This window comes from Phascolarctos cinereus, unplaced genomic scaffold (assembly GCF_003287225.1).
Source record: "Phascolarctos cinereus isolate Bilbo 61053 unplaced genomic scaffold, phaCin_HiC Scaffold_2;HRSCAF=192, whole genome shotgun sequence".
In the NCBI taxonomy this organism is placed as follows: domain Eukaryota; kingdom Metazoa; phylum Chordata; class Mammalia; order Diprotodontia; family Phascolarctidae; genus Phascolarctos; species Phascolarctos cinereus.
The window spans coordinates 68,782,525-68,854,613 of NW_027555625.1; positions in this window are offsets into that span (position 1 = coordinate 68,782,525).

The window sequence follows — 72,089 nt, forward strand, 5'->3', positions numbered from 1 at the left end:
AAGAATAGTAAGGTTTCTAGTCCTGCAGGGGTTAAAGCCTGCAGACTAGAAAACAAATCTTTCCACCAAAGTCCCTGGCATTGTTAAATGGTTCAAAATTAAAAACTGATATGATTAAATAAGTGTAAATGACATTAAAGGAGATCCAATACCATTTTCTTTGTCATTGTACCATAAGGGACATGAGACTTTTCCATTTGAAATGATAATTGGATACTAGAAAAAATATACATACATATATACATAGATATATGATATATAATGTGTATATATGTGTGTGTGTATACACATATATAAATACATGTGTATGTGTGTGTGTGTGTTTTCTCTCTTATCAGATTTTGATTCTTTGAGGCCAGGGACTGTCTTGATTTCCTATTTGTATCCCAAGAGTACAGAATGCTTTGAAAAGAGCAAACACTAGGGGCAGCTAGGTAGCACAGTGCATAGAGCTCTACTCTACACAGTAGAGTGGATTGGAGTCAGGAGGACCTGAGTTCAAATTTGACATTAGACACATGACACTTACTAGCTGTATAATGCTAGGCAAGTCACATAACCCCAGTTGCCTAACCAAAAGCAAAAATAAATAAATAAACACTTCATTTTGTTTTTACTTATACATTGAATCACGCATTTATTCTTTCATCTATCAAGTGAATTAATCTCAAAAATATTGAAGTATGAAAACTGAAAGATAAAAAGAAAGAGAAGTAAAATAAAAGATAAGAGATTTGCAAAAAAAAGAATGACAACAAATTATGTTTCTTCATCAAAGATAGTGAAACCCTCATATTTGGACCTTGCAGAGTAGTCCCTGTGTTGTTTACTGAAGATGGAGAAATTCTGATAAGAACAATGATAGGGGAAAAAAAATCAACAAACATATGTGTTGTACATGATACAGTCATGATGGTACTGAAAAACCAATTTACAAAGTATATTAAAGAAAGAAAAAAAAGCAAAGATCAGAAAAAACTCAAATTTTATGAGTTTCCCAAAATAGGTGAATAGGAAATCATCAAGATGTCTGCTCTTTCATCACTGAAATATGTCTATTAAGTTTAGCTAGACATAAATTGGGAGTGTCTTTTATGTGGGTATTAGCAAAGAACAAATTGCCTTTCAGTATGATACTTAACTGTTGCCTTTATCTTTAGCATATCACAACTGACTGAAAGCTTTAGAGAATATAGAAATGCCATTTTGCTTATTGAATGTTGATTATGAGAAAGATTTTAACTCAGTGGAGCAAAATGGTCTCTTACATGATCTTTTATAGCAAGATTTCTCTCATTGCTATAGTAAGATCATTTCAGATTCCTTGGAAGAAACACACTAGAAATGACCCTCCGATAATAAACTGTATATAATGCTTCAACTAAGAAGAGAGTGCTTGCCAAAGTAATCAAGACTTTGATGGAGTAGACGCAGGTTTAGAGAGCATTTTGAAGATTGTTTAGAGGTCTCCTGTCAATGGTGAGATCCCACTTTACAGGGGATTTGAAGTTAATTGCTTTAAGCCCAAGATATTGCTAACCCTCCTAGAGAATATATGTAATAAATCAAAGGAGTTTTTTTTTCTTTTCTTGCATACAACAACAACAAAAAAAAAAACATAAGGAGTAAAGAATGTCTATCAAAATAGTCAGCTAGTTGGCACTGTAGATAAAATGTTGGACTCCATATCCTGCCTACAACACTTACTAGTTGTCTGACCCTAGACAAGCCACTCAACTATACTTAGCCTTGGTTTCCCTATCTAAATTGTGTATAGTAGTATCACCAACCTCATAAGGAGTGTTGCATGATTCATATAACATTTAAAGTCATTGAATCCTTTCATCCTTCCAAAACTCCTGAGTTATTAGTATAATCATTTATCATGTAAATATGTCAAAAAAGATAACAATGATCAGTAATGCGTTACGGAATGAAATGAGGACTCAAACCCATATCCTAAGACAGTAAGTCCAAAACTTCTTTCACATGACAATTCATCGGTATCGGATTTCACAAACAGTATCAGGATCAGTCAGTTTCTTCAACCCTAAGATGAAGAAAACAACCTAACACTTCTCCTACTCCTTACTTCCATTCAATGAACCTTTCTATATAGTAACTATTTCAGGCTCAGCTTCTATGCTGTGATTAGTCTCTGTTTAGGCTTGTGATACCATAGATGGTGTTGAAAGGCACTTAACTGAAATGCAAACTCAGAAGTTAGGGTGTTGTTATAGGGTATTCTTAGCAAAGATATTAGAGTGGTTTACTATTTCCTTCTCCAAATCATTTTATAGATGAGGAAACTGAAGCAAGCAGGGTAAGTAACTTGCCCAGGGTCACACATCTGTCTGAGAACAGATTTTAACTGACAAAGACAAGTCTTCCTGATTCCTAACCTGGCATTTTATGCACTATACCACTTAGCCGCCCTTAATTTATGATTCTTCTCCTTTACAAATTTGAACTGTCTTATCACACTTTTCTCTTCACTGTCATTGTACACTCTATGCTTCAGAATAACCACCAATCTAGTTGCTATTTTTCTCTGTACATGGCATTTCATCTCCTGCCTCCATGATTTTATGATTTTGTCCCAGCTGATGAGAGAGTGAGAGAGACAGAGGCAGAGATACAGACAGAGACAGAAAAGACAGAAACTGAGAAACAGAGAGATGACGAGACAGAGAGACAGAGAGAATTGATTAAATGTTGATTATCTGCCACATTCTTGCTAAAACCTGTAAAAATAAAGAGAAGCAAAAAAGACCAAAACAAAACAAAACAAAACAAAAATCTTAATGCTCAAAGAACTTACTTTCTAGCAGGGTTAGGCAACTGATAGCATATAAAGTAGAATTGTAAAGCAGAGTTGTTTTGTTTTTCTTTTTTGGGGGGAGCAAGCAGGGAGTCCTAGGATTGTGGTCCCACGATTATAATATTATGGTACTAAAAGGAACTTATCAATGAGAGAAAGGGACCAGTGGGGGTAAAGACATTTCCAGAGTGAGAAGGCTGATACTTCCATGTTGGAATGCTCCTTATTTCTACTTTTTAGAATCCCTCTTTTAATGGTTCAGTCACTCATTGTACAAGGCCTTTCCTGACTCTTTTCCCTCATCCTGTCCAGTTAGCACTTTTCCCATCTCACAGAGAGTATACTATATTTTCTTACTGGTAAGATTAGCTTACCAGTATGACACTGATCATCTGTATGACTCTAGGTAAGTCACTTCATCTCTGTCTACCTCATTGCCCTTGTCTGTAAAATGGGTAATATGATACCATCTACCTCCCAAACTTCTTGTGAGAATAAAATGAGATTTTTAAAAGTACTTCATTAATTTTAATAATTTTATTATTATTGTAGTTATTATTATTTTATATATATTTTTTTATTAATTTATCTGTATCTTGACTGTACCACAAGTACAATGTAAGTTCTTTGAGGGCATGGGTTGATTTTTTTTTTGTCTTTTTATCTCAAGTATCTACCATTGTGTATAACACATAATAGACACTCAATGAATTTTCACATATTTGAAATGAACTTAATTTAATTGTCTTTCCTACCTTATGGTATGTTTTTTCTCATTTTGAAGAAAAGCCCTTTGTGAGGCTTTATCCTTAGGAGCTGTTATTATTCCCAAATATTAGGTATACAACTCCATAAATTTCTAAAACATAATGAGATTATTAGGCATAAGCATCATGATAGCCCAAATCCCTCCAGGCATTAGCTGCCTATTAAAAGGTTAAAGGGACAATGTGTGTATGAGCAGCTGAGTGACGATTAAGAAAGTTATGATTAAGCAGGTTGGCAGGCCATGAATAAGTGAAGGATGTGATCATAAAGAAGGAAGACAAATTGCTAAGGTTAGGACAATCTTGGACTAACAGTGGCTTTAACTAGGAATAAGGGAATGGATGCTAGCACAGCAAGGATATTTAAAACTAACCTTGCCTTAGGGATGGCTGGTTTTGCTCTGTTCACCTAAGATCATTTTATGCATAAAACTTAACCTCTGACAAGATAATAATGCCCTTCACTTTTTTTGTCTCATTTCAAAAATCCCATTGGTTTCCAAGGCTTTGTGGAGAATTTCCCAAGTGAGAGAAGCTAATTCATCCTTGTGTGAATTGCAGACACACTGAGATTTGAGCACGTCAGGCAAAGATACAGTTCCATGACAAACCAGTCAGCCTGTAGTGCTTATTTCCCCAAAAGATTTATCTGATTTTATCTGCAATGATATGAAGCATAGCCTACTCTCTGTGTCACAATGATTCTCCGCAGCTAAGGGAGAAAGCACAACATCTTCTGCTGCTTTTGTTTGGAAAGAACTACATTACACTTAATTGAAGTGTTATTTAAAGCAACAGCACATTAAGAATGTTTTTTCTTTTAAAACCAAGGAAATATATGTGGTATATGGCCCAAAATGATCACTGATAAATACAATATAATTTATACAGCAACATAAGGAGTTTTAACAGATTCCTGATTTCAATATCAAAAATCAGCTTTGCTACTCTCACAGTTGCAATACTTCAATTAGTTTTTCAGGTCTTAGTTTTCTCGACTAAAAAAAAATCAAATGAGAGGGCCTTTAATGCCCATTCTGGTGCTACATTCTTTTGCTACATATCTGTTTATCTCTTTCATGAGTCATCATGACCCCCAAATTTATCAGCTGATGGCTAACCTATTAATGATGATCTTCTGTGCATTTAAATAGATTGGTCCTCAGATGGAAGACATATTATCAATTAACAGGCATTTGTTAGCATTCTACCATGTGCCAGGTACAGCTAAGTGCTTTATCTGTACTGAAATCTTTCTGGGAGAGAGAGAGAGTGAGAGAGAGAGAGAGAGAGAGAGAGAGAGAGAGAGAGAGAGAGCGAGAGCGAGAGCAAGTGAGCGAGCGAGCGAGAGAGAGAGAGAGAGAGAGAGAGAGAGAGAGAGAGAGCTGCTTCAACTTAATGTGCTGCTGGGACATCCTGAGAAAGTCTTATGGCCTCTCTGTACCATGCTAATATTTCAAAGCAATAACTTCCTCTAGGCATTTGTTGAAAGTCATCCTGTAAAATACATATGTGTGAAAAATAAAAGATATCCAAAGAGCAAGAATGAGTAATATTTTGTAGACAACCTCTGCTATATGGAAAGAAGAAAAGAAATAAAGAAAACCAAATAGAAAGAATTATCTAGCCTATTGGCTCAACCCTCTGTGGAAGGCTTAAGGAAACATATAGAGAAGAATATTGTAAAATCTGAAGGCATGGAGGCCCTAGGTTCTATATTACCAAAAGTAATGCACATATCAAAAAGATAGAGGTTGTAACTAAATCTAGCCCTTATAATCCCTGATGATCCTTATCTCAACTCCCACCCTTAATTGATTCAGGTCTCCAGAGCTTGGCTACATTTACCCCAACTGGCAGTTTTAGGTATAGCTCTCAGTGTGATTTTCTAATGTCTTTGGTTCAAGTCCCCTTCACTGTGCTTCCCGTCCATTTACAATTTAAAAATCCATTTAGTCCTGCAGCCCTGTGACTTTTAAAAGAGAATCTTCAGTAATTGAAATTTTATTGTTTATTAAATTGTCTTTATTAAGTTGATAAGCACTCCTTCCCAGAAGTCTGTGAGAGTCCCCTATAATGACATACAGACAGCAGGGGAAAGTGAGATCAATCCTAGAAAGCACATGTGGCAAAGTGGAAACACATCGATTTTATTTCTCCAAGTCCTATTCTCTCATTTGTGTGATGCTCAGAAGGTTTTCCATAAGTGTAGTAAATATTTATTAATTTGTGCTCGGCCACCGATATGGACACAGTAATCAGCTGATCAAATTATATTCTAGGATATCATTGGGAGGATAAGAAAGCCAACCTGGACCTTTCAGAAACCACGAGGTCCTCCTTTAGCTAAGGTTCAGGTAGAAAATACTTGACCAAGGCTGAAACTCAGGCCTCTCTTCTTCCCCTTTACCAAGAACTTCCTTCTCAAAAGATTCATGTGGACATCATGTTTTCTGCTGAAACTTTTCAAATTAATTTGTTTCTAAACATATTTACAAATAATGTAAAAAAAGTTTCCAGAGCCTCTCTAAACACATTTCTTCTGCAATATCATGTCAGTTCAAAGGATTTTTGTACTGAGTTTGAAGTCTATGATCTCATTTGTTAAAGATATCAAGGGGGAAAATGAAGTGGTTTTAACCCTACTTTTACATCAAAATATTTTATTCTTTAGGTGCTTTTTTGCATTACTTTTTTATAAAAGAGAAAAAGAAATGGTTAGAAAGAGACATGGATGAGAAATCAGGGGAAACTTTACTTTAAGTCCTATTTCAGCTACTTGAAATTAATTCTACATTCTGAGAATAAGATTCCTCAATTGTAAAGTGATGATGACATAATTCATATTATATACCTCATCATTATTAATATTATTCACAGTAAATAATATACTTCCAAAAGATATAAAAGTGATACTAAGACAAATATCATTAAATCCCATTTGTATCCATTACAACTCATGTCTTATTAAAAAATATCCAAAGATTGCCACCATCACCACCTTCCCTGCCTCCCACCTACCCATATGTTGCTAAACTATACATATCACAAAATCATGTTGAATGAATTTACTACAAAGTCACACAAATATCAACTGAGCTCTTACTCTCACAAGACAATGTTTTTATTCTACTCAGTATTTACTTTTGTAATCCCCATAGTAACTTTTTGCATACTTGTCCTTCTCACCTCAAGCCATTCATGGCACCTCTTTTTTTCCCTCTCAACAGAAAAATTCACTTAACCTACAAAAAATAGTTCATGTTGTGCTGAGTTCCCCCTTAAATCCTACTCTGTATTCCAAAACCCTTTGACTTTTCTCCAATTACATCTTTGTTTCTAAAGAAAAGTGGGGCCTTCTTAACAAAACAACTAAATTTATTTATATACTTGATCCTGTCTGAAATTAAATACATCCAAAACCAGAACATAATATATTTCTTTATAAATTCATACATCTTTGCAAGTTTGCTATTTCTATGTAGGATGCCAACATCATTCCTATCTCAGGTTAAAAAAAAATTTGGAGAGATTATCTTTAACCCTCTATTCTCCTTCACACCATAGCTATCTTGCCATCTTGCAGAATCTATCTCTGCAAAAATTCTTGCATCTTTTCACTTCACTCATATGGCTACTTCTCTTCATCATCTCTCATCTGGAGTAATGCAATAGACTACTAATAATTCTTTCTGGATCAAGTCTCTTGCTTCCTTTATATAGGTGCCAAAATGATATTCATAAATTACATCATTCTCATCTTCCAAAGGATCCTGTGTCTGTTGTCTCTGGAATAATATAATATTACAATCTAATAAATATTTATTAAGTACCCATTACCTGCCAGCCATTTTGCTAAGCAGTGGGGATACATATGAGAAAAAGAGATTTCTTACCCTCAAGCAGCTAACAATCTAATGGGAGAAGATAATTCATAAAAGGAATCTGAAAAGCTAGAGAAAGGTATTGATGATAGTGGTGAAGATGAAGACAAACAGAACAACTGGTAGAAAATCGAGAGATGGATGGGATTCAGAGCTCTCTAAAACTGGGGACTTTGGAAGGAAGTATTTGTTTATTATTTGTTGATTGACTGAAGGATATAGCACTTTATTTTCAATAAGTGATGAGATATACATATATATATACATATATATGTGCATATATACATATATATGTATATATATACATATACATATATATACATATATATATATATATAAAATTTTATCAGAGCCATAGTATCATTACTATAGAGGTGGAAGAATCCTTCTTGGCCAATACCTTACATTTAAACCAAGGAGGAAACGGAGTTGAAATGACTTGTATAAAGTTACTCAGGTAATTAAGTGATACTTTTTTTCATTTAAATATAGTTCCTCTAACTCTAAATCCAAAGCTCCCATCATATTATACTGTTAACTTATTTGATCTTCACAGTAGACTTGTGAGGTAAGAGATAGGCCAGATGGGTAATATTATTACAATTACCTTCTAAGACCCAGAGTGGTAAATCAACTTATCTAACAATATAGGGATATTAACCAATGTAACACAAATGGTAAATGGAAAAAGTCAGATTTGAAACCTACATTTCTGTTTTACAGTCAAGTGATTTTTCTATTCTGCTCCATGTCATCTCTAAGGTTTCTGGATCATTTGTATAACCACACAAAAACAAACCTGGTAATTGAATCTTGTTGACATAGCTGATACTAAAATGTATATTGGAAGTGACAAAAAAAAAAAAAAAGCTTTACAATACAAAAGAGATATCTTTCTAGCAAAAATCCACATTCACTTTTAAAACAGCCCTTAAAATACATGGAAATTTTGTTTGTTGACATATAATAAAAGGTCTTTTAGATTAAAAGGAGAATAGCTGTTTCTAATACCATTATATTTGTTTTTTGCTATGATTTGGTCTAAACTGATTATAGTGTTGAATACCTGAGTCAGCTTTTCAAAAGTGGCATGCTTGACAGCCAAAGTACACTCATCAAAAACCATTTATCCATGTAAAATAGTGGGCAATGGAAAACTCAGACAGATAGATGCATGTGAATACACACACACAAACACACACACAGACAGAGATGGAGAAACAGAGACAGAGTGACAGAGATAGAGACACAGATAAAGAGAGATCCCACAAATGAAGCCAATCAATACCAGGGCTTTGATCAAAACCAGAAGTCAATGTTGACAGTTGTAAATTCCCTTTCTGGTGGGTTTCAACCTTACCTTATAACTATGTTACCCATCATTCCAAGCTGCTGTCTCACCCAAATTTGTCTAATCATTCCTGCTGCTGAGAAATAATAATTTACTCCAGAAAAGGGGGGCAGGATGGTCTTTTATGAACTTTTAAGGGGAACTGGGACTCAGGGAAGAGTATTCCTTTTTTTGGGTGATGTAACCCATTGTGATATTATAATTTAGTAGTTTTCTTCCTCTCTTCCTCTTATACAAATAGGAAAAATGATACCTAGGGTGCCAGATCTTTAAGTAGGAAGGTAGGTAGATAACCAGAAACCTAGAATTATACAGGAGGATTTCTGGTTAGATGAGAGAGAATCAGGGAATGCAAAAAGACAAGGGAGTAAAACAATAAACAACAAATGCCTGATAGGGATGGGGTGAGGTTGTTGGTTGGTGAAATTTTAATGTAACAAAGAAGCAGAAGAATTGAAGGAAAAGGGGCACAATATACATTTTTGGCAATGCAGAAGGCTCCAGACCAAGAGAATCTTAGAACAAATAATCTTTGGAAGCTTTAGCTGACTAAAGAAAAAAAAATTGCAAATTGGGACATTATTCAATCTAAATTGTATAGAATCTTGTATACTCACATTTGACTATCTGTAATCGTGTGTGTGTGTGTGTGTGTTTGTGTGTGTGTGTGTGTGTATTTGTGTTACTACTGTTTTGTGGATAAAATCTAGAAATAAATTTGTAGTCTGGAGTGTGTTGCAGGAGGCTTTCCCCAAGAGGTAAAGAGAAATATAGAATATGGACTTGAACTTGTAATCATGATATTGTTCCTGTGGTATTTGCAGAAACAGAGTAGCAAGTAATTAAGAATCATTTATAACTAATCTTTAACCCAGAGAATGAAGCAATCTCATTGGCCATGACACAGGAAGCCCAGTTGTTCAAATTGGGATTCATGGACAATCAAGTGTTAGGATAGAATTAATAAGGGAACACCTTACAATATAGGCAGGATCCCTCCCTACCTGTATTGAGAAGACCATTCCCCAGGAAGCTAACATGACTCAAAAAGGCTGTTAGTCAATGGTTCAACAATTATAACATTATTGCACTTCAAGAACTAGAGGATGGTGGAAATTTTGTCATCTAAATCCCTAATTTTGCAAGCAAAGACCTGAGGCCCAGAGAGGAGAGGATGATAGGACTTAAAGGTAATTAATGGAAGTATTGGCTTAGAAACCAGGAATTTTGGACTATATTTTTAATCACCTGCATGGTTAAAAATATAATTAATATAACAAACATCAAGTAGCCTAAATTTATGCATGATTAATATTTAATTAAATTCAAACAATACTGATCAATCACTTACAAGAGTACAGAAACGTCCTAGGGGTTGGATTTGGTGGGAAGGGAAGTAGTCATTAACATTTGAAAAGTATTTTCATGTATTGTTTAATTTAATTTTCCCATATGTAAAGTAGTTAGGGCTGGAATGATTATTCCCATTTTACAGAAGAGTAAGTAAATTGTTATCCCCTTACCCCATGCCTTTACACTCGGCAATAAATAAATAAATAATAAATAAACAAACAAATAAATAAATGAATGAATGGATGAATGAATGAATAAATAAATAAATATGTATATATGTATGTTTGTGTTTTATGCGTGTATATATATGTATAATATATATATATACATATATATACGTATATATTTTTCTGACTTACATACTTTAAATTGGCTTTTTGAAATAAATATATCAACAATTTAGATCTTACTACCTGCTGTCAGTATGCTTTCCAAATGATAAAATCAATTCTTAAACACTACCAGCAATGCATATTTCACTTCTCCATTGTTCCATTTGATTTCCATGGCTAACATTGTCTCCAACCAGTTAAAATATCTGAAAATTATATCAATTTTCATGCAGTCATCTAAACAGCTAGCTTGCTAAATACTTTTATTTGAATTTTTGTGACTTCACTATGTAAGAACTGAGATTTCCCATATACCAGTATTTAACATTTTTTTCCGAACAACTGCATAGTTAGAAAAACCACAGAAAATTTGGGAGCTTTTCAATAAATATTTTCTGGTGGCACATGATTCTATCGTCTAAAAAATATTCCTTATGTTGTCCATGATTCTTACTACATGATCCATGCAGGGTAAACTGCCTTTGGCACTTTGGACCTTCATTGGAGAAACTCTTCATTTATCATGTATTTATGTCACAGAGTTCATGATTTATTTTGCATTTCTTTAATTGTAGAAATTTATTTAATATTTGGCTTTTTGTTTTGTTTTGTTTTTTGTTTTGTTTTGTTTTGCTTTTCACTTATCCTCAAGCAATTTTTCTGGGCTAAGCCTCTCTTGGACTAGACTGCTGATAGTTTATGTTCTATAGTGGAATAAAATTGGGCATTTATAAGTCATTCCAAAGTTTGAAAAAAAGAGTTGTTTTCTTAGTCATAGAAAAAAATGATATTCCACAATGATATGGATTGAGATTCCCCCCCCCAACTTTATTCCACCGAGTAGAGTTCCTTTGTCTAAGAGTAAAAGCAGTGACTTGCTTGAGCTCTCCCTCAAACCTCAATAAATACCTGTAAAAATGGCTGTAAGCAAATTCTAGGGCAAGAGAACCCACAAAAAGACAGAGTGAAACAAATTTCCATCCCAAGACAACCTGGATGGTTGATTAGAAAGGTGTATCTCACCAGGTGGGGAGAGGAAAGCAGTTTGGCTTGGGCCACCCAAGCAAAGACCAGGACTTAGGAAATATGGAGCAAGCCTCAGGGGACTGAATCACAGGCAGCTGTGGTGGTTTCCAAACTTCTCAACCAAAAAACAGCAAAGATAACTTAGAAGGTTAGTAGGAAAAATCGGTGACCATTGTGAGAAAGAAGCTAGGTCCCAGCCCAGTCCTCACTCAGCAGGGTGGCCTCTGCTTTTGGAGCTCTCAGCCCACAGACTGAGGGGGAATCGAGTGGCTGATCAGAGGGGGATTGCAGGGTTCTCTTTGCTGGTGCTGAGACAAGATTCTCTTTCTTTGTCTGTGCTTTGATCCCGGTCATAATCCTGGGTGGTAATTCTGGGGTGAGGAAGAGTGCTGACCTGGTGGAGCTTGCAGTGGTCATAAAGAGTGAATCCTCCTTACAGTTCCAAGGCAGAAAAGAGTGCATGTGGTTATTCAAAGACCAGTTACTGTCCCTGGAAAGGAGTAAACACCTCACTCTTGATCATGCTACCTTGAAAGAACTGAAAACTGACAGGTCCCTAAAAGTAGCTATGAAAACAGCTGCACAAAACCCCCAAACCTTTGGACAGTACCTTCTCCATTCTGGAAGCAGATCCCTACCTTAAAAAAGAGTTAAAACTCAAGTAATTGGCTAGTATCATGAGCAAACAGGGCAAAAAAGAGTCAAATCATAGAATCTTTCTTTGGTGACAAAGAAGATCAGAACATACAATGAGAAGAAAACAACAAAATCAGAGCTCCTACATCCAAAGACTCCAAGAAAAATATGAATCAGTCCCAGGCTGTGGAAGAGCTCAAAAAGGATTTTTAAAATCAAGTAAGAGAAGCAGAGGAAAAACTGAGAAGAAAAATGAGAGTGATACAAGAGAATCATGGAAAAACTAGTCAACAGCTTGCTAAAGGAGACCCCAAAAAAAATACTGAAGAAAAGAGCAGCTTAAAAATAACCTAACCCAAACAACAAAAGAGGTTCAAAAAGCCAATGAGGAGAAGAATGCCTTCAAAAGCAGAATTGGCCAAATGGAAAAGGAGGTCCAAAAGCTCACTGAAGAAAATACCTCCTTAAAAATTAGAATGGAGCCATTAGAAGATAGTGACTTTATGAGAAATCAAGACATTGTAAAACAATACCAAAAGAATTAAAAAAATAGAAAACAGTGTGAAATATCTCATTGGAAAACCAACTGACCTGAAAGTAGATCCAGGAGAGATAAAAATTATTGAACTATCTGAAAATCATGATCGAAAAAGAGCCTAGACAATCATCTTTCAAAAATTATCAAGGAAAACTGCCATGATATTCTAGAACCAGAGGGTAAAATAAAAATTGTAACAATCTACTCATCACTTCCTGAAAAAGATACCCAAAGAAAAACTTCTAGGAACATTGTAGCCAAATTCCAGAGTTCTCAGCTGTGATAGAAAATATTGCAAGAGCCAGAAAAAAAAAAAAAAAACAGTTCAAGTATTGTGGAAACAGAATCAAGACAATACAGGATTTAGCACCTTTTCCATTAAGGTGCTAGAGGCTTGTAATATGATATTCCAGAGAGTAAAGGAGATAGGATTACAGCCAAGAAATACCTACCCAGAAAAACTGAGTATAATCTTTCAGGCAGGTGAAATGGGCATTCAGTGAAATAGAGGACTTTCAAGCATTCTTGATGAAAAGACCAGAGCTGAATAGAAAAATTGGCATTCAAATACAAGATTCAAGAGAAGCATAAAGAGGTAAACAGGAAAGAGAAATCATAAAAAACACACTGATGTTGAAATGTTTGCATTCCTACATGGAAAGCTGATATTTGTAACTCGTGAGACCTTTGTCAATATTAAGGTAGTTGGAGGGGGAAAAATTATATGTATAGATAGATTGGTAGATAGAAGGCATAGGGTGAGTTGAAGATGAAGGGGTAATATATAGAGAATAAAATTAAGAGGTGAGAGAGAATTATACTGGGTGAAGGAGAAAGGGAGAGGTAGAATAGGGCAAATTATCTCATGTAAAACAGAGAAGAACAGTCTTTTACCGTGGAGGGGAAGTGAAGGACAGTGAGAGGGAATAAGTGAATCTTATTCTCATCAGCTTTGGCTTAAGGAGGGAATAACATACACACTCGATTGTGTATGGAAAGCTATCTTACCCTACTGAAAAATAGGGGGGGAGGGGATAAGAGAGCAAGAGTATAATAGAGGGAAGGGAAGCTTGGTGGAGGGGGTAATCAGAAGCAAACACTTCTGAGGAGGGACAGGGTCAAAAGAAAGTATAGAATAAATGTAGAGTGGCATGGGATGAAGGGAAATATAGTTTGTTTCCACAACATGACTACCATGGAAGTGTTTTTTGTAACTACATGTGTATAACCTGTATCAAGTTGCTTGCTTTCTTAATGAGGGTGGGTGGTGGGGGAGAAAAGGAGAAAATTTGGAACCCAAAGTTTTAAAAATAAATGTTAAAAAAAAAATTTCACATGCAACTGGGAAATACGATACACAGGCAATGGGGTATAGAAATCATCCTGCCGTACAGGACAACAGAAGGGGAAGAGGAGGGGGCAGCTAGGTGGTGCAGTGGATAGGGCACCGGCCCTGAATTCAGTAGGACCTGAGTTGAAATCCAGCCTCAGACACATAATAACACTTACTAGCTGTGTGACCCTGGGCAAGTCACTTAACCCCTTTGCCTAACCAAAAAAAAAGAAGAAGAAGAAGAAGGGGAAGGGGATGAGAGAAGGGGGGGGAAAGAAGGGCAGATTAGATGAAGGATATTAATAATGCACACTCTCTTGGGGTTGGGTGCGGGATGACATGGGGAGAAAATTTGGAACTCAAAATCTTGTAGAAATATATGTTGAAAACTAAAGATAAATAAAAATTAATGAATCTTTAAAAAGTGAGTTATCTCTCAAGATCAGTTTCTTCCTATACATACATGTGTAGCACACATATGGTCTTGGATATCTTTTCCCAAATTCCAAATCTTCCAGAGAGGTTTTGAGTGATCAGAGGTTGGGCAGTTACATTTCCATATTAAAATTCTTTTGGTACTTCTAAAGGATAATAAATTAACTTTCTCTAATATTATTGGCTCAAACCCCAACTGGTATGCATGGTCCCAATATCATCAGTTCAGAATCAACTATTCATCTGGCCTTAAGAATCGGGGTTTTTTTAATTATTAATTTATGTTGAATTAACAACAATCACTTCCACAACCTTTTGAGTTTTAATTTTTCTCCCCCTCCCCACCTTCCTCTCCTAGACAGCATGCAATCTTATATAGCCTATACATAAACATTCTTATTGAACATATTTGCACATTAGTCATGTTGTAAGTAAGAATTCGAACCAATATGAGGAACCACCAAAATGAGGAAACAACACAAAGAATTAAAAAAAAAAATAGTAGATTGTATGTTTTGATTTGCATTCAAATTCCATAGTTCTTTCTTCTTTGTGGATAGCATTTTCCATCATGAGGCCTCTAGAGATGTCTTGGATCCTTGTATTGCTGATAAGGGTTAAATTTATCAATATTAGTCATCACAGAACATGGCTGTTATTGTTTACAACATTCTCTTGGTTCTGCTTACTTCACTCAGCATCAAACCATACAAGTCTTTCCAATTTTTTCTGAAGTCAGCCTGTTCATCATTTCTTATAGCACAATAGTATTCCATTAAGTACCTTTTAGTAAAAATATTTACTAAGGTACAGCAGTGAGGAAAATGTGTTCCTCTCAAAGATGTTGGCATACTTTCCCATAACTACATATAGAGAAAAGGGTGAGGTTGTCTCAAACTTCAAGAGCATATGTGAAAATCTGACAAAAAAATTACAACATATAATTACTGGAAGTCTTTTATTTTTATTTGTGGGGAGCTCAGGATATTGCCTTTAAGCACAATGAATTGGTTTCCATTTGTCCTTTTTTCTAGATTCAGAATTGTTGTTGGCTGATCTGGGGATATGTCTAGGACACTAATGGAAAGTAGGACTTCTAATACGAAGGCCCTCCTTTGGCCAAACTGGGGAATAGAAGGAAAACTAGCCAAAGCAGATGTCAGTGCCTCTACTAACTAGGCAGTATGGTTGTGTTCCAAATTCTTGTAGTCAATTTTTTTATAAGTTGTTTGACAATTTATAGACAATCCTTGATGTATAAATGACTGAATTTTCTCTGTTCAAATGCCATTCTTGTGCAATATTTGAGCATCTTATCACTTTAAGTTGTGTGGGGTTGAGTCAATAAATCATTTCATCCTTACATATTAGGATACTGAATTATCAAAATTAAAACTAAATGTAAAAATTAGACCTTAAAATTAGATATCTAAATCTCCATTAATTGAGACAGGACAAATATTTTATAGGTCAGGTGGGATCCTAGTGTATCTAAACACTCATGGTAATGATTTGTAATAATACTTTTTGTACAATCTTTGCTTCAAAACAGTGTGTATGTGTGTGTATATATATATATATATATATATATAATATATATATATATATATATATATATACATATATATATACATATATATTTACAAACACACACACACATACAGAAATACAGAGAGACAGAGGGAGAGAGACAGAGAGAGAGGCAGTGAGACAGAGAAAGAGAGAGTACTTGTGAATGCTAAGTAATCTTTCTTTGTGGTGAAGGAGTATGAGGCTTACTAAACCTATGTAATTTTCCCCTGTGTCTTTGGTTCCCTGTGGATTTTGGTTGTCTCCTTCACAAAATTTTGTATGCCATTTCCAACTATCCTGAACATAGCTAGTCAAGACTGACCAACAGAATTTAGAGGTAATAGGGCATTCCTCACATACAATAGCAGTCCTGATGGATATTTCTCAGAGTAGATTTATTTCAACCACTCAAAACTATTCAAAGATCTTATAAAACTATTCCATATAAATTGAAAATTAAAGACGAGAAGAGAAAAAAGTAAAGTAGGAAAAAAGAAAAGAGAAGAGCAGAGAAAATAAATAAATAAATATTTGAAGTACCTACATTGTACCAAGCATGGCTTTAAGTACTGGAGTTACACAAACAGCCAAAAACCAATCCCAGAATTAGATTACATCTTTTGTAAACCATATTTTTTGCAGGAAAATAAGTGATATCCTTGACAGTGGATATCAGACCTTGTAAAGGATGATTAATTTCATACTTCTCATTATGGTCAAACAGAGTTTCAGTGCAATGAACAACCTTTTTTTATTTTTTTAAGGCAATTGGGGTTAAGTGACTTGCCCAGGGTCACACAGCTAGCAAGTGACAAGTGTTTGGTCAAAGGCCAGATTTGAACTCAGGTACTCCTGACTTCAGGGCTGGTGCTCTATCCACAGCGCCACCTAGCTGCCCTTGAAATGACCAACTATTAAGGTTGATCACACATTCCTATTCTGTCAGGGAACCTCAGAAGTAATTTAATCACAAATAGGAAACCATTATCAATGCTCTAAAAAATTAAATGTCCAGGGTCAGTTGACTACCTCCAAAGGAAGGGAATTTATTAGCTTCCAAGGAATTTATTCCACTACTGAATATTATTACCTTTAAAGTCTTTACTTTTTTGGACCCAATGGTTTCTTGCCTGTAACTTCCTTGACGATGTCCTACTTTTGTCTTAGGGAGCCAAACAGAAGAAAAAGAAAAGAAAGAAGTCATTTTTATCACATTGCATCTCTCTTCAAATACTCAAAGGTAGTTATCTGCTACTGCAGTTCCCCAAGTCTTTTCTTCTATAGGTGAAACATTCCTAACTCCCAGAATTTTCCTTATGAAATAGTGAAAAGAATATTGTAAATGAGTCAAGGAAATCTAGAATAAAGTAATAGCTTTCATGTTTCCTATCTGTATTAAAATGGATGCTATATCACCCCCTTTTGAGTCTCAATTTCCTCATCTCTAAAATGGAAGAAATGTTACCTAAATTCACTCTTTTACATGACATGGTGTAGTGGAGACAGTGACATATTAAAGCATCCAGCTTGAACCTTTATTTCAGTGACCTTCTTTCATATCCTGCTCTTTCTTTACTCCCTACATAGTGTTAGGACAAGTCTTTGGTCTCAATTTCCTCATCTTTAAAATGAAAGAGTTGAGAGTAGATGATCTCAAAATTTGCTCTTGTGCCAAATGGTGTTATTGAAAAGAAAGTGTAGTTCTGGTTTTAATTTAGCTTACAAATATGAGCTATTCTATTAAAGGTTTTCTTGTTTTGGTTTGGTTTTGCCCCTCCTCATCCCAGATGTCCTCTACCAGGGTTGTTCCATTGTGTGAATTTGCTTTCTAAACTCAGCCACCCGAAAATAGGAACAGAAAATGATATAATCCAAACAGATCAGAATAATATGTGCTCTTCCATATTCATCACATATCAATGTTATTGCAAATTCTCTCTAACATAGGGCTACCAGACAAACAAGTGAGGGTGGTGGTGGTCTAAGTGAGAGAAAGTGAGTTCTCCTCTCCATTAAGGAGCCATGGTGTAGAAATTTTACTTTAAGTAGCACAGGAAAAGAAGTCCATACTGTTGCTGTTAATATGCAACAGATTACATTCTCCGGAGCCATATGAAATTTATAAAGAACAAGTTATACCAGACAAATTTGATTGCCTTTTTGATAAACTCACTAAATTAGTGGAAAAAGAGAACAAAGTAGATGAAAACATATCTTGATCATAATAAAACAAGTTGATAGCATTTCACCCACACAAAAAATATCTTGCTTGAAAATTTAAATCATATTATCTTGGCTGGGAATATTGTCACTGAAATTGAAAATTGAATGAAGAATGACCGTAAAGGAAAGATAATGAAACATGCTAACAAACAAATCTATATGTGCACTTAAGATGTTAATGAATATTATATAAAATTGGGTAAGTAGCCTAGGTCTTTAATTTTTCACTTTGTCTACTCAATTGAGATGTGTTGTGAATAACACTAGGAGCCAAAAATGTTTCATAGATATAAGGATTTTCACTGAAAGCTTGGAAATGAAGAAAAGAGTACCTATCTAACTCAGTTTATTGAGCACAGCTCATGCTCACAATCATGTTTTGAATTTGTGTGAATTTCTTGTTAGATTTTTTTAAAAAATTATCTTTTTTCTGTCATCTTCCTTTTCTTTTTTCTTTTCTCTTTTTTCTTTCTTTTCTTTTCTCTGTTTATCAATCTGAACTTTCTCTTTCCTTGTTTTCATTTCTTTATTTCAGTGCTATATTGGAAAGATAATTGGATGTGGAGACAAATGTGCTGAGTTTATATCCTTGCTCTGCCACTAATGATGATGATGATGATAACTTGTAATGTGTGACAGGTACTTTGCTAAGCACTTTACAATTATTTCATTTGGTCCTCACAACCTTGGAAGGCAGGTGTTATTATCATCCCCATTTTATAAATGAAGAAAATGAGGTAAACAAAGATTAAGTGACTTGCCCAAGGTTGCACAGCTAGTGATTGAGGCTGAATTATGAATTCACATGTTCCTAACTCCAGACCCAGTACTCTATCCACTTTGCCTCCTAGCTAATTCAGAACCAGGCCTTTGCACTTTCCAGGTCTCTTTTTCCTTATGTGCCAAATTAGGAAGTTGGATTAGAAAATCTCCTAGGACCTTTTTGTCTCCAAAATTATTTTATGTTCTATCAGCAAGAATGGAAAGAAACAAACAAACAACCAATCTAGTTTTGAATGTCAGATTCCTGCTAAGTATCCTCAGAGGAAGAGGTTCCAGTGAAAATTAGAGTCTGAATCTAGTCTTGAAAGAGCATGTCATGAAAGTTATGCTCAAATTGGGGCACCACATTTTAAGAGAGTTATTGGAAATTCAGCACAAATACAAAGGGGGGTAACCAAGATTGTCTGGGAACTACAAACTATAGCACAGCATGATTAGTTAAAGTAAATAGGGATGCTCTATGTTGATGGAGGAAAACATTCTCATCATCTTTAAATATCGTCAGGGGATTCTTAGGGAAGAATGATTTGATTTATTTTGTGTGTAACTGCTTCTGTTGCTTGTTCTTTTTTTTTTTTTTGAAGAGGATCAATGACATCACAAGGTTATGTCTTGTCTTGCACATGAATTTAAGTGAGGCAGAGTTACACAAAACTGTCAACTTCACACTGCCTTCCAGAGTCATTGAAGTTCATTGGCAAGACAAAGGTCAAGATGTCAGGTGATGGCTCAGGATGCAGTGGATGACCTTGTGGTCTTTGATTTTACTATCTGATCAAGCTGTATGCATAGCCTCTGCTTCAGCCACCTTCATGGCCTTTGGAACAAATTGTTCTCATCCACCTGCAAATCTTCACAAGCTTGAGGTAGGCATTGCCCTAACTCACTGATAAGTTTAAGGCCTGTAAGTTGCCATCAACTTAGTTTAGCCCATCTGCCAAGACTATATTGCCAAGGTATGGCCACTTTACATGTTATAGCTTCTTGGAGCTACAGGTGAGGGTTGGGTAAAAGAGTGGACACCAAATGTGAAGGGGTCACCCTGAAAATGTTTTTGTAAGCCCTCACACCAGAGGTGTAAATGCTCCTTGAACACTCCATACACTCCTTGGTATATATAAAGGAAAGAACAAGGACAGATAGGATCGATAAAATGACAGAGAACACTTTTTAGCACTATGTAAAAAAATCTGAAAATTTCTCTCTCTTCCTCCTCATTCCTTTCCCTTCTTCCCTTGTTTTCTCTTTCCCTCTCCATACACATGCACACATAAACACTTATAGATGTGAGAGAGGCATACATACATAGATAGAGAAGTGCTGTAAGTTTCACAGCCCTAAGAATTGAACCTTCCTGTAATCAGATGAGCTAACTCAGTAGCTCATGAGTTCCTTATTGCTGGAGGCCTTGAAATAGAGCCTAAGAGAACACTTTGCAGGAATATTGCAGATGACATTTTTGGTAAGCTATATGTTGAAATATATATTATCTGAGACTCCATGATTCTATGAACTAAATTTCTCTTCATGATCTTCTCTGAGTAACCCTGCCCTCAGCCTTGAGGCCACTTTTTCTCTGTCAGCCTATATTTTCTGAAATGCCACTGACTTTCCTTTGTTTTCTCTCTATCTCCCAGTCCTCTTAAATGTCCCTTAGCCTAGAGCAACAGGTGATGAGTGTACCTCTTCAGTGAAATTTTGAATTGACTCAGAGGGTTTTATTAAGACTTGTAGAGTTCATAAACCTCTTTTCTCACTGCTTCAGACATTGAGAAAACAATGCAAGAAAGCAATTCAGTTTTAGGTTGTTTATCATCAAAATCTCTCAACAATGACGTAGAACACTGTGTAATACTTGCCTAGGCACATTAAGAAATCATATGACCCTGTAATCACACAGATATTATCTATCTGGGTCAAGACAAAGAGCTTACTGACTTTGAGAGTAGTTTTCTACCTCCTTATGAGGTCTTTAAGGTTCAAGAAATATAGATTATGGGGCAAAAGGGGCTGCTAATTTTGGCATTTGTTTACTATTCATTTGAGATCCTTCCACTGTTATTCAGTATTGTTGTTGTTTTGTGTTTGTGATAGAAGGGGTTGTAATATTGGGGAAAGAACACAGTGACTCAAGCAGTGAACTTAGGTTTGAACCTTACTTTATGTACTTGTTAGCTATACGGCATTTGGCGAGTCATTTACTTCTCATGGGCTCCATTTCTTCATCTGGCAAATGAACATATTGGATTTGATTCTCTCTATGCTTCTCTCCAGTTCTGCATCCTTTACGTATGTGACTAAGTAGGCATAAGCTTGACTTTTTCCAAGGGAAGGAAACCAATCTGTATAAAGGTAGAATGAAAAACAGTTATACGTCTATGGCCTAAAGGAGAAGAGACTTGTGGAGGAAATGGATGCTGTCTTCAAATGGTTGAAGTTCCATCACATTCTTGGCTTCAGAAGACAGAAATGGGATCCATGTGTAGAAATTGTAGAGGTAGTTTTTAGATTGATATGAGACAATGGTTCCTCATGATTAGATCTGTCTAAAACTGAAATGGCCTCCTTCAGAAGGTAGCAAGACCCTGGTTGCTAAAAACTATTCAAATGGAGTCTGGACAGTTACTCTAGGTGAATTTTTCATTGGAAATTCCTGTTTATGATACAATAGTTGTGTGACCCTTGGTAAGTCATTTAATCTCTCCTTTACTTTCTTTGCCTGTTAAATTAGAATAAGAACACCAGCCTACCATAGTTATTTTGATGTTCAAACGAGTTAATATTTATAAGCTGCTTTGCAAATTTTAAAATGGTATTAGCACCCACAACATAATAGAAATAGCCATGTTTACATACTTTCATTTTTTTATTTTTATTTTTTTTTAGGCAGTTGGGATTAAGTGACTTGCACAGGATTACACAGCTAGTAGGTGTCAAGTGTTTGGTTTGAGGCTGGATTTGAACTCAGGTCCTTCTAACTCCAAGGCCAGAGCTCTATTCACTAAGCCACCTAGCTGCCCCTGAGGTATAACTTTCATCACAAAATATGAGTTACAAGCAATCTTTTAGGTGATAAGTCCCTACCTCTGCTATGGTGGAGGTAATGTCAGAAAAGAGGGCAATGTTTATCAGAGAGCTATTGTACAATGAGAATGACAGGCCTTAGAAATTTGTTGTATATGAAGGAGAAGTGAGAGTAAGGAATCAAGAATAACATCTAGGTAATGATCAAAGATAAATGGAAGTTGGTGGTACTCTTGATAATAATAAGCATGTTGAACAAGAGGAAAGTTATGGGAGATAGATAATTCAGTTTTGCATATGTTATGCAAAGATGTCTATCAGATTTAGCTGAAATATCAAATAAGTCTCTCTAGATGTGAGACTTAACATCAGGAAAAAAAAATTAGGCTGGGCATACAGATGATAGTTGAATCTATGGAAACTGATGAAATCATCAAGTTACATTATATACATAAAGAAAAGAAGGTCAAAGACAGAGCCTTATAGGACAATCATGGTTAGCATGTGTGATCTGAATAAAGATTCAGCAAAGGAGACTGAGGAGTATTCAGATAGGTAGTAGAAAAAAAAACAGGAGAGAAGAGTGTCATGAAAACCTAGCAAAAAGAAAATATCAAAGAAATTAAACACTGTCAAAAGTTTAAGAGAAGTTCAAGGCATAAGTGAATTGAGGAAAGTCCATCAGATGTAGCAATTTGATAGGTTTGGAGAGAGTAATTTCAATATAATTATGAAGCCAGAATTCAATACAGTAGTGAGAGGGAGAAAAGGAAGTGAAGGAATTGATTATAGACAGACTTCTCAAGGATGTTAATCAGAATAAGTAGAAAAGATGTAGAATGATGGCTCACAGTGATTTTTTTTTTTAATAAGGATTGGGGAGATATGAGTATATTTAAAGGTAGTAAGGAAACAGCCAGTAGACAGGGAGAGATTGAAGATAAGTGAGACAACAGAGAGGATGGAGGTAACAATCTTTTGGAGATGATGGGATGGAATGGAATCACTTGAGCAAAAGTCTTAGCAAGGGAATGGCCACCTCTTCATTTGAAATAGGAGTGAAAGAGGAAATAGTGGTAGAAAGCATCAGAGGAATGTGACATGAGGAGGAAGGGAAAACAGGGAGATCACAGGGAATAGTTTCACTTTTAAGTGAAGCAAGAGACAAAGTTCTCCACTGAGAAGTATTTGTGTTGGGGGAAGATACAGAAGGTTTGAGAAGTCATACAAAGATTTGGAGAATCTGCCATGGTAAGTGGGATAGTAAATGAAATAGGGTTGTATGGAATGATTTCCTTAGTACATTGGAAGTCCAGTTGAGATTGTGTAAAATAAAATTGTGGTGGCCTTAATCAACAGAGTTTCATGATTTTCTCCATCTTCATTCAGGGGCACCCAAGTAGGAAAGAGACATTTGAAAATATTTGAGTTAAGATCAGAGAAGAGAGAAACAAATGATTTTTGTCATTAGATTATACTATAGACCAGGGACATAAAGAAGAGAAAGGAGACTTTAGGAAATACATTGGAAGCCTTGTGCATGGTCATGCCTCTTACATTTAGTGGTAGGGGACTTCAGTTAACCAGAAAGCTATTGGCTTATCTCTAATTTAAAAAAAAAAAAGCAACTAATAACTCTTTGCCTAGTCTTACCAATAACAAGGAACAGTTATACTCTGGGCTTTATTCTCACTAACAGGGAAAGAACTGGTTGCAGGGTTGAACATCATAGTAATTATAAGTGAAAGTAGCAACTCACTCTACTACTCCCTCTACCTCCCTTTGCTAACATTTATATAACCCTTTAAATTTTCAAAGGGCTTTACTAATATTGTCTCATTCAACTCTCACAGCCACCTTTGGAGGTAAGTGCTATTATCCACATTTTACAGATGAGGAAACTGAGGCAAATGGAGTTTTTTTTTCCTTAAGTGACTCAAATAATTTGTATATGAGGATAGATTTGAATGGAGTTCTTCCTGACTCCAAATCCAGCACTCAGTCCACTTCACCACATAGTCCAAATCCAGTGCTTTGTGTGTGTTTTTTTTTTTTAATAGAGAAGTAGATGATGTCTGGGAATAGTAATTTATGTACTTTAGATTTAGGAAAGTAGACTTTATACAGTTCATAGGACAGATAGGTAAGATTTAACAGATTGAAACTCTACCAGGAAAATCACTTCACGAAGTAGGGGAGAAGCTCAAGAATAACATTGTAAAGACACAGAGAAAAAAACAGTTACTACAAAGAGAAAAAAATACAATAAGTTTACAGTGGCATAAGTGTGTACAAAGGGATCTCACTACACAGCTTAAATTTTTATAAAAGGAAATGTACTTAACAAGCAATCAAGACTAGGCAAAAAGGATGACTATATGAGAATGGCACAATACTTAAAAAGTATGAGTATTTCAAACAGCTGGTGAGGAAAACTAAGGACAATGATTTTCACCCTTTGCCTTGTATTTTTAACATTATATAGAGAAAAAGGAGGATCAGATAAATGATACAACATTTGCTTGAAGGTAGATAACTGAAATCACTAGGGATAGTGATGACGGAAACTAAAAAGAGGGCACTGCAACTCAATTCTTACTTGACTTCCATTTTCTGTGCAAATAAGGGAGGTCTTTCTGGAAATAATTGAAGAAAAATGTATAGCTGGTAGGCAAAGAAAGGGTAAGAAAGCAAGTCATCTTTCTTAGATGAACTGCATCTTTTAAGACTAAAAGATTTTGATAGTCTAAAACAGTGGTGTAAAACTCAAATAAAAGTGTGGAGATGGGGCAAGCACTAATCCATACATAAATATTCCCTTGGACTACATATTGGCTTAGTTTTAGTTTTAAAATGGAATATCAGCCATATTTTCCTTGTATTTGCATTTTTGTTAAATATTTCCTGATTACATTTTAATGTGGTTTACTCACCATGAGTGCTTGGCCCTGTTGGTTTGGAGCAATAGGATTAATCTAATACAATGAAATTCAATAGGCACAAACATAAAGTCTCACATTCAGGTACCAAGTCAGTTTCACAAGAATAAGATGGCTGGAGAAGGTGGTGGATATACATCTGGTAGCTCCTTCCAGATTCTTTACTATTTAAAGAGGGCACCCCCAATGTTTTTCTCTTCTTTCCCTCCTGGTTGCTTTCCTGGATTTCATCATTTCAAGAAACTCATCAATCTGTAAAACGAAGTTAACTCTGAAACTGATACCTTTTCAGATCATTTTCTACCTGGGCTACAAGATTTTATCATTCCACTATGAGTAACTGCATATATTGTTTTCATCCATTAGATTGTGAGTTCACTTAAAGGTGGAGATAGTCTATGCCTTTCTTTGTACCCTCATTAGAACTTAGCATAGTACTTGACACACAGTACTTGCCCCTTAATAAATGTTTCTTGAGTCTGACTGACTCTGGTTGTAACCTGGGTCCTAGGAATTTGTAATTTGCATGTTTTCATAAATGTATTTAAATATAATTTGTTTTGCTTGCCACCATATGTATTTTATTTTATTCCTTTAAAGAGGTATTTTGAAAATAGGTCCAGAGGCATCACTATACTGCCTAAGGATTCTATGAAAAAAAAAAAGGTTAAGAAATCCAGGATTAGGTGATCTCTAAGATCCCTTCCAACTCTAATATTATGACAATTGTCTGCAAGTTTGAGTCCAGGCTGAATGAACTGACTGCAATGATCTCATAAAGATAAAAAAATAAAAGCATTTCTTTTTCTTCAATATGTGGGGTTGACCCCTCAAGAACCTTATGAACTGTTAGAAGAAATAGATAGATAGGTAGATAGATAGATAGATAGATAGATAGATAGATAGATAGATAGATAGAGACACAGGTACAGATGGATAGGTAGATCTACAAACATATATGTACATACATACATATATGTGTGTGTGTATATATATATATGTATATATATGCATGGATGTATATACATATGCATATATTAGAATATGATAAATGTATAAGCATACATTTATCATATTCTAATTAGTGTTAGCATATCTAATGAAAGAGAAATCACTTTTAACTGGAAAGATCAACCAAGGCTTCATAGAGAATATAGCAGTTAAGCTGAAAATTGCAGTATAAGTAGGGTTCCATAGAATCATTTTGGGGTGTGTATGATGAGCTAAATTTTAGTCATAGATATTAAAAACTTGTCACAGGATAGCAATCAATTCAGTGGAGCACAGATTTGGTGAGGGGTTATTGTGAGATAAGTCTCAATAGATTGGTTGGTGTCAGATTCTGTAAAGAATTAAATACCATACTAAGACAATTAAGCTTTATTCAGTAGGCAATGGGAACCATTGAAAGCTCTAAAATGCATGAATCTATGTAAATTTTATTCACCATGAAAGTCCAACTTGCAGGAAGTAAAAGACATCTATGCAAGTTGCACAATCGAAAATAAAATCCAAATGCTGTCTAGAGGTTGAAACAACACAAGGATGCTAAACAAAATTCTTTAGTACAGCAGAATAGATCACTGCTTTAGAGTGAGAGTTCCTGAGTTTGAATTCTTGCTCTCCTAATTATTACCTAGGTGATCATGAGGAAGTCACTTAATTAGCCTAAGCCTCAGTGTATTCAACTGTGAAATTAAGGGATTGGACTGGAAAACCTCTCCAGTTACTTCTAGACCTTAATCTGTGCTCTGAATGCTCAGGATGTTCTGAGTAATGACTAGTGCATATTCCTTTCAATGTACTTAACCTCTTTCTTACTCTCTTGTCTCTAATGAATCCACTTTCCATATGTAAATGAATTGTGACCATTAAACAAGTAGAATTTAATTCATTAAATGAATGTGTTTACTTTGATAACAAGCCATTTTCCTATGATTTATAACTGGGAGGATGGAAATTTTGTAGTTCAGTCCCATCATGTTACGAAGAAGGACCAGAGCTCTAGACAAATTAAGTAATTTGCCCAAGGTCACATAGATTGTAAATAACAAATCAGAGACCCAAACCCAGGTCCTATGACTCCAATGTCAGGTTTTTTTTCCTATTATGCTACACTGTATGACATACAATATGATGCCCCTATGTGTAGAATCAGAGAATAGCAACATTTCCCACATAGAGAGGACCTTGGAGACCATATAGTGAAACCCATACATGAAATAAATGTGACTTATTTTCTAAAGAAAATGAACTATTTCCTATTTTCCACACAGAAAGGATCATATCAAAAAAATCATTGGAAAAAAAAGTTGAAATTAATTTTTAACACTTGAATAGACATGAAACAGATGGCCTACTTACAATTCATATTAGAACAAGTCAAAGCCCAAGGCCAGCAAGGAAGCAAAATGCAAGAGTACATGGATATATCTATATATCTATATCTCTATATAAAGATGTATATATTTGTATATAGATAGATATAGATATAGATATAGATATAGATATAGATATAGATATAGATATAGATATAGATATAGATATAGATATAGATATAGATATAGATATAGATATAGATATAGATATAGATATAGATATAGATATAGATATAGATATAGATATAGATATAGATATAGATATAGATAGATATAGATATAGATATATGTATTCCATCTATCTATCTGTGTATCTATCTATCTCTCTATCTCTATCTCTATCTACATACATATATAACCAATGGTTATGCAGAGGGAACAACAATTACTCTAACAGTTTTGGACAGCATACCTCTTAAGAACTTAAAGGAGGAAGTACAGTTGTTCTAAAAACAGAAATACATAGAATTTCTTTTGATGGTTGAATTATTTGAGCTGAACTAAAAGATAGTGTTGTTAAACTAAGTAAGTACTTTGCCATAGCCACAGAGGGATTTTGTTCTGGTGCGTCCAGGGCAATTTAGAAGATGCAACTAAAGCTTAGTGAAGATGGCTTGTGGTGGGATTGCAAGATACCAAGTACTCTTATTAATACTGTTTGACTCAGTGCACCAGGAGAGAATTATGTACTTTTTATAGCCCCTGGCTTGTCATCCAGAGAAAAACAGAGCCACAAACATTGCAGATAAGAGAATGAAAATATCAACCGAAGAAAAATGTCAACACATTCAGGGCATGTTAAGGTTCCAAATAAATATTTCAGAGATTTTTACTCTCCACAAAGTATTAAAGCAAAATGAAATTTTAGCAGATGGAAAATTAGAACAAAAGAAGTATTAGCATATGGGATTTTGGAGCAGAAAAGGAACTCAAAACATTAAGTTTCACAACATTGACTCAAATCGCTAGTAGAGACTTTCTTAGGTGAAGAGGAGGCATAGTAGAAAGAAATTAGTTAGCCAAATAGTAAGTCCAGACTGAGACCTAGAAGCCAAGTAATATGATTACAAGCCCATGGCTGTTTGCACTATGATGTGATACCACTTTCTAAAGTATGTTATACTCAATTTAACTCCATTGTTGGCTCAGATAGCATGACAGCATCATCTATTACCAATAATCAAAGTGAGCATAGCATTGTGAAATTTATATGTAATACTGTTGAACTCTGGGCAACCAAATTTTGCCATGATCTTCGACAAGCCATCACAACTTGAAGTATCAAAGTCCTTGATCAGGTCAATGGACAGACCTCTGTTTTGCTCCCAGCATTTCTCCTGGAGTAGTCAAGCAACAAATGTTGTATTGACTGTTCCTCATCCCTTTCTGAATCCACACTGGCTGTCTGGTAGATGACCATCTTCCAGGTGAAAGATCAGCCTGTTAAGGAAAACGGACAAAAATCTTGCCATCAAAGACTGAGAGACAATCCTACCCTGCTGTTGTGATTGTCATAGAACATCTTTCATTCTCCTTTATGGAGATATACAACAGAGGCAACTTTGAACTCCTGGGCATAACCTCCTCTTGCCATATAACCATGAAGATTTCAGTCATGTTTTGTATGAGCAGTGGACCCTCTGCCTTGTAAATCTCAGCTGGAATAGAATCAGGACCAGTCTTTTTGCCACATGAGAGTATCTTAATGGAATTCAAAACTTCTTCAGTTGGAAGTTTGGCTGGAGAGGTATTAACTTTGATCTGAGGTATATAGTAAAAGACTTCAGCATTGGTTGATAATGGTCTATTGAGAACACTATGACAGTGTTCAGTCCACCTCTTCAGGTTCATGCCTTTATCACTAATCAATGTGGCTCCAACAGCAGCAAGCAGATGAAATACACCATAGGTCTGTGAATGATAAATAGCTCTCAGGGCATATAGAGCTTTATATTGTTACTATCGTAATAAAACTGAATTTCATCTGCCTTTTTACTGAGCTAAGAATCCTATGTCTCTCTAAGCTTCACTTGCACTTAACTTTTGATGGAGTTAAACACTGTCTTCTTAGGCTAATCTATCTTGCTGGTAAATCCTGTGCAGTTCTTATGTTTTTATTTAGCGGCTTCTAAACTTCCCCATCATTTCTGTCAAACCAGTCTTGATGTTTCTGAGTGTTCTGGCCCAGATGATTAAATGCAGTGTTGTATATCAAGTGACTAAAAGTTTCTCACTCCTTTTTGGCTCCACTATTGCTAACTGTATGTTGACTCAGCTTTCTCTCCAAATTAGCAACAAATTGCTCACTTCAGGAGAAGCACTCTAATCTGTTGATGTTTAGTCTTCTGGTAGTTTTCTTGCCTTAGAGCTGCAGCTTTTGATAAATGTGAATGCTTATCTTGGAGAGGATAAGTCTATGATTGGTCCAGCACTCTGGGGCATGCATTGCCTTCATTACTTTCACATCCTGTTTGTCTCTTCTCTTATGATGACATAAATGCCAATAGTTGTTGTGAGGGTGCATCACAAAGTTTTATTGAATTTAGGTAAACATAAGGCAGTGTTGATGATAAGAAGGTCATAAGATGTAGAAATCTTCAGTAGCGATCATGGCTTTTGTTCTTTAAAACTCTATTCCTCTTAGGACTCCCTGCTATTTCTTATAGTCTGATAGTCTATACCTACTCTGTAATTGTCTGATAGTCTATACCTACTCTGTCATTGAAGTCACCCAGAAATACAATTTTCTCCTCATTTAGCACATTGATAAAGAGAGTTTCCAGGTCTTCATGAAATTTTCTTTAATCTTATCAGGGTTTGTCATGGTGTGAGCATACACACTGATAATGATGACATGGCATTTTCCCGTAACTAGAAGTGACATTGTGCTTAGCCTGTTATTCACTCCAATTGAAAATGATACAAGCTTGATGTCTAGATTAGATCTGATTGCAAAACCTACACCAACTTCACAGTGCTCCCCATAACTGCAGCCTCCCTTAAAAAAACAAAACAAAACATAAATCCAGCTCCAACTTCAGTAAGCTGGCTTTCATTTGCCTGCCTTGTTTCACTCAGAGTTGACATTTGGATGCAATCTTTGCTGAGTTCTATCACAACAAGATCTGTTCATCATTCAGGTCTACTATATTTCATGTTGTCCATAAGTGTGCTCACATTTTACAAAGCAATAATGAGTGGAATCATCTTCACAAAAATTTGTATGCTGTTTGTGTATGTGTTATAATTATAGGTTAGGATCCCCACCTACCACAGTAAGTAGGCTAGGATTAGGTTAGGTAAAACTGACAATGTTTAGGGTGCCTTTTCCAACCCCTTCCTCAGTCCAAGAGGTAAGCAGTATAGTACATAAAAAGGCTGCTTTGACAACCTGGCAGCTGCCAAATCCCACTGCTTCTTCAGTTCAGTGAGACAATGACTATTGTCCTGGGCCCCCTGTGTGCAGGTTTGTGACTATAGCTCCCAGTGTATCTGCACCTGCTGCTTTATCAGTTGCCTACTGCCATAGGATTTTGAGGTATGTAAAAATTATTAAATGGTATGGGTGATAAATTTTGACTTGCAAATAAATTGGATTTCAGTGAGGTAGATTTGCATAGTCGTCAGCCTCACTTCCTCTCCCAGAGCCATCAGAGTTCAGTTGCAAGACAAAAGTAAAGACAACTAGTGATGTCTAGGGATGTAATGGATGCCCTTGGTGTGTTTGATGTCTAACTAAGCTCTAAGCACTCCACAGTGTATGCTTCCACAGCCTTCATTGCTTGATGGAAAGAATTGTGCAAATCTGTCCATTCTGTAATTCTTCACGTGTTTAGGGTAGACACCTTCTAATGCAAAAATGAGTTTGAGGCCCATCAGTCACCTTCACCCTGTTTCAGTCCACAGATCAAAATGGTTTACCAGAGTGTATGGACCTGCTACAACTTCTTGGATCTACAATAAGAGTTGGATGGCAGATGAAATCCAGATGTAGAAAGTGGCCCTGAAAAAGACTTAACAGCCATCACTCCAGAAGTACATAAACATATGCAAATTATATATGTGTTTATATGTGTGTACATATACGTGTGTGTTTGTAAGTATACACATGTATACATGCATACTCATAAGACACGTATACGTAAATATAGATCTATCTATTTCTATCACATTTCAATAATCCTGGGTCAAGAATCATTAATTTAGTAGATAAGCCATTGAGTATTACCTGAGAAACACAGAGGTTGTCAATTGCCCATAAAGCATCAAAACCTAAACTAAATATGTGAAAAAATGGGAAAATTAGACCACATTCAGGTTCTGAATAATGTTTACCACTGCAAAATAATATTCTCCTATAATGAACATTTTTAATTGCATGAAAAGTACTACCGTACTGGATTAATTTTCAGCCCTTCTCCTGTCTACCTTTGTAATAATGGTCAACTCTTTTTATCTTTTTATGATTCTGATCTCATCTCTGGTGAGTCAATGATTTAACTGTAAATAGCTGATTCAGGAAACAAACAAACCAATAAATATACATACATAGATATATTTTAATATGCACATGTGAATATATATATATGTGTGTGTGTGTATATATACATATATATGTATGTAGGTATATATATGTATATGTATACATATATATACCTACATGCATATATATATACACACACCATATATATATATATATATATATATATATATATATATATATATATATATATATATATATATATCAACATATAGACACACACGTGTGAAGTGTTTTGACCAAGCCAAATTGGATACATATTTGTACTCATATGTATACAAAGTGGTTCCCTTCAACTTGTGAAATAAGTTCAACAAAATGAAATCCCTTCAACTTGGGATTTCCCTCCTTTCACACAGTATGTAACACTTCTGCAACTTCTCATTCTATGTGTTTTTCCTTATCTTTTCATAAACACTTAATCATTAAAAGACACATTACATTCAGTATTTAAATATCATCAGTTGCAGCCATGGGTCTATCCATCAGTTATCCCTCATTTGTACTAAATGATTATTCCACCTCTTTTTCTGATTAGACATGTCCTCAATGACATATTTTATATTTATATACATATGCTTATATGTATATAGATATAGATATATATGTTTGTTTATTTATGTGTGTGTGTGTGTGTGTGTGTGTGTGTGTGTATCGCCTACAATATCTTCTTTCCCAGATCAAATTGTCACAATGCCAGTTTTCACTTACTTTCCGGGCACGTATTCCAGTTATAAAAGATTTTCACATAATCAAAGCTGGATATTTCAGGAGAGATCAAAAGAGAGTATGAAGTGGACAGCAGGTGCTACAGACCTCTTAGAGGATCTGAGAATGCAATTAAACAGCAAATGAGCCTTGGAAAACCTAGCCTTCTTGAAGAGATGAATACAATAAAATCTACTGAAAAAATTAGATGGCCAAAGCCCACTACTAACAGCAGTATGCACACGTGCACCTGCCCTGTCTCTTGATCTTTCAGAAAAGAGAAAACTCAAATAGGGAATGGACAGCCAGAACAATTATGTTAATGTGGGGGTCTCTTGCAGAAGATGAAAGAGTGTATTGATTGCTTTCATAGAGGCTCAGTTAGTAGTATAAAACTAGTCCTTTTCTTCTCCATCCAAATACCCTGGTACTTGTGATGGCTCAATAGTACATGAAAACAGCTAAGGAGCTGATAGAAAATAAGGAGCAAGTGAACTAATTCATCATCAATTTGCTTTTTTTAAAAAAAAAAACAAAACTTGTTCTTATTTTATGCTGTCACTTCCGACTCACTGATTATGGTAGGAATTTATCAATATAGATGGCCAAAAACAAATGAGTAAATAAGATAAGGTACCAGACACTGAAGTCCTTTTTCAATTTGAACTGCCAAACATTAAATCTGTACTGCAGAGAGCACAATTCCAATGCACTGGCCATGTTGTTCAAATGCCAATCATAGATTTGCCTAAAAGCCTATTTTACAGAGAACCCAATATAAGCACTCACATGAAGGTAAGAAGAAGCAATACCAGAACATTCTCAAGGTGTTTGGAATTATTGTGAGACATGGAGGACACTGGCACAGGAGTGTCCAACATGGTATGCCCACATCAAAGAAAGAACTCTGGTTTATGAGCAAAAGATAATTGCAGTGGCTCAGAAGAAACATGAGATATACAAATTTTAAACATCTCCCCTCCAAAAATTCACATGAAATATCTGTGTACAACCTATGTTAGAGCCTTTCAAAGTCATATCGATCTGATCAGGCACAGTTAGATACACTGTGCCTTGATCCCAACATAGTGATTCATACTAGTCCTCTTCAAGGACAAAGGACAGCAACAACCTACCACCATCTACCACCAACAGAATCATAAATTCAAATATTCACTAAATTTAAAAATTGAGAAGTACTTTTAAAAACAAAATATTGTAGCTTAAAAACATAATATTAAATTTGGAAAATTCATAAAACCACAGATAACATAATCAAATATTTAAATTTATAATGGATAACAAATTCAAATAATTATATTGATTATTTTGTTCAGCTTTTCAATTCAATAATAAAAAAAATATTAAACCAAGAGAGATTAAATGACTTGCCCTAAGGTCAAAGGCTTAATAAGTAAAAAAATCAGAAATATTAATACTGGAAGTGTTTTTGGAAGAATGAAAGTTAGCATATAGAATATCTGTGTGCCTGATTTTTAACATGATATAGCTGAGGTCCAGAGGGTTAAAGGTCATATATTGTAATCAACAAATATGAGACTTAAACAAAGGTCTCATCCTTATAAATAAATGGTGCTAAAAAAAGAGTCAAACTCATCGTGTTCAAGACCTGCTAAAATCATGAAAACTATCTACAATATTCTCATCAAATTGTTGTGCTTGAATATTTCCAATAACAAGGAACTCATTATGTCAAAAGGCAGCTCTTTCTCTTTTTGAATAACTTTATTTGTGAAGAGAAAGTTCTTCCTTATTTTGAAGTATCATTTGGTTTCAGGTTTGTTTTTTTTTAATAATGTTACCAGTTCAGCTCTTTGTGATGGAGTTGAAAGAACTGGGACTAGAGTGAATCTAACTAAACCTAAATAAAATGTATTTAGATTCCAAAATATTATTAAAAACATTTAAAACACAGTTATGATTCATATAAAAAGCCAATACCCTGCATTTAGTGGTTACTTATCTGCTTTCATTATGTGGTTTAACAATTTTTCCCAGGATATCAACTCACACTTCAGCATCTTATGTATTTATGGATATTAGTCACCCTAGCTAGACAATGTCAAATTGAGGTAGAAATGTTACACAATCAAGTTTCAATGGAGGATTTTCTTCTCAGGGCTTCAGAGATCAGCTCATGTTGCTTTCCTATACACTCTCATCTTTCATGAGAAAAGGAAGAAACTAAAAGTTGTTCCTGCCTTGGGAAGTCTGACAGGAAAAATTATAATATAAATGAGAATTCAGTGGCAGAAAAGGCAGTGACTTATCTTAGTTCTCCCCAAACCTCCCTAAAAACTTTTAAACGATACCATAAAAATTCTTGGAGTCGCTGAACCCACAAAAGTATGGGGTAAAATATATATTTTTTTTTCCAGCTAAAGACAACAGGAAAAATCTGACACACCTAGGTGAGAGTGGAGCACAGTTCAGCACAGGCCCATCCAGCACAGCCCCTCCAATACAGACTGGGCCCTGGCACCCAGGAGCAAGCCTTGGGATCCACTAAATTACCAACAAGAATAGTTGCTTCCAGTACTATCAGCTAACAGTGTTATCAGCTAGTAATGGTAAAGGGGTTAAACAACTGATCTGAAGGAGATTAAAGTCTCTTTGCTGGTGCTGGGGGCAGGACTCTGCTGTTCTGCCCTTACTTTGGTCTGTGTCACAGTCCCAGGTCCCCAGGTGAGGAGGAGCACTAGCACACCAGGGCTTGCAGCCACAGTGAAGCAGGGACCCTTGTCACAGTTCCAAGGTGCTTGTTGTCACTCATAGACCAGGGTACAAGACAGGAGAGTAGTAAACTCACCTCGCCTTAGACCACACCACCGTGGAAAACTGAAAACTTACAGGTTCCTAGAAGTATCTTTGAAAACAGCTGCACAAAACCCCTGAAGATCAGGACAGTGCAAATTCCAGCCTGGAAGCAGATCCCCACTTTAAAAAAGAGTTAGAAGTCAAGAAATAGGCTGGAAAATGAGTAAACAATAGAAAAACAATCTAACCATATAAAGTTATGATGGTGACAAAGAAGATCAAAACACCCACTCAGAATAACACAACAAAGTCAGAGAATTCAAAATCTCCATAAAAGTGAGAAATTCATATCAGACCATGGAAGACCTCAAAAAGGATTTAGAAAATTAAGTAAGAGAGGTAAAAGAAAAAAATTTGGAAGAGTAACGAGAGTTATGCAAGAAAATCATGAAAAAAAAGTAGACAGGTTGTTAAAGGACACACAAAAATACTGAAGAAAATATCACCTTAAAAACAGAAAAGGTCAAATGGTAAAAGAGGTATAAAAAGTCAATGAGAAGAAGATTGCTTTGAAAAGCACAATTGGCCAAATTGGGGGGAAAATGTACAAAATCTCATTGAAGAATATAATTGCTTAAGTATTAGAATTGAGCAAGTGGAACCTAATAACTTTATGAGAAATCAAGAAAAAATAAATAAAAAGAATAAAAAACATAGAAGAGAACATGAAATACTCATTGGCAAAATAACTGGAAAATAGATCCAGGAGAGATAATTTAAAAGTTATTGGACTACCTGAAAGCCATAATTTAAAAAAGAGTCCTTTAAAAAAAGAATGAAGAAATTATCCAGGAAAACAGTCCTGATATTCTAGAACCAGAAAGGAACATATAAATTGAAAGAATCTATCAATCACATCCTGAAAGGAGATCCAAAAATGAAAACTCCCCAGAATATTTTAGCTAAATTCCTGAGCTCCCAGTTTAAAGAAAAAAAAGCTCAAGTAGACAGAAAAGAAATCCAGTGTCATGAGCCACAGTTATGATTACACAAGTTTTAGCAACTTTCACATTGAAGAATCAGAGGCTTACAATATGATATTCTGGAAGGCAAAGGAGCTAGAATTACAACTAAGAATAATCTACCCAGAAAAATTGATTATAAATCTTTGGGGGAAAATGGACATTCAATGAAATAGAGAAATTTCAAGGATTCTTTATGAAAAGACCAGAGCTGAATTTTGACGTGTGTGTGTGTGTGTGTGTGTGTGTGTGTGTGTGTGTGTGTGTGTGTGCATGCAGAGAGAGTAAGAGAGAGACAGAGAGAGAGTGCACAGGTGTGAGTTGAATATGAAGGGATGAAATCTAAAACAATAAAACTAAAGAATTACAAAGAGGAATATCACAGGAGAAATGGAAAGAGAGAGGTTATATGGGTTAAATTATCTCACATAAAATTGACAAAAAGAGCTTTTACAGTGGAGAGGAAGATGGGGGAGATGAGCGAGAATAAGGAAACCTTACTCTCATCAGAATTTTGTTTAAAAGGGGAAACACACACACTCAACTGGGTAGAGTAATTTATCTTACCTTATAGGAAGGCAGAATGGGAAGGGCTGAAGAGATAGCCATTGGATGATAGAAGGGAAGCAAGATTGGGGGAGGTAGTAGTCAGACGCAAAATATTTTTCAAGTGGAACAAGGTGAAAGAATAGAGAGAATATAACAAACAGTGGGATAGGATGGAGGGAAATACAGTTAGCAATAGTAAATGTGAAAAAAAAAGTAGCAAGTTTCTCTGATAAAGGCCTCATTTCTCATATATATGAAGAAGCCAAAATTATTTTTTAAAAATAAGAGCCATTCCTCAATTGATAAATGATAAAGAAATGTGAAAGGTTTTAGAAATAATAAAAGCTATCATTAGCCTTATGAGAAGGTGCTTTAAATCACTAATGATTAGAGGAATGCAAATTGAAACATCTCTGTGGTACTATCTAATCGATTTTAGACTGGCTAATAGGACAGAAAAGGAGAATGACAAATGTTGGAGGGGTGTGGGGGAAAATGAGACATTAATGCACTATTAGTGGAGTTGTGAACTGATTCAACCATTTTCTAGAGCTACTTGAATTATCAAAGGGCTTGAAATTTCACTTGGACATTCAATTAGCAGTGATGATGAGTCTAAAAACTTTCAAAATCTCCTATCAAAGATAATAATTTAATATCTTATTAAACTCTATAATGCAATGACTTAGAGTCATTAAATTTAGAGCTGAAAAGGACCTTGGAGATAATCTAGTGTAACCCACTCATTTTTTAAAAATAAGGAAATTGAGGCTTAGGGATAATTCCTCTTGACCAATGGTGTCAAACTCAAATAGAAACATATCATTGCAAGCCACATATTGGCTTAGAAAACCAAAGATTAACATTATTTATGTTCTATTATATTTTAAATATATTTTATTAAACATATCTAAATCATATTTTAATCTGGTTAGGTCTCCATTCCAGGGTTTTGCAGGGCTGTGAGCTTGACACTTCTGTAGTAAGCAATCTATATAAATAGTAAAGAACAATTTACAAGACTCCTTTTGCTCACTGAAAGGGAATTTGAATTATTACTACTTGAAATATTGCTAACACCATATAATAGATTCTCGGATATCCTTTCTGTACCTTACAATTCATGTTTCCCAGTGCTACACAATTAAACTTCTTTACATATGGATCTGATAACATCAATTTTTAGTCAAAAAATTTCAGTTTCTGTTTTCTGCTTAGTAAAGTTTAAAATTACTGTTTTAATATTCTATGCCCCCTACAACATACCATATTTTGCCTTTCTAGTCAGATGGCATACTGCTCTGCTCAATATATACTATGATATAGACTACATGGAGTTTTTTCCATATCCCTTTATTCCCAAAACTGAACTACCCACTGAATCTATGCTGACGCTTTTTTATACACTCAGGTGTCCTCACTTTTGCATATAAAAAGTGTAATTAAATAAATTATTATAGCAATAATGATGATAAATGTACAAGTACACACATGTTTACACATATGTGTGTATATATGTATGCATATGGGTATGTATGTATGTATGTATGTTTATACTTTTTTCTGCACTTTATGCACATTACCTCATTTGAGCCCCATACCATTCTGTAAGGTAGATATTCAAGTTACATCATTCTCATTTGCTCAAATAACATATAGAATAAGTAAAGGGCAATTTCAGCAGATGTGAGGGAGTATTTCAAATTTTCAGAGGTAAGTAAAGACCTTAAGGAAGCAGTGACAATTGAGCTAAGCTTTGAAGGAAACTAGGGAAAGTATGAGGTAGTGTCCTCAGGGAGTGAATTAGATGTTTGGAGGAAACCATGCAAAAAGGTACATAGATGGAACATTTTATTCTGGAAGAAGCAGCAAGGAGGCCAGTGTAAGTGGCTGAACCATAAAGTACATAAATAAGAATGATGCATTATATGGCAAGGTATGGTAAGGTAGGCTCAAGTGAGATTATAAAGAGATTTACATATTACATAAAGTAGTTTGTATTTAATCTTACAGGCAATGGGGACCATAGGATGTTGATTAGGGGAGTGTTCTGCTCAGATTTCCGCTTTAGGAATAACAGTTTGGAAGGTATTTGGTCAGTAAATTACAAAGTGTTAAGACTTGAGGTCTTGCAACAGTGCAGACTAGAAATAAAAAGAGTTGTAATGACAAAATCAGGCATGATTCCAAGGAACAAGAATGCAGCATGCTACCTACTTCCTCACAGAGAGATGATTGAGTAATAGACCAAATAGGACAAACATTTAGGGCATAGCAAATACAGAGATTTATCAGATCTAAGTCTCTCTCTCTCTCTGTATTTCCAAGGGTTTTGTTTTTTTCTCTTCCTTTCTCACTCCCTCCTCCCTTCTTCCTTTCCTTCATTCTTTTTATTCCATCTTATTTCCTTCTTTCCCTTTCTCCCTCTCTCCCTCCCTCCCTCCCTTCCTTCCTTCTTCCTTTGTTCCTTTCTTCCTTCCTCCCTTCCTTCCTCCCTTTCTTCCTTCCTATCCTCCTATTTCCCTTCCTTCCTTTCTATTTCCCTTCTTTCTTTCTCTCTCTCCCTTCCTTTCTACATTTTTCCCACCTTCCATTCTTTCTTCCCTCCCTCCCTGTATTTATTGCTTTTCCTTCCTTCCTTCTTTCCTCCTTCCACCTGTTTTTCCACCTCTCCCTTTCTAACTCTCTTTGTCACCCTTTCTCCTTTTTTTTTATTTCCCTACCTTTCTTCCTCCTCTTATATCTTCTCTTTCCTGCTTTCCTTTCTTTCCTACCAATGTCATGGTACAGGAAAGAAAGAAAATGATTTCTTGTAAATTAATAGAAAAATACATAAACAAATTTTGTTATAAAGTTTAGACTTTGAAAAATTGATTATTTGTCAAAGGTATGTGTAATATATGACATGAACAAGTGTGATTCCATGGAAAATTAAAGAATGTATCAAAATTTTGATAGTCATTTGCCAACTCATATTAAACATGTGATGGGGAAGGGGAAAGATATCCTGTATTTGTTTTATGAGATGTAAAAAGTTGTAAAGTATTGTGTATGTTAATAAATTTAATTATTATGCTTTTTATCAAGTAATTCTAATGGTACAATAATAATAAATATTGAGATTGCCTCTGCATCTATTTTTCTAGAATATGCTTATTCCATTATTGTCAAAACTAATTGAAAACAGGCTCAGATGGTTTCAAACAATGAATAGTGTCATTTTAAGGTGAATGCCAACTGTCAACATAAATAGATTACCTAAATAAATGGCAAAATTAGACAAGAATGATTAATCAACTGACCTTTTTCTCAGGAAAGTCCTCCTTTCAACTGTTAATCTAGTTTTTTTTTAAAAAGAAAATTGTTTGATTAAATATTTACCTTGCTGGCAGGGAACTTGACAATGTCTGCTCAGACTTCAAAAATTTAGGAAACCGGGGAATTGGCTTTTCTTTTGTGATATATGTTTTATACACACACACACACACACACACACACACACATGTATATACACATATATATTATACATATGTAACTTAAGAAGTATTAAACAATGAATACGTTTGTGCCACCCTTTTTAACATTGCTCCTACAGCCATATGTTCCATTGTGCTCTCAATGAATTATTACTGAATGGAATTAATTTAAATCACTCACAGCTGAGAGCTATGTTTCAGTTGTTCAACTTAGTCCTACAATTTTACAATATACACTTTTAGAACATAGGCTACTGATTTTGAAGTCCCTTTAGAATATCAAATATTAAAACTTAAGCTGTTAAAGCAATAATGGACTTTAGAGGTTAGAGTATTAGAAAATACAATATAAAATACTAGATCCTGAAGGAATTTGATGATGGGTTTATAGGTGTTAAAATTACAAGAATTAGAGAACACAAGACTTTTCTTTTAACACACCCCCATATTAAAGATCAGGAAATGGATGGCAAAATAACCCAAATCATTATAAGAATATTCATCTCTATGAAGACAATTTTTAAAACACTTTTTCTTTACTTTTTCATTAATATGGTTAATTTTCCTTAAATATAATTATACTCCCCTTCTTACAAATAAAGAAACAAACACATAAATAAGTGAGCAGATAAATCAATAAGCAAAATTCTAGGACTTTATTTAATATTGCAGCATAATTACAGATATCAGGTTCTATCATATTTTTTGTATAAAGTCTAAAGAGAACATAGACTTCTCTTTTTTTACCATCTTTAGTATTTTCCCTTTCCGTATCCTATTATTTCACTTCACTTTTCATTGCTTCATTTCAATTCAATTTAATTCAGTGAACATTTTCATAAGCACCTGATGGGAACTGAGTATAGATTCAAAGTTTAGATAATGTGAGTAATTTGCCTGAATGTATCTTACGGTTGAGCTATCAACAATATTAATTCAATCTCCTCCTCTCAGAACTAGATAAATCTAACCACAAAAAGAACAAGAAAGAAGTTAAGGATGTGAATAAATTTTAGAAAAGTTACATATGGAAGACCTCTGGGGAAAATTGAATGTAGATAGAAAGGAAAATATCTTTTTTTCATGAGTACATTACACCTACACAAAATTAGACCATGTATTAGGTTATAAAAACTTCACTAACCAATGCAGAATGGCAGAATTATTAAATTCATACTTTCAGATCACAATGTAACAAAAATGACATGCAGTAAAGTGCCATGGGTAGATAGATTAAAAATTAATTGGAAACTAAACAATATCACCCTAAAGAAGGAGTGGGTCAAACAACAAATCATAGAAGCAATCAATAACTTCAGCCAAGAATATAACAATTATGAGACAACACACCAAAACACATGGAAAGCAGTGAAAGCTTCTTTGTTGAAAGATTGTGTTTCTATGTGCTTACATAAATAAAGTAGAGAAAGAGGAGATCAATGAATTGGGTAAGCAACTAAAAAATCTATAAAAAGAAGAAATTTAAAAAATTATCAATTAAATAACAAATTAGAAATTCTGAAAACAAAGGAGATATTAATAAAATTAAAAATAAGAAAATTATTGAACAAATAAATAAAATTAAGAGCTGGTTTTATGAAAAAAATCAAGTAGATAAACCTTTGGTTAATTTGGATTAAAAGTAAGATTAAAAATTATGAGGAAGAAAACCAACTTACCAGTATCAAAAATACAGAAGGATGAATTCACCATCAATGCAGAGGAAATTAAAATGATAATTAGGAGCCATTTTATCCAAATGTATGCCAATAAATTTGACAATTATAGTGAAATGGATTTTTATTTACAAAATATTTATAAAAATGCGAATTGCCCAGATTAACAGAAAAGCAAATAAAGTACTTATTAATACCATCTCAGAAAAATAAATTGAACAAGCCATCCATCAATGAACTCCCTAATAAAAATTTCCAGGGCCAGATGAATTCACAATTGAAATCTATCGGATATTTAAAGGACAATTAATTTCAATATTATATAAACTACTTGGGAAAATAAGTAAAGGAGTCCTACAGAATTGTTTTTAAGATACAAAAATCCTAACAACTAAAACAGGAGGAAGCAAAAAAGTTCATGGGGAAAAAAAAACTGATTATGGGGGCGGAGCCAAGATGGCAGAGTTAAAGCAGTGACTTGCTTAAGCTCTCCCCCAAACCCCTCCAAATACTCATAAAAAATAGCTCTAAACAAATTCTGAAGCAGCAGAAACCACAAAAAGACAGAGTGAAACAAATTTCCAGCCCAAGACAACCTAGATGATTACTCAGAAAGGTGTATCTCGCCTGGCTGGGAGCACAGTGCAGCGCAGCATGGGCCCACAGGCTGCAGCAAACCTGGAGCAGGCCTCAGAGGACTGAATCTCAGGCAGCTGTGGAGGTTTCCAGACTCCTCAACCCACGAATGCCAAAGACAACTTAGAAAGTCAGTGGGAAAAGTCTGTTTTCTGTCGGTGCTGAGACAGGTAGGCGGGGTTTCAGCTTCATTCCCCAAAGCATGGTGGGGGGGGGCAGCTGTTTCCCGAGCTTGCGGCCCACAGACTGAGGGGGAATCCAGTGGCTGATCAGAGACAGAGCGCAGAGATCTCTTTGCCAGTGCTGCGACAGGAATCTCTTGCTTTGCCAGCGTTTGGATCTGGGTCACAGTTCTGGGCGGCAGTGCTGGGGTGAGGAGGAGTGCTGGTGAGGAGGACTGCTGGCTTGGTGGAGCTTGTAGTGGTTGTGCAGAGAGACCCCTCCTCACAGTTACAGGACAGAAAGGAATACTTGTGGTCACAGGCCAGGAAAGGAGTAAACACCTCGCCCCTTATCATACCACCTTGGAAGAACTGAAAATTTACAGGTCCCGACAAGTATCTCTGAAAACAGCTGTACAAACCCCTGAAGCTTGGGACAGTACATTCTCCACATTGGAAGCAAACTCTTACCTTAACAAAGAGTTTAAAACTCAAGTAATTGGCCGGGATCATGAGCAAGCAGCACAAAAAGAGTCAGACTATATTATTTTACTTTGGTGACAAAGAAGATCAAAATATACAACCAGAAGAAGACAACAAAGTTAAAGCTCCTACATACAAAGCCTCCAAGAATAATACAAATCAGTCCCAGGCTTTGGAAGAGCTCAAAAGGGATTTCGAGAAGCAAGTAAGGGAAGTAGAGGAAAAACTGGGAAGAGAAATGAGTGATGCAAGAAAATCATGAAAACAAGTCAACAGCTTGCTAAAGGAGACCCAAAAAAATACTGAAGAATAACACCTTAAAAAATAGCCTAACCAAATGGCAAAAGAGGCCAAAAAGCCAATGAGGAGAAAAATGCCCTAAAAGAAAAATTGGCCAAATGGAAAAGGAAGTCCAAAAGATTACTGAAGAAAATACTTCCTTAAAAATTAGAATAGAGCAATTGGAAGCTAGTGACTTTATGAGAAATCAAGACACTGTAAAACAAATCCAAAAGAATGAAAAATTAGAAAGCAATGTGAAATATCTCATTGGAAAAACAACTGACCTGGAAAATAGATCCAGGAGAGAGAATTTAAAAATTATTGGACTAACTGAAAGCCATGATCAAAAAAACAGCCTAGAAATCATCTTTCAAGAAATTATCAAGGAAAACTGCCCTGATATATTAGAACCAGAGGGCAAAATAGAAATTGAAAGAATCCACAGATCTCCTACTGAAAGAGATCCCCAAAGGAAAACTCCTAGGAATATTATAGCCAAATTCCAGAGTTCCCAGGTCAAGGAGAAAATATTACAAGCTGCCAGAAGGAAACAATTCAAGTACTGTGGAAACACAATCAGGATAACGCAAGATTTAGCAGCTTCTACATTAAAGGACCACAGGGCATGGAATATAATATTCCGGATAGCAAAGGAGATAGGATTATAACCAAGAAGCACCTACCCATCAAAATTGAGTATAATCCTTCACGGGGGAAAATGGTCATTCAGTGAAATAGAGGACTTTCAAGCATTCCTGACGAAAAGACCAGAGCTGAATAGAAAATTTGACTTTCAAATACAGGTCTCAAGTGGAACATGAAGAGGTAAACAGGAAAGAGAAATCATAAGAGACTTATTAAGATTGAACTGTTTACATTCCTGCATGGAAAGATGATATTTGTAACTCATGAGACCTTTGTCAGTATTAGGGTAGTTGGAGGAAAAAAATTATATGTATGTAGATAGATAGATAGATAGATAGATAGATAGATAGATAGATAGATAGATAGAGATAGATAGGTGGCACAGGGTGAGTTGAAGATTAAGGGGTCATATCTGGGGAATAAAATTAAGGGATGAGGGAGGATTATACTAGGAGAAGAAGAAAGGGAGAGGTAGAATGGGGTAAATTATCTCACAAAAACAAAACAGAAAAAAAAATCTCTTACAGTGAAAGGGAAGCAGGGGAAGGTGATAGGGAATGAGTAAATCTTATTCTCATAGGATTTGGCTTAAGGAGGGAAGAACATACACATTCAATTGGGTATGGAAGTTTGTCTTACCCTACAAGAAAATAGGGGGGAAAGGGGACAAGAGAGCAGGGGGATGATAGAGAGGACAGCAAATTGGAAAAGGGTGTAATCAGAAGTAAATGCTTCTGAGGAGGAACAGGGTCAAAAGAAAGAATAGAATAAATAGTAGGGCAGAATAGGATTAAGGGAAATAGAGTTAGTTTTTCACAACATGTCTGCTATGGTAGTGTTTTGCATAACTGTACATGTACAACCTGTATTGAGTTGTTTGCCTTTTCAATGAGGGTGGGTGGAGGAGGGAGGAAGAGAGAAAATTTGAAACCTAAAGTTATAAAAACATATGTTTAAAAAAAAAAGGTTTCACATGCTATCGGGAAATAAGAAATACAGAAAATAGGGTACAGAAGTCTATCCTGCCCTGCAGGAAAATAGAAGGGGAAGGTGATAAGAGAAGGGGGTAGAGAAAGAAAAGAGGACAGACTAGGGGAAAGGATATTCAGAATGCATACCATCTTGGGGTGGAGGGAGGTGTGATGGGCTGAAAATTTGGAACTCAAAAACTTGTGGAAATAAATGTTGAAAACTACAAATAAATAAATTTATATTTAAAAAAAGAAAAAAAATGATTTTATTAAATTAAAAACTTTTTTGCACAAAAAAAAGCTAACACAACCAAAATTAGAATGGAAGTAGAAAGCTGGGAAACAATTTTTACAACCCACATTTCTGATAAAGAACTCATTTCTAAAACATATAGAGGCTTAGATTCTTGTAATCTAGCCACAGCTGGGATTCATATAATTTAGCCACTGCTTAGGTTCTTAAAATCTAGGCAATGGTCAGATTCTTATAATCTAGCCAATAGCTTCCTAATGTTCAGGCTTCTTAAGAGTCTGCCTAATATGGCAGATATTCTAATAAACCTTGTCTTTGGCTAAAGAAGGCTTGGGTCAAATTCTTTTGGCAGGAACCACATGTTCTGATTGTGGGGTCCTAGTACCCCTGAACCCTTGAACTGCATCATGTTGGCAGCCCTTACAGGAAAACTGCCTAAACCCAAGTTCTTCTCCAGCCAAGACTGGAAGATATAAACCTCCTCTCCCTCCCTTTCTTGCTGTGCAGTTGGGGTTGCTCTCCAAGCACCAAGGCTTGGAAGTGCTTTTCAGACAAATAGTTATTAGGCTGTCTCACACTCACCCTGACCCTCTCAGGCTCTCAGTCCACTGTGTCAGTTCAAGGCCATGGACCCTGGTATACCTTCCACAGCATAGAGGATAAGGAAGGATGCCCTATCTGGAAGTATATGTTCAATTCTGTTAATTCCCTAAGTGCTAGGGAATTAGGGAAAACTGCAGTTGCTTTTTGGTTCCCTGAGGCTTATTTACTCCCTTCCCTCTGCACCTCTGAATCCTCCTTCATGGAGGCTACAGGGAAAGTTAGAAAAGCTAGAAGTATATTGACATATTTCAGAGATTTTGTGATTGATCATTAAGGAGTTTTGAAACACCTTTACAACCTGGTTACTCTTCCCTTGAGTCAAGAGGGAATCTGTTAAACCCTCTCATCGAAGAGAATTTCACTCTTTACCCCTCACCTTTGATTTCACCCTCCCCCACCTGGGAAAGGAAGGAGGGTGGAGGGGTAGCAGCTATAGCGTGAGCCCCACTGGCAATGACCTTGGGCCCTGGGGCAACCTTTGCCTGGAAACATCACCCAGGTTCAGCACATCCTGTTCAAATTAATGAAGATAGCTTCTAAAGTTGGGTAAGCATACTCTTTTAAATTTGTAGTTTTAACTGTTAATGATAAGATGTTGATTCTCTGTGTAAAGTAATTTGGAAGTGCATTTGACAAAACTGAAGTCACCAGATTGCTAATGAGTGTGTTTCAAATTTCAAACTGGTGAAATTTTTGAATCAGTTATGTCAAGCAACTTTTCATAATTTAGTTAAATCTAAAATTGTTTCTCTATTGTTGGTTATTGTTTTAATATGTAAACTAGCTGAAAAGCTTGTTTGGGTTATGGTTTGCTGAGAATTTGCAAGTATATAGAAATCTCTAATGCTTGGCTTTTTACACCAGGACAAATTTAAATTTGAGATGTAAGTCCTGGAAAAGTATTTTTTTCCTAAAATATGATTAGTGAAACTTGCTGTTTGAGGTAAAAGCTCCTAGGATTTTATTTTGAGTTGTCTGATGTATCATAATATATCGATAAGTCAACAATCCACCATCTGAGAGAAATGCCACAAGCTACTTAAAGAATGTGATACTGGTGGGAAGTCAGCATGGAGAAAAGTTGAGAGAACAATTTTACCCTCAGTCTAAGATAGGATCCTCCTGACTCAGTTTCCCCATTATGTTCCTTTGAAAGGGAATGTTAACCACCTGGCTATTCCTGAGTCTGGCTGTGAGGTGGATTTGATACTGCATGGTTGGAAAACTGAATTATCTGAATACAAACTGGGCTAAGGATGTTTTATCCTCTCAAAGTTGGTCCCTAAATCTAGTCCTTGCTTTATATCTGGGCCCTGCAGGTTTTTTCTGTCATATTTATGCCTTCTAGACTATAGGCCATTCACCTACAGTTCATAGCAAACAATGAGTACCAGCCAATGTCCCCACATTGTTCCCTGGATGCAGCCTATGCTTGGTTCCAGTCAACCTCGTCTTTGGGACCCCCTCGAGGCAAGGACAGCTCTACACCACTTGTCAGCAGGAAGCAGTTTCAGAAGCTGAGACCCTGTACTTGAAAAGAATTTGGGTACAATTTGTTTGAGGGGGGAATGATGGGGTGGGGATCTGGACCCCAGAAAGGAAAAATCCTGGACTTTCCCTGGGCCAGATCTCTGTCATTTGCCTGAGGCTATAATCCCATTAATTGGCCTTTCATTGTGGCCACACATGATCTCCCCTCCACTGTCTTACCTCCCTATGGCCCCTGGCAATTTCCCACACTTAATCCTACCTAGGCTCCAATGTCCAGGTCCCAGGAGTTCTATTCACCCCAGTTTACTGGCCACTCCCATCCAGATCTCCTTAGGCCCCTCCTCCCATCACCCCAAACTACTTGGCCATTCCTAGATCCCTCTCACAGGCTTTCTGTATATAAGGTCCATTTTGTCTCCATTAAGATGCTTAGATTCTTATAATCTCTCCACTGCTTAGGTTCTTAGAATCTAGCCACTGGTCAGATTCTTTTAATCTAGCCAATAGTTTCCTAATGTTCAGACTTCTTAAGAGTCCACCTAATATGGCAGATGTTCTAATAAACCTTGTCTTTGACTGAAAAAAAATATAGAGTGAACTGAGTCAAAAGTATAAGAATATAAGTCATTTCCATATTGATAAATGGTTAAAGGATAAGAACAGGCAGTTTTCAGATGAAGAAGTTAAAGATATCTATAGTCATATGAAAAAAATGCTCTAAAAATCACTATTGATTAGAGAAATTCAAATAAAAACACTCTGAGGTACCACATCACAGTTATCATATTGACTAAAATGACAAAAAAAATGATAAATATTGGAGAAGATTTGGGAAAATTAGAACACTAATACATTGTTGGTGGAGTTGTGAACTGATTGAACCATTCTGGAGAGCAATTTGAAACTGTGCTCAAAGGGATACAAAACTGTGTACGTTTTGACCCAGAAATAGCACTTCTAGGTCTGTATTCCAAAGAAATCATGCAAATGGGAAAAGGATCCACATGTACAAAAATATTTATAGTAGCTCTTTTTGTGGGGGCCAAGAATTGTAAATTGAAGGGATGCTCAATAGTTAGGGAATGGCTAAACAAATTGTGGTATATGAATGCAATGGAATGCTATTTTTTTTCATAAGAAATGGGCAGGTGAACTTCAGAAAAACCTGGAAATACCTACATGAATTGATGCTGAGTGAAGTGAGTAGAACCAGGAGAACACTGTTCATAGTAATAGTAACAGCAACATTGTGGGATAGCTAACTTTGATATACTTAGCTCTTCTCAGCAATGCAAAGATCTAAGACAATCCCAAAAGATTAATATTCGAAAATACTGTCCACATCCAGAAAAAATACTATGGAGTCTGAATGCAGATCAAAGTATATTATTTGTGCTCTCTCTCTCGCTCACTTTCTCTCTCTCTCTCTCTCTCTCATTTCTTCTTTCTCATATTTCTTCTAATTCATTCTAATCCTTCTTTACAACCATACTAGTGTGAAAATATAATGAATATGAATGAACATGTAGAACCTATATCAAATTTCATGCCATTTTAGGGAAAGCGGGTTGAGATGGAGAGGGAGAAAATTTAGAACTCAAAATCTTATTGAAGGAAACGTTGAAAACTAAAATTAATTAATTCATTATTTTTAAAGAAGTTATAAGGAGACATTAACAATGATGAAATGGCTTAAACCCTTGGTTAAAAAATCTATGTAGGCATACCTGCTATTACAATTTCAACCAAGAGAGCTTTTTACTTCGGTTTCTAGTCCATGTACATTTAGAATTCCTCTTGCCTTATACTTTTCTCCCATTGTCTAGATTTTCTTTTATATGCTTAGACTCCTTTTCCTACTCTCCTGGATTTCACTTAAGCATTTAAAAACTACCATTCACTAATAGAGAGACATTTTCCAACTTTCACAGTCTGATATCCAGACAATTCTTTACTTTTCCCTGAGATGTTGCTTCCCCTTCCATCTCATATGAAACTCATGAACAAACAGATTTAAGAGACAGTTTCTAGGTGATTTAATAATCTTATTAATAAAGCTAACATATTTATTCATAAAAGCAAGGTCATTTGGCCATCTCTCTTAAACCAAAGACAGTCATGGCAGCAGCCTCAGGGCTTATCCACTCTTCTGGAAGAGGATTAGAAATCATCTCTAATTGGTTAACAACTAACAAAAAAAATATTACGATAAAGGGCTGAGTGTGACATCATGTCACCCTTGGAAAGAGAGACAGATCTCTATATCCAGACCATCCCCAGCCTTGGGCAATCTGTTCAAGTAAATTAGCCACACTCAGGCCCAAGCAGAAACAATGGCTACTTCACTTGTGTGAGGTCCTGAAAAAGAGAGTTAGTCCAATCATTTTGTTTTTAATTTTGATTTATTTTTAGTTTTCAACATTCACTTCCATAGTATTTTGAGTTCCAAATTTTCTCCCCATCTCTCCCTTCCCTCACCCAATTACAGAATGCATTCTGATTATTCCTTCCCTCATTCTTCCCTCCCTATCACACCCCCCCATTCTCTTACCTCCTTTCCATCCTATTTCATAATATGGTGAGATAGATTTATATACCACATTGCCTGTATATCTTATTTCCCGGTTGAATATAGAAACAATTCTCTCTTTTTTTGGCAATTGGGGTTAAGTGATTTGCCCAGGGTCACACAGCTAGTAAATGTCAAGTGTTTGCTCTGAGACCAGATTTGAACTCAGATCCTTCTGACTTCAGGGCCAGTGCTCTATGCACTGCACCACTTACCTGCCCCAGAAACAGTTCTTAACATTCATTTTTAAAACTTTTAGTTCCAAATCCTCTCCCTTCCTCCCTCCTCATCCACCCTCATTGAGAATATAAGCAATTTAACATAGGTTATATATGTGTAGTCATGCAATATATTTCCATGATAGCCATTTTGAGAAAAACTATATTTCCTTCCACCCTATCCTGCCTCCCATTTATTCTATCCTCTCCTTTGACCCTCTCCCTCCTCAAAAGTGTTTTCTTCTGATTACCTCCTCTCCCAATCTGTGCTCCTTTCTAAGAAGACCCTCACTTATCCCCTTCCCCTCTACTTTCCTATAGAGTGAGGCAGATTTTCATTTCCAATTGAATGTGTATGTTATTCCCTCCTTAGATCAAATCCAATAGGATTAAGATTCATTCATCACCTCTCACCTCCCCATTCTTCCTTTTAACTAAAAGCTTTTTCTAGACTTTTTTATGTGAGAATTTACCCCATTCTACATCTCTCTTTCTCCTCCTCCCTCTCTCATCCCTTAATTTTATTTTTAGATATCATCCCTTCATATTCAACTCACCCTGTGCCTCTGTCTCTATAAATTACCTTCAAGCACCCTAATAATGAGAAAGGTCTCATGAGTTACAAATATCATCTTTCCACGTAGGAATGTAAAAGTTCAACTTTAGTAAGTACCTTATGATTTCTCTTTCCTGTTTACCTTTTCATGATCCTCTTGAATCTTGTATTTGAAAATCCATCTTTCTATTTAGCTCTGGCTTCTCAAGCATGCTTTAAATTCCACTGCATCATTAAATATCAATTCCCACCCCCTGCCACACACAAAAACTGATTACACAGTTTTGCTGGATAGGTGATTCTTGGTTTTAACCTTAGCTCCTTTAACCTCTAGAATATCATATTCCAAGCCCTAAAATCCCTTAAGGCAGAAGCTTCTAGGCCTTGTATAATCCTGACTTGTGTTTTCACAATACTTCTATTGTTTCTTTCTGACTGCTTGCAATATTTTCTCCTTGACCTGGGAACTCTGGAATTTATCTATAATATTCCTGGAAGTTTTTTGGGGGGGCATCTCTTTCAGTAGTTGATAGGTGGATTCTTTCAATTTCTATTTTATCCTCTGATTCTAGAATATCGGAGCAGTTTTCCTTGATAATTTTGTGAAAGATGATGTCTGGGCTCTTTTTTTTTTTTATCATGGCTTTTAGGTGGTCTAATATTTTTTTTTTCGATGATCTCCCCTTCATGTATTTTACAAGTCAGTTGTTTTTCCAATGTGATATTTCACATTGTCTGCCATTTTTTAATTTTGGTTTTGTTTTATAATTTCTTGATTTCTCATAGATACCTTAAGTTCCATTTGCTTCATTCTTTTTTTTTTTTGAGGCAATGGGGTGAAGTGACTTGCCCAGGGTCACACAGCTAGTAAGTGTTAAGTGTCTGAGGCCAGATTTGAACTCAGGTCTTCCTGAATCTAGGACCAATGCTCTATCCACTGTGCCATCTAGCTGCCTCCTACATTCTAATTTTTAAGAACTTATTTTCTTCAGTGAGCTTTTTAACCTCTTTCTCCTTTTGGCCACTTCTGCTTTGTAAGGCATTCTTCTACTCATTGGCTTTTTGGAACTCTTTTGGCAATTGGTCTAGTCTACTTGTAAGTTATTTTCTTCTGTGTTTTTTTTTTTTGTGTGTGTCTCCTTGATTAAGCTGTTCACTCATTTTTCATGATATTTTTGAATAACTCTCAAGTCCAATCCTTTTATCACAATGTTCTTCAGAAGACTGAACTTAAAAAAAAAAAATCAAGATCTTAGGAAAAAAAAAAGAAAAAAAAAACTTTGGACCATTGATGATTGATAATAATTTCTCTCACCCATTTTGATAACGTGACCTCACATAGTTAAGCTAAGATGTGATTCACTTTAGGGAGATGGAGAGCCACTAAGCATTACTGTTTGTTCTGCCTCTACAATTTGCAGACCCTCAAGACTTGTCATGTAACCCAATGACACATCCTAACCTATGGGTCTTGTTATGAATTCCTCCATTTCATTTTCAGGACTTCTCTTCCTTTCCGTTTGACCTGAGGTTGATTTTGTATCTCCTATATAAAATATGAGAATACATTAATAATGCATCAAAAAATTTTTTTATTATTATAAAATAGTTATTTTGCTTTAATCACATTTCTTTTAAAATATCAATTTAGGTGAAGAAAAAGAGAAGTATTATTAAAAGTATGATTCAGTCATCATTTTCCATAAATTAATTATCAATAGTAAAATGAATCTCACAACTTATCTTCAGACAATGATATTCCGCAGTAGATACAATGAATATTTAATTCACTAACTAATACAACACATTGGTACTTGATTTCTTTCCCCTACATAAATCTCAAATGTTCTCAATAAAATCACAGAGTTACATTGTGTTGAAGAAGCCTCAGAGGTTATTAGTTTCAACCCTTACCTGAGCAGGAATCCTTTTGGTGCTGGATTTGGAATCAGTGAATGTGGGTTCAAATTCCAGCTCTATCTCTGGATTGTAGTTCTGAGTCTACTTTTAGATAGCAATGTTGTGACATTATAGAAGATGCTTCATTTCTCTAGGCCTTAGTATCTTCACCTATTGAGTAAGGGATTTGTATGAGATGACCTCTTCTTCATGTTTAATATTTTTATTAGTTACTTGAAGGCCTAAATTGCATGCTCATTAACTTTACAAATAACAAAGCTGGGAGGGCAAGCTAACATGGTTTACAACAAAGTCAGGATTCAAGAGGTTGTTAAAAGGCTAGCAAACTATGCTCCATCTAATAAAAAAGTCAATTCAATGAGGATAAATGAAGAGTCTTGGGGGCAGCTAGATGGTGCAGTGGATAGCCCTGAAGTCAGGAGGACCTGAGTTCAAATCCGGCCTCAGACACATAACACTTACTAGCTGTGTGACCCTGGGCAAGTCACTTAACCCTATTGCCTAGCTAAAAAAAATAGGGAGTCTTATACTTTGGGACAAATAAACTCATCTTGAAAGATTTAAGTGAAGAGAAGCATGGATAGATAAGATTTTTTTCTGAAAAAAAATTGTAGTAGTTATAATACACTGCTAGTTCAGTATGGATCAACATGGTTGATTTGGCAGACAAAACAATTTAATGCAATATTGATCTACATTAAGAGAGTCAGAGCTTCCATGAATGGGGAGGTGATAGAATCATTGTCCTTTGCCCTTTTCAGGCTTCTTCTAGAGTATTGGTTTCTATTCTGGTCATTATCAATTTTAGAAGAACATTGACAAAATGGAAGTTTTCCAGAAGAACACAACCAGGATGGTAGCGGAATTTGAATTATTGATGTATGAGTAGTGTCATTTGAGAGTTAGTGCATGTTTTGGTCCATGACCGTGTTCTGATCATGATTGGAGAATAGAGGATTCATGGGGCACATGATAACTGTCTTCAAATACTATATACCTAAATGTATGTCATGTGGAAGAGGAATTAGACTTGGTTTATTCAGTCCTAGGCATCAGGACCTGGAGCAACAGATGGAAGGTACAAAGAGGCAAATTTAGGTTTGATATAAACAAATTCTTCTATCAATTATAAATACCTCAAAGTAGACTGGGCTGCTCAAAAATGTAGTGAATCTGCCCTCCTTGTGATGTGGACATAAACTTTTCAGTTATGTTATGGTATAGTTTCTCCTTCTATCAAAATATGATTGCTAAGGACCATGTTACTCTCAAATTATATAATTTTGTGATCTCTTCCAGTTCCAAATTTATGATTTGAGGATTCCCAATGAATGTTTTTTCATGATTGTATTTATTGATTCCTCAACATGAAACCTGAAATAGAGAGCTTAAGTGAGTTGCTCAAGATCATCCAGTTAACTAGTGGTAGAACTGAGACTAGAATTATGACTTTCTGCATCCCAGTTCTACAGATTTTAGACCTCAGAATGATAGGATATTGACCAAGAATAAATATTATTTATATAAAATTACACCCTACCCTCTCTCAGAATGGTCAATGGGCATTAATTCTCCCTATAGTATTGAAAATAATCCTGTTGTTATTTACTGGAACCTGGGATCATGTGCCCTTTATGAGAATGGAAAAGGAAGGGTATATCATTAATTGTAGATGCAATCATGGAACAATTCTTTAATATTATACTGACTTAATTCTTAATTTCTTGCTAGCTTTTCCTCTTTGGAATAAAATGATAATTTTGCTTCTCTTTCTAGATATCACTTCTTGCAATTATCATCATCATCAGCAGCATCATCATCATCATCATCATCATCACCATTAATGACAATATACAACACATGTTTGGTACTTTAAGATTTGCAAAACATGATAAATATATTATTTCACTTTTTTTTACAACAATCCTGTGGGGTAGATTTTGTTATCCCCATGATATAGATAAGGAAACTGAGAACATGAAAAATTAAATGACTAATGCAGAATCATAAATCTAGATGTGGGATTTAGAACTGGGGTGTTCCTGATTTCAAATCTAATACTTCCCACTACAGCATGCTATGTTTTAGAAATATTTCATCTTTGGCACCTAGTACCTTGTAAATAGTTAGCCCTTAATGAATGTTTATTATTATTATTATTATTATTATTATTATTATTATTATTACTATTATTATTATTATTTTCTTTGGAGCATTTGCTTTATGTGCAACTTGCTTTAAAGGATAAGATTGAAAATGATAATTATGATTTTATGATTTTTATATCAGTTAATTGATGATTAAGGACCTCAGAGATCACAAGATGCTGAAAGGAAGCCAGCAGTGAAGTTAATTATTCCAGGCCAATTTAATTTACCTATCCAAAAGAGCATCTAGAAAGCAATAGATGTTGACTTCTTGGACTTCTGTATAATTTAAGAGTCCATCTTTCTTGACTTCCTAGATTAATATATTAAGGAGACAGCAGGTTGGACTTTCATCTTGACAAATAGGTGAGTCCAGGCTTTGCTGTAGGGCCTGGGAAGATAGACGGATCCATATCAGAAAGAGATCAGTCCTAAATCCAGGATTACTTAAGAAGACAGAATCATTTACCCATAGAGATTGGACAGAGCTTATATGACTTATATTTCACTCTCTACAAGAGTGGGAGAAAAGGAATAAAGAGTGTTTCCCCTCTCATCTTTACCCCAGTAATATTACCTCTAACATCCAACATAGAAAAGGATTACATAATTTCTGGGAATAAGATTTAAAAAAAGATTTGTGGAATCTTAGGGAGGCAAAGGTATTTAGAAGTCATCTAATCCAAAACTACCCAATGCAAGGATGTTTTGGTGCAATAGCTCTAAAATATAAGAGAAGGCAATTCATATTCTATTAAATACCTGTCGTGATGAGGAAGTCACTACCTAATTCATATATTTGGGGAAAATGATCACATAGCTCATAAGCTTAAAAAATAATAGGAAGAGCATTCCTAATCTCAAGTTAATATATTTTTCCATCCTTAAGTCTCTCCAAGATTCATTCATTCAACAAATATATGTATATATCAACAAATATATTTCTTATCACTGAAACTTTCTGGTCCATAGTGCATCTATCAGTAAAATGGAGGTAAAAAATCTTGTAAGAAAAGTATCTGAAAGTTGAAAGTATTTTACAAATGAGTTATTACTATTATTGTTAATGACACAAAATTTAGAGAAGCTCTATGATTTACCCCAAACCACTTAAACAAAAATTATTAGAGGTAGAATTTAAATTCAGGTACTCTGACTCAATATATTATATGCTTTCTATTGCATATGCTGTCAGTGCTTAATATGATAACTGACACTTAATAGACACTTAATAATTATTTCTTGATGGACTGACTGAATCTGTTCAGTTCCTGAAGCAGTTAGCTTTGGCATGAAGTCTGGAAGACCTGAGTCCAAATATAATCTCATATACTTACTAGCTAGGCCACCCTGGGTAAGTCATTTTATCTCCATTTGTCTCAGTTTCCTCAACTGTAAAATGAAGATAATAATAGTACCTATCTCACATGATGTCTGCGAGGAACAAAAACTATATTAGTAAAGTGCTTAGCTCAATACCTTCCACATAGTAGACATAATATAATGTCCTCTTCCCTTGCCTTCCCTTTTCTTCTCTTCACTTTCCTTCCTTTCTCTTCCCTTCTCTTCATTTATATGAACCATGCCTGCCCCATAGCCTACTTAGTACAGCTGGAGTGAATTGTATTTCTCTTGAACCATTCACATTCTCTTCATTGCTGATTATGCTGACTTTCCCCTTTTTCCCTTATAGCATTGATTGCCTTTCTAGTAACTAGCTATGGTTTTACCCTTGTCCACTTAGAAGCAATATTTTCCAATTAGCTGATCACTGAAATACTCAAATATATACATGAATGAATGAAATACACTGAAATTTATAAGCAGCTCTTGGAATATTTTAAGCCAGTTCCATGCCACCCTTATTACTCCCTTCCTACCTTGCACATACACATACACATACACACACAGACACTTCCACAAATAAATCTTATTGGTTTATATCTTCAATCAATAAATTTTTTATTTAGTACCCTCATGTAGGTCAATGTTCTCAGTACTAGGGGAAATATAAAGTTAAATAAGAAGCTATATCTGCCATCATTGGTAACAGTCTGAAAAGGAAATAACACACAGAGACTATTATAATATCCATTACATGAAAATATTTCATCAAATAAATTATTAAATTTAGAGTTGGAGTACCTGGATTTGAATCTCTGCTATTATTTATATTGTCTGTATGACCTTGGGAAAGTAATTCCCCATCTCTGGCTCTTAACTTTTCTCATTTACCAAAGGAGGATGTTTGACTAGTTGACCTCCTAAGATCCCTTCCAGCTGTGACGTGTTCTGATCTGTATCCTCCTATATGCATCACGGAGGTGGTGAATAAAATAAAATGTGAAGTCCCAGAGGGGAAACATGGTTGTAGAACTTCTGTGCCTTCTCCATGATTTCTGAGTTAGGCTTAAATATATAACCTTCTTAGGGTCCCTCAGGAGTCACCTCTTTATACTTGGAAAGTGAGTATCCTATTCTCACAATTAATTTTACACAATTCTCCTGGAGAATACTGAGAGCTGCCAGGCATTGAGGCCTCATATTAATCATGTTTCCTAATTATTTATTTATTAGGACAAGGAATCTGAACACCTGGCAACATTTACATTTGCAATTAGTGGAGCAGACTTGGTATCACAGAAGTCTGTTTATTACTTGCCTTTGCCTTATAAAAACAAGTGAGTTTAGCAGTGTATAAAGTTATATTAATAAATTAAAAGAAGAAAAAGCTGTATTGCTGTTTAGGGTGATTAGTAGAGAGAACAACAGACTCAGAACTGGATGATCTTGGTTCAACCACTATCTCTGTCTTTTTACGGAACAAGACTTGATGAAAATATTTAACCTCTGTAAGTCTCGGTTACCTTAGCTAAAAATGGTGATGAGAATTCTTGCATAGAGACACCAGAATAAACATGTTTGAAAATCAGAGAACAACATTTCAAATCCTAACCAATACTTAATACTTGTGTGATCCTGGCAAATCACTTGACCTGACTGAACATGAGTTTTCTTATCTCTTAAATGAGGGTTTTGGACTAGGCAGCTTTTAAGATTCCTTCTGACCAAATCTATAAATATAATATATTATCAATGAGATGATTACTTTTAAAATGCTATGTGAAATTTACATATGATGCCTTATTGTTCTCTTACAATTTAGTAAAAAGGGGGGAAATGGATATATTAATTCTGATACTTGGAATATTAGTCTTGAAATCACAACATAAATGTTCAAGACTTTATTCTGACATTTTCTTACTATTGAACAGGAGGTAGCCAAACATCTCTGAGCCTCAATTTCATCATATATAAGTGGGTAATGAAGACACTACAGTCCTCCTGGTATAGTGAGACTCAATTGCAATACCATAATTAAATCTATTTGCTAATTGTCCAGTTTTTAAATTATCAGTTACTATCATTGATTGTGTTGTTTAATTGCCCATATAGTGTAGATCTTCTTTAATATCTGACAGTAGAGCAGAGTTGATCATGAGTTTTTGGAAACTAGGTCCTGCTAAGTTGGGAAGACTTGAAGAGTATCCAACAATGTGTAAATCTAATGAAGACAGAGAGGCCTATCCAAAGAAGTTTGGCTATAAGATAATCAATGCTTTTATTAAAAACAGTTAATGGAGATTATTTATTTTAAACATATGAAACATATAACACAACATTAGTCATTTTGTAAAAGAAAAATCAAAACAAAAAAGAAGATAAAAACCACAAGAAAGAAAAAAACCCAGAAAAAACAGAAAATAGTTTACTTTAATCTGCATTCGGACTACATAGTTCTTTCTCTGGATGTGGATAGCATTTTCCATCATGAGTCTTTTGGAATTGCTTTAGGTCATTGTATTGCTGAGGAGACCTAAGTCTGTCAAAGTTGCTCATTGCAAAATATTGCTGTTACTATGTGCAACATTCTCCTGGTTTTACTCCCTTCACTCAGCATCAGTTCATTTAAGTCTTTCTAATTTTTCCTGAAATCTCATCATTTCCATTACATTAATATAACATAAGTTATTCAGCCACTTCCCAATTGATGGACATCCCCTCAATTTCCGATTCTTTGGCAATACCTAAAGAACTGCTACAAATATTTTTTGTACATGTGGGTCTTTTTCCCTGGAGATTACTTTCTAAGGAAAACAATGTAACTGTCAACTTCATTGGTGAATTGGTATTGATTCTGATAAAATCTTGTCACATTTAAAGCATAGCATCCATTTCTTTATCATTATCATCATATTTGCATATGATATAGCTGTGTATTATAGAGTACCACAATTTCTGAAAAGTGAAAGTTTCAGGACTCCCAAAGGACAATAAAGAGACAAATGATACATATTAATCATTAGGATATTGCTAATGAAAAAAAATGTGCAGAAGTCAGGCAAAAGATAAAATTAAATGAATATATGACAAAAAATGAGATGGGTAATTTATGTAGTTAGAGTGATAGACAACTGATAAAGGGCACTTGTGCTCCATTAGTACTCAAGTAATTTCAAGAGGTCTACAGGAAGACCTTTAGCATGTTGGTTAGACTTCTTATGTAGGATTTCCAGGATATGGGCAAGAGAAACACAGGAAGCAATGTCAGGAAATGAATTGCTATCTAAGCTATCATAAGGGATATCCATAAAGATGATATTATTGATTAATTAAAATGCTATATATTTTTCTCTATTCTAGGAGACAATTCCACACTCCTACAATTCTGCTCCAAGATTGATATAAGAGGAGAAATCAAGAGTATAATTGCTCACACATTAACTTGGTTCTCTAGTTAGAAATTTAGGAAGTACCATGATATAGCTAAGCATCAGGATCCAATACTTCTCACTGATGTCTTAAAGGCACAATAACAGGTAAAATATCTATATAAAGTGAAGTGTCTATTGTTATGTTCTCAAAGATATTTGTTGACTTTCATATTGACCATAAAAATCTAACCTGAATAAACAAATTGACTCAGTTATCTCAACTCATAACTAATTAGATCCATTTAAGGGTTTTCTTTAATCTTTGAGTAGAAAAATGGTCTTATTTTGTGCTCTTAGGTAACTACAAGAAACAGGAGCCCAGGGGAATAAATCTCAACTTGACACTTCAGAAGCTAACTTCCTTCCTCCCTCCTTTATTACTGTAATGCCAAAAGATTTGAATAAAGAAGCATTTAAAGGAGCTAACAGGCTGTTCACCTAGTGGGGTTCCAATTGCCCTACACATGAAGTGTAAGCTACCTGCAAAGAGAACAGATGTGATAGCTCCTACTCAAAGGTAAGCTGGTGCAAGAAGAGCTTGGCGCTTTCCATCAGTATTGGACTCTTAATTTTGAAATCATTTTTAAAGATTGAAAAATTTAGGTGGTACAAGAGGTTTTTTGTTTTTGTTTGTTTTGGTTCTCATTTTTTGACTTTTTTTTTTCCTTTCTCACTATGTGGGAAAATATTAGGGATACTTCACCAGGAAATCAGTTTCAAACAAGGATAGTAGCAAGAGGCAAGTAGCGTACATAGGGAGAGAAGAATTCAGATACAGAATACTATGTTACAGGTTTATGCTGCTTTTATTTTATAATATAGTTGTCTGGTAATATTCCCAAGAGAAAGGTTAGATCAGGCAATAGAATATCCATTTTACAAATGAGAAATTGAGGCACAGAGAGGTTGATCAATTTATATGCAAGCATAAAACTAAAACAGTGGCAGCAAAGGGATATAAACTTAAAGGGACTCTACGTAAACACTGAGTCATTCCTTTTGACTCCAGACTATATGAAACAAAACTAAAACTTATAGAAACCTGTTTCAATTCAATAAAACCTGTAAGGTCAACAAATGAGAAAGCTCTATGGAATAATGAAAAAACACTAGATTTAAAGTGCAAAGATATTATTTCAAATACTAATCTTGAAACTTGCAGCTATATAATCATAATTTAGCCTCTCTGAGCCTCAAATTCCTCTTCTATAAATCAGTCATGATAATTCTTGCACTATCCAAGTCATAGATGGTTTTGGGAAATGGATTTTGTAAACTTTTCAGTGCTACATACAGCTATTCTTTCTTATATATCATCTACAATTCAATACTTTTTGCCCTGTCTAAATATCCTAAATCATTGCTTAGGGCTGACCCCATTGTTTATTTCTTTGCTGTTCTTCCAGCTTTTACTTAATGCCTTTCCTTTGTAAAAAAAGCAAAACAAAACAAAACAAAACAAAAAAAACATAAAGCAGTTGGTAACTATATAGTTGGCAATTGTCTAGGCTAATTTAATTCACTAAAATTTCCTCCTTGATGTCACTTTCTGTCTCTTTTAACACTTTGAGATACAGATTTTTGGAAATCAAAGGTAATGTTGATATCTAGTTCACCTGCCTTCCCTTCCCTGCCTTCCATTTTATAAATGAGAAAAATGAGGCTCAAAATGGTAGTGATTTGCCCAAGGGGAAAAAAAAATAATACTAGCTATGGATCTGGAAGCAGAACTAAGGTTTCCAGTCTTTTAGTCCATTCAGTTTTGCACTGGGTTCAGTTGAGCTAAGTCTAGTGCTAAACATCACTGAGGATCTAATTAAAGGAAAGAAACACAATAACAATATAACATTCACTTATAGTCACATGGCTCTTTTCTTATAAGCATCCTCTTACTTGAGAAGCCCTTTTCAAGTACAGTGAATCTTCTTTCACAGAGGTAATGTTCCTAGAAAATGGAGTGAAAGTAAACATATATAAGACTTATATATGAGAAATATATAACAACATAAAAATATATCAAAATCCTACAGTAGTAACATGGTAGAGTATATACAAAATAACAGGAGTGAAAACAACTAAAATTATAGAGATAATGTGCCATGTAACTTGATGGTAGAGAGGTAATTTACACTTAGTGTTATTAGCACTGATTTAAGGAGGGAAAGTCCTGTGGAAGAGGGCAACATTAAGCCAATTCATCTTTTGTGCTTTATACTTATTACATGACCAATTTGCCTCTTTTTTATTTTATTATTTATTTTTTTACAGCAAATACATTTCCTTGATAAGTCTTTTATGCCACATCTTGTATTGTGGCAAAGTCATCATTGATAATGGGATGAAGACTACTTATACACACTATGTGTCTCTCCATTGCCATTTAGGTGATCTACAATTGTAGAGGCTTTACAATTCAAATTGTTCAGTTCAAATACACATAAATTACTGGTAGGGGTGAGATATTTTTATTTTTTTTGTTTTGTTTTTGACCATTTTCAGAAAGAAGCACAGAATCATCTGGATGGACCATTCAGTTCTCTAAATGTCATCCATCTTACTTTTTTTTTTCTCCAATTAAATTTGAGTACCAAACCATTCACTGTCTATAGTACTTGCCTAAGTTTTATCTATCTACTATCTAATATTTACCATCTAATTATCTAACTACCTGCCTATTTCTATATATGTATATATCTTGAACATTTAGCTACATAAATATGTAAGTATTTCCATATGGATTTATGAATGTATACATGCAATCACCCATATATGAATGAATGTTTATACACATACACGTATACATGCATATATTTATATCTATTCACAAATATACTAGAACAACTATGTTACAAAATATGGACAATATGAATTTTTATTCTTTGTAGATCCATGAAACAGGTCTGTACTTTTAAAAAAATGCATGTTACTTCTGCTTCCAGGAGCCAAGATGGCAAAGTAAGAGGTGAGTCACACCTACCCTCCTTTATTAACACCTGAAAGCCCAGAAAATATCACCACAGGAAAAACCCTGGAACAACTGAACCAGAAGAAAGATGGGGTGCAGCAGTCCAGTTGCCCAGGTAGCTTGAAGGATTAATGGGAAAGGACCCTCTTAATCTTGGGGGAAGGGGAGCAGTACAGGATGGGAGGCATCCCAGCAAGCTAGTGGAAAGCCCCACTTCAGCATGCCAGGAGGAAATCCTGAAGGCCAGGTGGTGGAACAGGCAAACACCAATACCTGGACCCCCAAATGCCTCACTGAGGGCAGGGGAACTAGTGGAAAACAGCTCAGAAAACTACCAGGTGCCTTGACATTCTATAGCCAACGGGTCTCCTAGTGCCTCGACAAAAAATAAGGGAAGCCAGACTACAAAGGGCCCCAGGTGGATAAACATTCTGCAACATCCATCTAAAAGGAGCTGAAGAAAGTTAAAGGAAGGAAAGGCCTGGGTTAGTGGGAAATCTCCAGGAGCCACACTACCCAATCCTGCTCCTAGAGTTCCAGTGTTGCTGATTCCAGCCCAACACCAGGTAAGCTACCAGCACCTTATAGACTCCAACTGCCAACATCAGAGGCCTCAGCACACAAAGCCAGCAACCAGGCCCTAGGCTCCCAACACAAAAAGTTTGGGTCAGTGCCCTCTGCTCCCCAGTAAGAGAGCTCAATCTTTTTAAAGGCCAGGAAATAAGTAAACACCATGAGCAAAAAGAAGTGTACCATAGATTCTTATTATGGGAAGAGTGAAGATCAAGGCAGAAATTCTGAAGAGGACAACATTGTCAACAAACCCACATCTGGAACCTCAAAAGGGAATATGAACTGGTCTGAAGCATAAAAAACCTCCTTAAAAGAGCTCAAGAATTTTAAAACTGAAGTGAGAGAGAAGAAGAAATGGGAAAAAAAATGAGAGGTATGAAAGAGAGAGTCAATAGCTTGGAATAGGAAGGACAAAAATTAAATGTAGAAAAGAAGCCCCTAAAAAATACAATTGGCCAATTGGAGAAGGAAGTAAAAAAAAAAAACTAAAAGAAGAAAATGATGTTAAAAATTTGAACTGGACAAATGGAAGCTAATGACTCTATGAGAGAGCAAGAATCAGTGAAACAAACAAACAAAAAGAATGAAAAACATAGATGAAAATGTAACATATCTCATTGGTAAAACAACTATGGAAAATCAATCCAGGAGAGACAATTTAAAAATTATTGGTCTACCTGAAAATCAAAATGAAAAAAAAAAAAAGCCTGGACAGTACCTTTCAGGAAATAACAAAGGAAAACTGCCCTAAAGTCCTAGAACCAGAGGGTAAAAGAGCCATGGAAAGAATCCACCAATCACCTCCTGAAAGAGATCCCAAATTGAAAATGCCAGGGAACATAGTAGACAAATTTCAAAATTACCTCATCAAAGAGAAAATACTACAAGCAGCCAGAAAGAAACAATTTAAATGTCATGGAACTATAGTCAGGATTACACAGGACCTTGCTGTTTCTACATTAAAAGACCATTGGGCATGGAATATGATATTATGTAAAGCAAAGGAGCTTGGATTACAACCAAGGATTAACTACCCAGCAAAAATGAGCATGATCTTCCAGGGAAGGAGATGGATATTCAATGAAATAGGGGACTTCCATACCTTCCTAATAAAAAGATCATAGGTCAATAGAATATTTGATCTTCAAATACAAGACTGAAGAGAGTGATAAAAAGGTAAACAGTACAGAGAGAAAAACATGTTGTTAATAAGGGTAAACTGTTCACATCCCTACAAGGGAAGATGACACTTGTAACTCTTGAGAACTGTATTGGTATTATACCATGTTAAAGGGGTATACATAAAGGGGGTGGGTATAAATTAGCTTTGATGTAAGGATGAAAAAAATCTAATCAAGTGGGTTAAATGGATCCAAGTAAGTGTATTAATATAATGTAACTAAGAAAATGTACTGAGAGGAAAGGAAAGGAGGAGGCGTACAAGGATAAATTACATCACAGGAAAAGATACATAAACCTATTACACCAGAGGCAAAGAAGGTAGGGAGATAAGCATTGTTTGAACCTCACTCTCATAAGATTTGGCTCAAGAAGGGAATAGCATAATCATGTAGGTATAGAAATCTAACATGCCAGCAGTAGGAAGGAAAAGGGGAAAGAAAAGGGAGGGGGAATACAAGGGAGGGAAGAAGTAGTAAGAGTAAAAGGGAAGAAAAGGGGGGGGCTAATAGAATGGAGGTGGGACTGAGGGAGGTGGTATTCAAAAGGAAAACATTAGTGAGAAGGGAAAAGGAGAAAGAAAAACATAAATGGGGAAGGGGAAGGATGGAGAGAAAGACACAGATAGTAATCATAATTGTGAATTTGATCTGTGAATGCAGTGGAATACTATTGTGCTATAAGAGATGATGAACAGGCAGACTTCAGAAAAACGTGGAAAGACTTGTATGGTTTGATGCTGAGTGAAGTGAGCAAAACCAGTAGAACATTGTACACAGTAACAGCTACATTGTACGATGATTAATAAATATTGATAGACTTAACCCTTCTCAGCAATGCAAGGATCTAAGACATCGCCAAAGGCCTCGTGACAGAAAATGCTATCCACATCCAAAGAAAAAACTATGAAGTTTGAATGCAAATTGAAGCATACTGTTTGCTATTTGTTTTCTTCTCTTGTGTTTTATTTTCTCTTTGTGGTGGTTCCTCCTATTAGTTGTAATTCTTACTTACAACATCGCTAACGCGAAGATATGTTTAATACGAATGCATATATATAGCCTATATCAGATTGTGCACTGTCTTGGGGAGGAAGATAGGGAGGGAGGGGGAGAAAAATTTAAAACTCCAAAGCTTATGAAAGTGATTGTTGATAAAACAAAATGAATTAATAAAAATATGGCTAAAAATTTCATATTTTATTTGTACATGGCCTTGTTTGCCATATCTTCTGTACCAAACTATGATTTTAAATCCTTCAGTTGGAATCATTTGCTTTCCAGACATGTTTTCTTTGTGCCTGTCAAGTGCATTAACACCACCACGCTTACATAAAATGAATAATCAGCATTTCATGAAGCCATTTTTTTTCTGTTAAAATGAGTTTATTACTGGTTTATTTTTCTCAGCCTATCAAACAGATGTTGCTTATTCTCTGAGGAATTCCCCGCCTTTCCCAGTGACTCTGGCTTGATGAGTTGCCAGATATTCCTTTTCTCTGTAATGCTACTCAGGAATGCCAGAAAAATTAAAGAATTTGCTTAAACAACATAAATCACAACATAGAAGACTTAGAAAAGATCTTAGAACATAGAATTTTAAAACAAAGTCTGCTGGTGTTAAAGGAGTTTATAATATAGAATCATATCTTAAGTCCATAGAGCATAGAACGGTAGAACATAGAATATTAGAGTTAAAAGAAAGCAAGATATCATTTATTTCAATGTGTTCACTTTTTTGATAAGAGAGCTAAAGCCCAGAAAACAAACTGAAATGACATACCAAAGACTACCAGGTGGAAAAAAAAAAGTTTTAGAACTGAAAAAAATCACCAAGGTTTCAACGTCATTGATCTTTACATCATATTTTTTTTTCCATTTCTAATAATAAATGAAAGCCTATGTTACATGGTTTTGATTAAGGGAACTCTGTGTTTTTGTTTGGGGGGGATGTGTGTGCATGTGTGTGTGTGTGTGTGTGTGTGTGTGTGTGTGTGTGTGTGTCTGTGTGGTGGTATAACTTCAAATGGAAAATAGATTAGAATAAAAGACACTTCAAATGGCCATATTGGAAGCCCTACATTAAATTTGAGGGATATAATGAAAGTCAAAAAGAGCCTCAACTCCAGCAGCACCCACTATAAGGGGGGAGAGAATATGTAATTGATTAGATACATATAAGATTTAGATTGAGTGCATGAGAGGTTATTTCAAAGAGCGAGGTACCTTCAAGAGTTGGAACTTGAACTGAGCTTTTTAAGAAGCCAAGGGAAGAAATAGGAAGAAATAGGCAGAAGAGAAATCCAGACATAATAGATAGTCATTCATTCAATAAACATTTTTAAGCACCTACTATGTGCCAGGCAGTGTGTTAAACAGTCAGGACACAAAAAAGAAGCAAAAGACAATCCCTGACCTCAAAAATCTTATAATCTAGTGGGGGAAATAACATGCAAACAAATATTTACAAAGCAACTTAAATCAAGGATAAATATGAAAGAAATAACAAGCAAACAAGTGTATACACACACGCACATATACATATACATATATATATTATATATATATATATATATATATATATATATATATATATCAACCTATATGAAGGATAAATAGGAAATAATTTTCATTGCAAGGGCTGGAATTAAAGGGGTAGGGAAAGACTTTACATAAGAGGTAGGATTTTAATTGGGACTTAAAGAAAGTAAAGAAGGTCTGTAGTCTGAGTAAAGGAGGGAGAGGATTCCATATATGTGGGAAAGCCAGTGCAAAGTTGCCTTGATGAGAGATTATCAATTTATTTTCTTTAAGGAATACCCATTAGGTCAGTGGTGTTGGATCACTGACAGAATAGAAGGGAGTAAAATATAACAAAAGAAGAAACAGAATAAATGGCCAGGTTGTGAATGTCTTTACATGTTAAACAAGAAAGTTTGTATTCAATGCTGGAGATAAGAGGGAGCCATCAGACAGGGAACCTGTGGCCTTCTAGGTCATCAAGGTTTATCCCCTTGATAAAAGGGTTTATTCTGTAAAACTTGGACTCAGTCAAAAGGCTGCACCTGAGGACCTAGAAGGCAACATGTTACCTTGAGCCCTCAGGATTCTCACTCCTGGACTAGGTATAGACCAACATATCACACCTTATCCTAAGGGTCAAAAGGGTACATAAAGGGTGATATCTTAAGTAAATTAGGGAAATGTGGAAATTGGTTATAAGGTTTAATCTCTGCTGTAGGAGAATAACCCTTTCAGATGAATGCATTATTCACTGGAGTAAAGAAAAAGTTGTTACTGGAATACCAACTAAAAGGTTTTTGCTATAATGTAGGTGAGAAATAATGAGGTCCAGGACTAAAATAGTAGCTGCACAGTATCAAGGAAAATTTGAGAAACACATTTTTGAAGTGTGATGTCACCAATACTTTTCCACCAGAAAAATTTGACAGCTTACCTATGCTCTACAAGCTTGTCTTCCATTTTTTCTACTAATCTTAATAGATGGTATTAGTTTTTCTTTTTCCTTCTCTCCTTCTTATTTTGGGAAGTTTTCTTATCTTATAGCTGTATCTACATAGACCATCATCATCATCATCAAAAATAAAATACCATGCTTATATAGCTCTGTAGAGATTATGAAAAACAACATATTTTACATCTCATTAGATACAACATCACTGTGAACTATGTAGCCATTATTGTCTTAATTTTACAGATCAGATCACTGAAGTCACGTATCTAGTGACTAATGCAGAAGCCAAATGCAGTGCCTGTATGACTAATAACTAATAACACTGTGACTCACTTTATCTTTCAGCTTTTTTTGGTGGTCTTCAAACATGCTGGGTAAATAGTTTTGATTGTATTAGAATGGAGATATTTTTTGATTATTTTCATTGTTAATTGGTGGAGAAAAAATATTTACATAATATAATGTGGTGAAAAAATATGATTGCACATGAAACTCAAAGTGAACAGCATAAAACTTACTATTTCTTTTAAACATACAGAACAGTTATAATGTAAATTTCTTTCTTTTTCTTCCTCCTTCACCCTAGAGATGACCATCATCACAAATAGACACATATATGTAAAATTATTCTATACATACTTCTATTTATCAGCTCTTTGGATTCAGATAATATCTTTCTTCACATGTATTTTATAGTTAATTTGGCTATTTGTGATATTCAAAATGACTTATTAAATCAAAGAATTTTTAAAATATTTATTTAACTTATTTTATTTATTTTTACTTTTCAACATGCATTTTCACAAGATTTTGAGCTCCAAATTTTCTCCTCATCTCTCCCCTCCCCCAACACAACAGCATGCATTCTGAATACCCCTTCCCCCAATCTGTTCACACCTGTACCCCTTATTCCCTTCCCCTTCTATTTTTCAGTAGGGCAGGCTCTAATTCCATACCCCTTTGCCTGCATATCTTATTTCCCAGTTGCATGTTAAAACATCTTTTAATATTCATTAAAAAAAAAAATTGAGCTCCAAAATCTCTCCCTCCCCATCTCCCCACTGAGAAGGTAAGGAATTTGATATAGGTTATACATATGTAGTCATAAAAAACCACTTCCATAAATCATGTTGTGAAAGACTAACTATATTTCCCTTAATTTTATCACACTCCCCATTTATTCAATTCTCTCCTTTCACCTTGTTCTTCCTCAAAAGTGTTTGTTTCTAACTACATCCTTCCACAAGCTGCCCTCCCTTTATCATCCCCCCTTTTATTCTTTTCTCCCTATTTTACTGTAGGGTAAGATAGATTTCCATATCCAATTGAGTGTGTGTGTTATTCCCTCCCTAGGCCAAATCTGATGAGAGTAAGATTCACTCATTCCCTCTTACATGCTTCTTCCCTTACAGGGTAAAAGCTTTTTCTTACCTCTTTTATGTGAGATAATTTATCATATTCTACCTTTCCCTTTCTCCTTCTCTCAACACAACCCTCTTCACCTTGATTTTATTTTTTTAGATATCATTCTTTCGTATTCAATTTAACTCCACCAACAATGCAATAATGTTCCAATTTGACCAAAGGACAAGGAATATAATATTCTGGAGGGCAAAGGAGATAGGATTACAACCAAGAATCACCTACCCAGCAAAACTGAGCATAATCCTTCAGGGGAAAAAATGGTCATTCAATGAAATAGAGGACTTTCAAGCATTCCTGATGAAAAGACCAGAGCTAAACAGAAAATTTGACTTTCAAATACAGGACTCCAGTGGAACACGAAGAGGTAAACAGGAAAGTGAAATCTTAAGAGACTTATTAAGATTGAACTGTTTACATCCCTACATGGAAAGATGATATTTGTGACTCATGAGACCTTTGTCAGTATTGGGGTAGTTGGTGGGAAAAAAATAGATAGATAGATAGATAGATAGATAGATAGATAGATAGATAGATAGATGATAGATATATGGCACAGGGTGAGTTGAAGATGAATGGGTAATATCTGGAGAATAAATTGAAGGGGTGATGCAGGATTACACTGGGAGAAGGAGAAAGGGAGAGGTAGAATGGAGTAAATTATCTCACATAAAACAGAAAAGAAAAGGCTTTTATAGTGGAGGGGAAGTGGGGGAAGGTGCAACGGAATGAGTGAATCTTATTCTCATCAGATTTGGCTTAAGGAGGGCATACCATACACACTCAATTGGGTATGGAAATCTATCTTACCCTACAAGAAAATAGGGGGGAAGAGGATAAGAGAGAAGAGGGATGATAGACAGGAGTGCAGTTTCAGGGAGGGGATAATCAGAAGCATCCCTACTAAGGAGGGACAGAGTCAAAAGAGGGAACAGAATTAATGGGGGGCAGGATAGGATGAAGGGAAATATACTTAGTTTTTCATAGCATGACTACTATGGAAGTGTTTTCCATGACTCCACATGTATAACCTGTATTGAGTTGTTTACCTTCTCATTGAAGGTGAGTGGGGAGGGAGGGAGGGAGGGAGAAAATTTGGAACCCAAAGTTTTAAAAGCACATGTTAAAAATTGTTTTCACATGCCCCTGGGAAACAATATATACAGGCAATGGGGTATAAAATCTATTCTCCCCTATGGGAAAATAGAAGTGGAAGGGGATAATAGAAGGAGAGGGGGGAGCTAGAAGGGAGGGCAGATTAGAGGAAGGAGTATTCAGAATGCATGATATCTTTCTGTGAGGGAAGGGATGAGATGGGTAGAAAATTTGGAACTCAAAATCTTTTGGAAGTGAATGTTGAAAACTATAAATAAAAAAAGTTCATTGATCTCCTCTTGAAACAGATAACTAAAGGAAAACTCCTAGAAATACTGTAGCCAAATTCCAGAGCTCCCGGGTCAAGGATAAAATATTTTAAGCAGCCAGAAAGAAACAATTCAAGTATTTTTTAAACAAAATCAGGACAACACAAGATTTAGCAGCTTCTATATTAAGGGACCAGATGGCTTTGAATATGATATTCTGGAGGGCAAATGAGATAGGATTACAACCAAGAATCACCTACCCAGAAAAACTGAGTGTAACCCTTAAGGGGGAAAATTAATATTCGGTGAAATAGAGGACTTTCAAGCATTCTTGATGAGAAGACGAGAGCTGAATAGAAAATTTGACTTTTAAGTAGAAGACTCAAGTGGAACATGAATAGGTAAACAGGAAAGGGAAATCATAAGAGACTTATTAAGGTTGAACTGTTTACAGTTTTTTTTTTTAAATGCCCTCTCAAGTTCATGCTTTTCACAACTCCATCAGCTTTTCTTCTTCTGCACCTTAGGAGTTCCTGGTCACTCCTGTGGCTGGAGTGTCTGGGTGAGCTCAACCCCACCTCTGACAAAATACACTTCTATAACCCATTGCCTGCATATCTTATTTCCCTGTTGCATGTGAAAGCAATTTTTCACATCATTTTTTAAAACTTTGGGTTCCAAAATTTCTCCCTTCCTCCATCCCCACCCACCCTCATTGAGAAAGCAAGCAACTAGATACATATTATACATGTGTAGTTATGCAAAACACTCTTTTCTACTTCTCTTATTTCACTTTTCAAATCCTTCTTGAGCTCTTCCAAGGTTTTTGGACTTGAGACCAATTCATATTTCCCTTTGACTTTTCAGATGTAGATATATTGACAATGTTGTCCTCTTCTGAATTTGTGTTTTGATCTTCCCTGTCACTAAAATAATTCTCTATGGTTAGTGTTCTTTTGTACTTCTTGCTCATGATGTTTGCCAATTTCCTAGCTTTTGAAGTTGAGCTCTCCTGCTAGAGTACATGGAGCGCTGCTCCAAGCTTCTTGTGCTGGGGGCCAGGGGCCCAGTCACTGGATTTTAGTTCTGGAGCCTCACATGCTGGCCTGGAAGCTTTAGGGGTCTAGCAGCTTACCTAGTGCTGATCAGGGGTCCTAATAGAGGTGTCTGTCTTGTGCTGAGGCAAGATGTGGTTTTTCTGTATTTCCCTGGGGCTGTGCTGAAGGACCAAGAGTTTTGGCTGCTGGAGGATGCCAAC